Raw genomic sequence first — 72,089 nt, 5'->3', positions numbered from 1 at the left:
CCGCGCCAAGGCATGCCAACCGCACCACATGTGACAATGGCATGCTGTGCCAGCCACACCTCCGCGCCAAGGCATGCCAACAATGCCACATGTGCCAATGACATGCCGTGCCAGCCACATCTCCGCGCCAAGGCATGCCAACCATGCCAGCCGCACCACATGTGCCAATGGCATGCCGTGCCAAGGAATGCTAATCATGCCATCCGCGCCACTATGCCAAAGACATGTCGGCCCTACCACATGCCGCTGGATGCCAAACGAAGGGTTGCGACAATCAACGGCTACCCTTCCATCTGAGATGCGGATCTTAGCCGTCTAAGGTCGCCAGCTAACACGCGGCAACCTTTGGCCCAACGCCAAGCCTAATTTTGGTCGCGCCCAAACTATGCCAAAACCCTAGATTTTAGCCGCGCCTAAACTATGCCAAAATCCAGGTTTGGCCACGCCTAAACCGTGCCAAAGCCATGCCGGCCATTCCTTCATGTCGCTGGCTGCCAAAACGAAGGGTTGCAACGATCAACGGCCACCCTTCCATTTGAGATGCAGATCTTAGCCGTCTAAGGTCGCCAGCTAATGCGCGGAAACCGTTGGCCCAACGCCAAGCACTAATTTTGGCCGCGCCCAAACTGTTCCAAAACCCTAGTTTTTGGCCGCGCCTAAACCGTACCAAAGCCATGCCGGCCATTCCTTCATGCCGCTGGGTGCCAAAATGAAGGGTTGTCACAATCAACGGCCACCCTTCCATCTGAGATGAAGATCTTAGCCGTCCAAGGTCGCCAGCTAACGCGCACCAACCTTTGGCCCAACACCAAGCCCTAGTTTTTGGCCGCGCCTTAACTATGCCAAAATCCTAGCTTGGTTGCGCCTTAACTATGCTTAAATCTGCCAAAGCCATGTCGGCCATTCCTTCATGCCGCTGGCTGCCAAAACGAAGGGTTGCAACAATCAACGACCACCCTTCTATCTGAGATGCAGATGTTAGCCGTCCAAGTTCGCCAGCTAACACGCGACAACTTTGGCCCAACGCCAAGCCCTAATTTTGGCCGCGCCCAAACTATGCCAAAACCCTAGTTTTTGGCCGCGCCTAAACAATGCCAAAATCCAGGTTTGGCCAAGCCTAAACCGTGCCAAAGCCATGTCGGTCATTCCTTCATGCCGCTGGCTGCCAAAATGAAAGGTTACAACAATCTATGGCCGTCGTTCCATCTGAGATGCATATATTAGTCGTCCAAGGTCGCTAGCTAACGCGCGACAACCTTTGGCCCAACGCCAAACCCTAGTTTTTGGCCGCGCCTAAACTATGCCAAAATCCTAGCTTGGCCACTCCTAAAATATGCCAAAGCCATGCAGGCCATGCTTTCATGATGCTGGCTGCCAAACGAAGGGTTGCAATAATCAACGGCTACCCTTCCTCTCAATATGCAAAATCTCGACCGTCAAGGGTCACCCCCGATCCAGCAAGTATCCCAAGCTCAACTTGCCAAACAACAGCAACATGTTACATGTTTTCCACGAAAACACTCGAGACATCAACACATGTCACAAACTGGGGGATTCTCATTACGGTATTGGTTTGGTGGTTTACAGCGTGCAACGTACACTACGCCTGTTACAAGAAAGTTTCATAAGAATTAGGCGTTTAGTAAATACAAGGAGTAATGGTGAAATGTTTCCTTCATTATGGAAATATCAATTCCAGGCGTTACCCGTTACCGTTTCCTTCCATTTACTCAAACTGTTTCCAGTTCTTACGAGACCACGGTACGTTTCGTTGCGACTTGTATAAATAGGTCTCACCTATTTCCACCAAACAACAAGTTTTTATCAGGAGCATACAATACTCAGAAATCGTTTGTTAGCTTTACCATCTGTTAGCTTTCCACTTTCTGATACAATTCGTCGAACAACTACTCTTTCAGAATCAACTATTCTGGTCTCAATACTCTCTTCGTTTCCCTCCCCAAAACCAACCCTTCTCCTTCACTTTGTGACCGAAGCAAGTATGGACGGCCATTCCTTGGTTTTGGCCGTATTTGTATAGATTGATCTATCGAATCTAAAGTACTCCCGCTGCTGTACATTGTTTAGGGTTTAAACTCGTTTCTCACCCACTCACGCGAAATTATCGAAATCAGGGGAAACCGTTTTCACCCTAAAACAATTGGTGACCACAGTGGGATATTAATCTCTCGGTTACAATATCAACTTTCAATTCCTGATTTCATCTTTCAAACACCGATCTCAAGATGGTAGAAGTAAAAAAAAAACGCTCGGGAACCAATGGCTCAATTATCAGCTATCACACGACAAGGAGTGACTGGGGACTTCTCGCGATCACGACGGTGCTTCCCACAAAACTCGGATTTGCACCCGGGAGATCCAGTTCCGTTAGGAAATCCAAAAAACTGAGTAAGTCTTGTTAGGAAAAATACATGGTATACTACTTCAAATCTTCACAGAGATGATAAAAACCGATAGCCATATTGTTCCCATGTTTCATTTCATGCTTTCTACTATCGCACAACATTCACAATTCCATAGCTTTCCCGTGGTACTTATGCTACTTACAGTCATAACCAAAACAACACTATTCTAAAACAATTCATTCCAAAAGAATAATCCAAAACCCTCGTAGATAACAGTTATCTATCAATTCAAATAAAACCATAAACCAGACGCTTTGTTTGCCTTTCAAAAAAAAAGAGGAGAGACAATCCCTTTTATAGGCATAACACTTTTGGAATTTGAATAAGGAAAGGATTTCCTATTTGAGCTACGTATGGAAAGAGACAACTGGGCCCGCAAGAACAAGCCTCACGGTGCCGAACATTCCGCGCCACGCCAAGCCAGCGCCGTGCCAAGCCAACAATCCGCGCCACGCCAAGCCAGCGCCGTGCCAACCCAACAGTATGCATCATGCCCAACCAACAGTTCGCGCCATACCAAATCCAAGCCAGCGCCCACACCAAGCCAGCGCCCATTCCAAGCCGATCCAGCGCTAACGGCTTTCATCCTTCCAGCGCCAGCAGCTTGCATCCTTCCAGCGCCAGCAGATTGCATCTTTCCAGCGCCAGCATCTTGCATCCTTCCAGCGCCAGCAGCTTGTATCTTTCCAGCGCCAGCAGCTTGCATCCTTTCCAGCGCTAACAGCTTGCACCCTTCCAGCGCCATCTTCTTCGTTCTATAACCAGCCAAAGCAGCGCCATCCTCACCCTTCGAAACAACGCCATGGCTCCAGTACTCTGTGATCAAAATCGCGCCATCTCTGCACGATACACCTATGATCACCAGAATCACATCCGCTTCCGCCATCCCAACGTTTCTTCAAGTATGACAGCTCCAACCGCCACCAGAGACGCTGCTACTCCACCATCAGGGAAAGATACTGGAAGAGCCGGAAGAAGTCGACCTCCTTTTACCACTGTTGATTTGATGGAAAGACAAAAGGTTCTCGTAAGGATCAGACAGACGTGTTTATAACTCGGAAAGAGATACCTATTTCCTCAAGACACTGACGGAGCGGCCACCATAAGAGTCACGTCAACCCAAGAGGGATCTGACAAGGAATACTTTTAACATCCGGAGCAGGCACTTCAGCAGGACGTGCGTTTATAGATGAAGGGGCTCGCGTTGCTCTTGAACGCCCAGTAGAAGGGAATCAACAATCCAATTTCATCACACGTAAATATCAGGAACGACTTCTCCAAAATCGAGGCAAAGGAAATCAGCAACCCTCCTGAATTCACAGAGACCCTCTTCCCGTCAGGAGATGTATGATTTCTTGGGACTTCGCCCAAAAAATCGTGCAGTCTATGATTAAACAGTTATGTGAGATTTTATATTTCTCCAAGGCGTAGCGTCAAGACATATTTGCATCCATCAACTGCACTGCATCAGGAAAGAAGTTGTTTCCAGCCAGGGAAGCCGTTCCCAAACCCAAACCTCTCCTGGAAAGCACGATCGATAGATGGAACTGGGGACTCCTAACCACTGTTCACTTGAGGGATGTCGAGTTTGACAGAACACTGAGTGACGCAGTCTCTGGCTTTAACATTGTAACCATCAAGGCTCTGAGAGTTTCAAGGCGCCGTTTCGACCTTCTCTCCAGAAATGGCTCTGCTTCAACGTTCTCCAGCAGCGGCTCCGCTTCAAAGTTCGCTTCAACAACCACTCCGCTTAAATGTTCGCTCCAGCAACGGCTCCGCTTCAGCGTTATCTCCATAAGTTGTTCCAGGATCTGAAGAAACATTTAGCTCCTTAAGTTTCAACGTCCTCTCCAAGAGTCGAAGCCGCTTCAACACCACTCCTTCCTGCAAAGGGTCGTGCCACCACACTCCTCATGTCAAGGATCATGATCGCAGCCATCTAATCTGATTAGTCATGGCCACCTTTTTATCCATCCCGCCAAAACTCGTGACCATGGACAGTTTGCTCGCTTACGCATCCAGCCAATCCTTTTACTTACATGGATGCCCATATAATTCTAGCCAACCTAATTTGTTCCCACGACAATCTAGTCTCTTCTGATTACATCTGCTACCAAGAACTTTTATCGCTCATTTTTTTATATCAGCCAGAGCTTCACCGTAGCAGCAATCACTACAAAGGTAACCCGTACTCCTCCATATTTTAGTTTCACATGGAAGAAGTAACAAAATCACCAGTACGAACGCATGATGGTGATGTCTTTATCATGGTAAACCCATTGACCATACAAGATGGAAACATGTAAACCATACTTCGGGACTGAGGATCTACACGAAATCCTTTCACTGTCAAAGCTCATAAGACACAGTCAACCAAAAGGCCATGACCACAACAAGGTCATCTACTCTTCAAGGGTGTAGTGCAAGAATATCATCACCTCTCTGTCTAGAAGACGCCTTCAACACTTTACGAGGCCGCGGCGGATCCCAAGCCTGCTCAGAGGAAAACAACTTCATAAACTAAAAAAAAAAATGCGACTGGGGACAGCTCATCACAGTCCATCCCGACGACCATCAAAGACTCATGAGATAACTTCAGAGACGCGGCTGAAACATTTTCTTGAAGAAACAGAGGAAGCCATAATAAACAACATAACTATCTCATTCCTACCTCTTCACTATCCAGAATAATTCCTCCATGTGCATCTCAGCGTCACATCCAGAATAGTACAATAAGCTTGTATCAAATCTCGTGGACATGGATTCAAGGCGATGCAATGAAAGTAGGCTACACATGGAGACTACCAGCATGAGACGCTTTCACTCCCCTCAACCTGGTTATTTATGATTTTAACATCATCACTGCCGAAGTTTTACGAGCCGCGGGAATTTATCAACATGAAGCCGTACATGTGCATCGAAAACTTCAGAAGCACGCCACAAAGATACATTCACATATTCGGCCATGCCATTGGATCTAACAGAAATATAACTGGGGACTGCTCACCGTATCCATTCCATACGATAGTCCAAGATTCAGAAGTTGGTTAGAAGGATGTCTCTTGGAACAAAGTCCTTGAAGAATTGATAGCAGCACATCGGCAACAAAATATCTCCCAACTCATATATTTCATCATGTATCTTCGGAAGATTTCTACCATACAATCATCCATAACATATCAATTATCGCGATCAGAAGGTCCAGACAATGAACAACCTAAATTCAAGGATGGACCGACAACGCAACAACAATCTCTAAGATTAGCCCTGACATGATCATTGCCGAGCATATATTTCATCCATCCATCCCAAGAATGCAGTGGATTTTTGGTAAATTTTGGAATCCACTGGAGAGACACTGCAGAAGAAAGCACAGATCCATACAAGCAACAGAAGAGGGTCGATACCTCTTTTCATGCGAACGGAGTTTCTAGAGTTTGAAAAGAATAAAGATTCCTTCTTGCTCCAAGAATGGGAATAGGTGACTGGGCACGACTATGCCACCTCGGGCCCGCAACATTCCTCCTAAATTTTGATGTCGAGCTGTTTTCACCTCCCGAACGAGCTCAAAACCTAAATATTCCCGCGAAGGGATATAGGAAATTCTTTTCCGTCCAGAATGGAGGGGCGGACCGTCAAAATCCGAGTTCGTACGAGAATTCTAAAGCGATTTTAGTAAAGGGCTCTAATTAGGGTTTCGACATGCCAAACCCTAATTTAGACAAAGTTGCTATCATTCTACGGAACTGAATCTGATCATCGTCCTTCCACAGAACTGAAACCAGTCGTCATCTTTCCGAGGAACTCAAGATAGCTCCACTCCAAGCCGCGCAACGCAAGCGGCTCCATTCCAAGCCGACCAATGCTGACGGCTTCATTCCAAGCCGACCAAGGCTGACGGCTTCATTCCAAGCCGAAAAATGCTAACGGCTCCCTTCCAAACCGATACCAACAGTCTGCATCCCGGCCAGCAATCATCTCTACCACTCCGCCGCCTAACCTGCAGTGCCACGAGCAGAATTTACGCAAAGCCTCCAAATGCAAGGATCACAGATTCTCCTTATTTCTCGAAAAAGTTTAGACGAATATTCCTGACCATATTTCATGACTTGCGTTTCGTTTCCGTTCTTGTCTGTCACCATCTTATGCTTACCTCGCAACAATGCCCATGTTCCGAGCTAAGCAGGGGACTTAATGTTGATGGTGGTTTTTAGCCTAGGGTTCAAATTGTAAAACCTTATATCTGACATGACGCCACTACCATCACTGACACATTTATTGAACCATTCAAACACGCTTACGTAAAATTACTGAGGTACCTTTTTTTTATATATGTGTGCTATACTCCACGGCAAAACACTCAGTACTCGCTGGCATCATCTCCACACATGCCAGCCGTGCATGCTAGCCAAGCGTGCCAATCACACATACCGCATATTTAATTAGGGTTTCAACACGCTAAACCCTAATTCCACATCTTCGCGCCAAGGCATGCCAACCATGCCAGCCAGACCACATGTGCCAATGGCAAGCCATGCAATCCACATCTCCGCGCCAAGGCATGTCAACCGTGCCAGCCACACCTCATGTGCCAATGGCATGCCGTGCCAGCCACATCTCCGCGCCAAGGCATGCCAACCATGCCAGCCGCACCACATGTGCCAATGGCATGCCGTGCCAGCCACATCTCCGCGCCAAGGCATACCTACCATGCCAGCCGCACCACATGTGCCAATGGCATGCCGTGCCAGCCACATCTCCGCGCCAAGGCATGCCAACCATGCCAGCCGCACCACATGCGCCAATGGCATGCCGTGCCAGCCACACCTTCGTACCAATGACATGCCGTGCCAACCACATCTCCGTGTCAAGGCGTGCCAACCATGCCAGCCGCACCACATGCGCCAATGGCATGTCGTGCCAGCCACATCTCCGCGCCAAGGCATGCCAACCATGCCGGCCGCACCACATGCGCCAATGGCATGCCGTGCCAGCCACACCTTCGTACCAATGGCATGCCGTGCCAACCACATCTCCGTGTCAAGGCGTGCCAACCATGCCAGCCACACCAAATGTGCCAATGGCATGTCGTGCCATCCACACCTTCGCGCCAAGACATGCAAACCATACCACATGTGACAATGGCATGCCGTGCCAGCCATATTTTCGCGCCAAGGCATGCCAACCATGCCACATATGCGAATGGCATGCCGTGCCAGCCACATCTCCGCACCAAGGCATGCCAACCATGCCAGCCGCACCACATGTGCCAATGGCATGCCGTGCCAGCCACATCTTCGCGCCAAGGCATGCCAACCATGCCAGCCACACCACATGTGCCAATGGCATGCCGTGCCAGCCACATCTCCTCGCCAAGGCATCCCAACCATGCCAGCCGCACCACATGTGCCAATGGCATGCCGTGCCAGCCACATCCGCGCCAAGGCATGCCAACCATGCCAGCCGCACCACATGCGCCAATGGCATGCCGTGCCAGCCACATCTTCGCGCCAAGGCATGCCAACCACACCACATGTGCCAATGGCATGCCGTGCCAGCCACATCTCCGCGCCAAGGCATGTCAACCATGCCAGCCGCACCACATGTGCCAATGGCATGCCGTGCCAGCCACATCTCCGCGCCAAGGCATGCCTACCATGCCAGCCGTACCACATGTGCCAATGGCATGCCGTTCCAGCCACATCTCCGCGCCAAGGCATGCCAACCATGCCAGCCGCACCACATGCGCCAATGGCATGCCGTGCCATCCACATCTCCGCGCCAAGGCTTGCCAACCATGCCAACCGCACCACATGCGCCAATGGCATGCCGTGCCAGCCACACCTTCGCGCCAATGGCATGTCGTGCCAACCACATCTCCGTGTCAAGGCGTGCCAACCATGCCAGCCACACCAAATGTGCCAATGGCATGCCGTGCCAGCCACACCTCCGCGCCAAGGCATGCAAACCATGCCACATGTGACCATGGCATGTCGTGCCATCCATATTTTCGCGCCAAGGCATGCCAACCATGTCACATATGCGAATGGCATGCCGTGCCGGCCAAATCTCCGCGCCAAGGCATGCCAACCATGCCAGCCGCACCACATGTGCCAATGGCATGTCGTGCCAGCCACATCTCCGCGCCAAGGCATGCAAACCATGCTACATGTGACAATGGCATGCCGTGCCAGCCACATCTCCGCGCCAAGGCATGCCAACCATGCCAGCCGCACCACATGTGCCAATGGCATGCCGTGCCAGCCACATCTCCTCGCCAAGGCATGTCAACCATGCCAGCCTCACCACATGTGCCAATGGCATGCCGTGCCAGCCACATCTCCGCGCCAAGGCATGCCAACCATGCCAGCCGCACCATATGCGCCAATGGCATGCCGTGCCAGCCACATCTCCGCGCCAAGGCATGCCAACCATGCCAACCACACCACATGTGCCAATGGAATGCCGTTCCAGCCACACCTCCGCGCCAAGGCATGCCAACCATACCAATAGCACCACATGTGACAATGGCATGCCGTGCCAGCCACACCTCCGCGCCAAGGCATGCAAACCATGCCACATGTGACAATGGCATGCCGTGCCAACCACATCTCCGCGCCAAGGCATGCCAACCATGCCAGCCGCACCACATGTACGAATGGCATGTCGTGCCAGCCACATCTCCGCGCAAAGGCATTCTAACCATGCCACATGTGACAATGGCATGTCATGTCAGCCACATCTCCGCGCCAAGGCGTGCTAACCATGCCAGCCGCACTACTGTGCCAAAGCCATGTCGGCCCTACCACATGTCGCTGGCTGCCAAACGAAGGGTTGCGACAATCAACCGCCACCCTTCCATCTGAGATGCAGATCTTAGCCGTCCAAGGACGCCAGCTAACGCGTGGAAACCTTTGGCCCAACGCCGCCAGCTAACGCGTGGCAACCTTTGGCCCAACGCCAAGCCCTAATTTTTCCCGTGCCCAAACTATGCCAAAATCCAGGTTTGGCCACGCCTAAACCGTGCCAAAGCCATGCCGGCCATTCCTTCATGCCGCTGGCTGCCAAAACGAAGGGTTGCAACAATCAACGGCCACCCTTCCATCTGAGATGCAGATCTCAGCTGTCCAAGGTCGCTAGCTAACGCGCATCAACCTTTGGCCAACGCCAAGCCCTAATTTTGGCCGCGCCCAAACTATGCCTAAACCCTAGTTTTTGGTCGCGCCTAAACCATGCCAAAATCCAGGTTTGGCCACGCCTAAACCGTGCCAAAGCCATGCCGGTCATTCCTTCATGCCGCTGGTTGCCAAAACGAAGAGTTGCAACCATTAAAGGCCACCCTTCCATCTGAGATGCAGATCTTAGCCGTCCAAGGTCGTCAGGTAACGCGCGGTAACCTTTGGACCAACGCCAAACCCTAGTTTTTGGTCGCGCCTAAACTATGCCAAAATCCTAGCTTGGCGGCGCCTAAACTATGCCAAAATCCAGGTTTGGCCACTTCTAAACCGTGCCAAAGCCATGTTGTACATTCCTTCATGCCGCTGGCTGCCAAAAAGAAGTGTTGCAACAATCAACGGCCACCCTTCCATCTAAGATGCAGATTTTAGCCGTCCAAGGTCGCCAGCTAACGCGCGGCAACCTTTGGCCCAACGCCAAGCCCTAATTTTGGTCGCGCCCAAACTATTCCAAAACCTTAGTTTTTGGCCTCGCCTAAACTATGCCAAAATCATAGCTTGGCCATGCCTAAACAATGCCAAATCCATGCCGTCCTTGCTTTCATGCCGCTGGCTGCCAAATGAAGGGTTGCAATAATCAACGACTACCCTTCCTCTCAAGATGCAAAATCTTGACCGTCGAGGGTCACCATCGAGCCGGCAAGTCTCCCAAGCTCAACTTGTCAAACAACCGCAACATGCTACATGTTTTCCACGAAAACACTCGAGACATCAACACATGTCACAAACTAGGGGATGCTCATTAGGGTATTGGTTTGGCGGTTTACAGCGTGCGGCATACACTACACCCGTTATGAGAAAGTGTCATAAGAATGAGGTGGTTAGTAAACACAAGGAGTAATGGTGAAATGTTTCCTTCATTGTGGAAACATCAATTCCAGGCGTTACCTGTTACCGTTTCCTTCCATTTACTCAAACCGTTTCCAATTCTTATGATACCAGGGTATGTTTCGTTGTGACTTGTATAAATAGGTCTCACCTATTTCAACCAAACAACAAGTTTTGGTCAAGAGCATACAATACTCAGAAATCGTTTGTTAGCTTTCTCATCTGTTAGCTTTCCACTTTATGAGTCGTCGAACAATTACTCTTCCAGAATCAACTATTCTGGTCTCAACACTCTCTTCGCTCCCCTCTCCAAAACCAACCCTTCTCCTTCACTTTGTGACCGAAGCAAGTCTGGAATGACCATTTCTTTATTTAGGCCGAATTTATACAGATTGATCTCTCGAATCTAAAGTACTCCCGTGCAGTACATTGTTTAGGGTTTAGACTCGTTTCTCACCCACTCACGCGAAATTACCGAAATCAGCAGAAACCGTTTTCATCCTCAAACAGAAGTATACCTAAATTTCTCTTATTAATTTATTTTAAATTTAATTATTATCTTTAAGGATATGGATATTTCTAAAGCCTTGATCACTTTTAATGCAAGTGATAAGGTTATGTGTCTTATAGATAGTGCGACGACACATACAATTCTCCGAGATAAGAGATTTTTCTCAAGTCTAAAACTAGCCAATGCTAAGGTTAGTACATTTTCGGGAATATCAAAAATAATAGACGGTTTTGTAAGAGCAATTACATTATTACCTAATGGCACAAAATTATTTATCCATGATGCCTTACGCACTAGCATATCCACAAGAAATTTGCTTAGTTTTAAAGATATTCGTCAAAATGATATCATATTGAGACTATTAGCGAAGATAATATTGAATATCTTTGTATAACTTTTATTGTCTCAGGCATGAAACATGTGTTAGAAAATCATTCGGATTTTTCATCTGGATTATACCACACTAGTATAATAAAAACACATCTTGCAATATCTAAACCAAAGGTTTTAAAACTTTGGTATGACCGCATTGGTCATCCAGGATCTACGATGATGCGTCGAGTTATAGAAAACTCACATGGTCATTCTTTAAGAAATCACAAGATAATTTTCCTTGCGTTGCATGCTCCCAAGGAAATTAACCATCTCCAACAAAGGTTGGTATTGAGGTACCTAATTTCTGGTAAAGAATTCAAGGACACATATGAGGACATATCCATCCTCCTTGTGGACCATTTAGATACTTTATGGTTCTAATAGATGTATCAACCTGATGGTCTCATGTTTGTCTAATTTTTGGTTGCGCTATATATGTCCTTATATTCCCCACACAAAAAAGTAAGATGGGCCCACAACGCTGACTTGGAGTTTATGTTGGCTTTGACTCTCCATCAATAATCAGGTTCGTGGAACCATTAACAGGAGACGTTTTGAAAGCACGTTTTGCCGACTACTATTTTGATGAGTCAAATTTCCGTCATGGAATCATCCCTTTTTAGGTCACCTTGATCCTCTCACTAGTCAATGTAAACTTAAGGTCCAAAGGATCATACATTTGCAAAATATTGCGAATAGAATTAGTAGAGTAACAAAATCATATATACCTGCTACAAATACTCCAACGAGAGTAATTGTCTTTGAAAGACAAAATAATGTTTCTACACCACTCTTGAAGCGTGGAAGATCTCTTGGTGCAAAAGATTCAGTACTTCAGAAGAAAAGAAATGATGTTGGCATTCTGGGAAATAACACATCCACAAAATCAATGAGTGATGAATATGAAATTATTGCACATTAAGAGGATGATGTACTTGAAAATAAAGAGATCTCTATAAATCATGTGGGTACAGAAGGACCATTGGATCAGGGCAATATCATTCCTGATCATAAATTTTCTTATGCGATTTCCTTGGATGTATTTGAAAATATTAACGATACTGAGCCACTAACCGTTGAACAATGTCGACGTAGAAATGATTGTCCAAAGTGGAAGGATGCAATTCAAGAAGAAATCGAGTCAATAGAAAAATGTGAAGTTTTTGGTCCCGTTGTTCAGACACCAAAAAATGTTAAACCCATAGGATACAAATGGGTATTTGTACGAAAGCGCAACGAAAAGAATGAGATTGTAAGATACAAAACTCGACTTATTGCAGAAGGTTTCTCGTAGAGACCTGGTATTGATTACCAATAAAAGGTAATGGATGCAATTACATTTCTATTTCTGATAAGTTTAGCAGTTTTAGAAAATTTGGGCATGCATCTCATGGATGTCGTCATAACATATTTATATGGCTCACTAGATAGTGACGTATAGATGAAATTCACTGAAGGTTTTATTATATGGCTCACTAGATAGTGACATACAGAAGAAATCCCTGAAGTATTTAAAATGCATGTAGCAAACAAATCAGGAGAAAAGAGGCATGTATTATATAAAGCTGCAAAGATCATTGTATGGACTAAATCAATCGGGGCGAAAAAAGGCATGTAACAAACAAGAATGTGGTATAACTGTCTTAGTGAATACTTATTCAAGGAAGGTTATATTAACAATGCTATATGTCCATGTGTTTTATTAATAGATCAAGTCCTGGTTTTGCTATCATTGCAGTTTATGTTGATGATTTGAATCTAATTGGGACTCCTGAAGAGCTCATAAAAACTGCTAACTATTTGAAAAAAGAATTCGAAATGAAGGATCTTGGTAAAACTAAGTTTTATCAAATTAGTAAAATTTGAAATTAAGGATCTTGGTCTACAAATTGAACATTTGTCAAATGGTATCATTGTTCATCAATCTACTTACTCAAAGAAAGTTTTGGAGTGATTTAATATGGACAAATCACGTCCATTAATCTCTCCGATGGTCGTTAGATCACTTGATGAAACAAAGATCCATTTTGTCCCAAAGAAGATGGTGAAGAACTCGTTGGTCCTGAAGTGCCATATCTTAGTGAATTTGGGGGACTGTTGTATCTTGCAAATTGCACAAGATTGGATATTGCATTTTCTGTCAACTTACTAGCGAGATACATTTCTGCACCAACTAAACGCTATTAGAATGGTGTTAAATATCTATTGGGATACCTTTGTGGAAAAATTGATTTGGGTTTATTTTATTCAAAAGAATCTAACTCAAAGTTAGCAGGATATGCAGATGCATATTATCGTTCTGATCCCCACAAATATCGATCATAAACAAGTTATCTGTTCACATATAGTGATACAGCTATATCTTGGCGGTTAGTAAAGCAAACACTAGTAGCTAACTCTTCAAATCATTCTGAAATTTTGGCATACCATAAAGCAAGTCGTGAATGTGTTTGGCTGCAAAGTATTATTTATCATATTCAGGAATCATGCGCGCTTCCTGAAAATGCGGGGGTCTAACAACCACACCCAACAATTCGTTTGGCAATCTGAGGGGACTTACTCCAATTTACTTTCTAGAGAATCAACTAGACAGTCAGACTCAATTTAGAGAAAAGTATATCAAAGAGTTTAATATCTCTAACTCTTAATTCAATCAGCAAATAGAAATCTGCGAGCCTGATTGAACATAAGAGGGGTAAATTGAACGGTACCAAAGACCAATGTTCAAGTGTCAATTAATTTAAATCAACAACCAAAGGTTGGATATTCTAATTGATTTATCTTAACGCACAACATGTGATATTTCAATTATATAAAAAAATATAATACGGAAAAGAAATAACACAGATACCAGAATTTTGTTAACGAGGAAACCCCATATGCAGAAAAACCCCGGTACCTAGTCCAGTTTAAACACCACACTGTATTAAGCCGCTACAGACACTAGCCTACTACCAATGAACTTTGGACTGGACTGTACTGTAGTTGAACCCTAATCAATCTTACACTGATTCAAGGTACAACTGCGTTTCTTACGTCTTTGATCCCAGCAGGATACTACGCACTTGATTACCTTTGCTGATCTCACCCACAACCAAGAGTTGCTACGACCCAAAGTCGAAGACTTGATAAAAAATATGTCTCACACAGAAAAGTCTATAAAATGAATAAATCTATCTACCACAGAAATACTCAAGAGTTTTTGTTTCGTCTTTTGATAAATCAAGGTGAACAGGAACCAGTTGGTAACCTAGAGTTATATTCCCGAAGAACAGCTTAGTATTATCAATCACCTCACAATAATCTAAATCGTATGATGGCGAAACTAGATATTGTGAAATCACAAACGATGAGACGAAGGTGTTTGTGATTACTTTTTATCTTGCCTATCATAGATTAAATCTCGAGCAAATCTTAGAGAAGATAGTACTCAAACGATATAATCTGGCAAGATCAGAACACGCAACTACAAAGAAAATAGTTGGGTCTGGCTTCACAATCCTAACGAATTCTTTGAAGTCGTTAACCTACAGGGTCTCGGTAGAAACCTAAGGTTAAAGGAGAATCGACTCTAGTTGATGCAACTAGTAACACACAGGAGGTGTGGGGATTAGGCTTCCTAGTTGCTAGAGTTCCCCTTTATATAGTTTTTAAATCAGGGTTTGCAATCCAAGTTACCTTGGTAAAAAAGCATTCAATATTCACCATAAAATGAAAAACCTTATTTAACCAAGCTAATATCTTCCAACCGTTAGATCGAACTTAGCTTGTTACACACAAATGAAATGTACCCTCATTTAGGTTTATGTAACCATACCCAAACGTGTACACCATGTTGGCTCAACAATAGTTAACATAAGTTAGCCATATGATTACTCTCATATCAACCTTATTCATCTTAACCATAACTAGTTCAAATGACTCAAATGAAACTTGTCAAATATCCGTTCAATTGATATATTCTCATATAAGTATACAAGAACACAATTGAATCAAAATCAGTTTGATTCACTCGAATCAGTTCATGAAAATTATAGTCACGGTTTGAAAAGATTGCATTCCTTATTTTATAAATGTTTAAGTTCATGTACAACCGATTTTAGAAAGTAACCAACTCAAGTATGCAAACGGGTACGCATACTTAACCGGACCGAGTTTGGCTACGCCAGTACATGTACGGTGCGCATACCAATTCACACTTCCAAACTCCAGCAGAAATTCACGGACGTGAGACTTGCGCCAGTATGCGTACAGGTACTCATACTTGCCCAGACATCCAACAACCGCCAGTACGCGTACAGGTGCGCATACTTCAGGTTCCCGGTTTTGGACTTATACACAAATGTGATAACACATTATATTTATATGCAAATATTGTTACATGATTCTAAACTCTTTATTTGAATTATTGAAACTTTCTTAGAGGATGACAATAGCCGTTTTCACACACTATTAGCATCAAAGCAATTTTCAAGATATTGAAATTATCATAATGAAACATTCCAAATCTACACCAAATGATTGTTTCACACAAACCATGTAAGATGTTACTCGGCAATTTTCACATGATCAAGATGAACTTGGTCGAAGCGAAATCTTGCCAACACATATTCCGAGAAATATGTAAGCGAGATAAATTCAGTTCGAAATCTCAAATGTGTGTAATAGAAAATATATCGTAACGCGACTTATGTCTCAATATAGGAGATAGAGTAGAAATAGACTTTACAAGTGATAGATGAGTTTTAGTCTCCACATACCTTTTATTGATGAAGTTCCACAAGCTCCCATTAGTAGTTCTCCGTCTTCAAATGATGAACACCATGAAGTCTTAAGGCTCAACTACACAATCTATTTCCTAGTCCGAGACATCTATAAATAGGCTAGAAATTAAGACTTATAGTTTTGATCGCTAACATTGACAAACATGCTTGAGATAGAAACACATGCGAGTTCGACCGGGCAGTGCTCTAACAATCTCCCCCTTTGTCAATTTTAGTGACAAAACTATCAACACATATGGATTACAAAATAAATAAAGCTTTGTAGCTTCTCATCCAAATGCTTGATCTCCTTGGCATCTTCAACACCACTCGAAATCTTCGTCACTTCCAAGTACTCCATGATTCTAAACGTTTTCAACTCAACATCATAGTTGTTGAAGATCCGTAGCGATAACAATGAGAAAACAATTGCTCTCGATCATTGTTATACAATGTCATAGTATTATTACACAACATCAAAGTTCAATTGTATCACAACTTTGACAACAATACTATGGTGATATCACTTCCCCTTAGTCAATACTTCATCTCGACATGAAAACCACTCCCCCTTACATAATGATCCGTAAACCATATGTATTTGTATTATGAAACTACACATTAATTCTCCCCCTTTTCTTCAATATAAATTGGCAAAGGTACGAAAACTAGTGGGATCCTCATGAAATTTTCTTAGAGATACTTCATGACCAAAAGAGAATAACATACCAACTTATTTAGATGCAATCATAAAGCCGAAGCTAAATGCATTCATCAAGGAGTTTATAAAGATACAAGATAACCCCTATAATATTCCACAGCCGCACTCCCCACAAAGATTTGGCAATAAATCACAAGTTCAAAAAGAACTCTCCCACATAAAATGTCATTCCCGAAGGAACAACAAAGTCGACCTTGCTTTTACAAGAAAAGAAGGATTTCGCTGGATATAACCAAATCACATGAAAACATGGATTTGAATCCAAAAATCTCAATTGAATCAACCACAAAAATGATCAATTCACTTGGCCATGCTCGACATAAGAGAACTTACGGAGAAGCACAGTATATGCACAAAAATGTGGATCGGATATAGACCAGTACTGCGGAATAAACAAGGATTCATTCTATTTTTCATCACTATTTGCACAATGACATATAATAGACTTAATCCTTGTAAACAAAAGTGTATCCTTTCTTCCATCAAAATTTGCATAATGACATAAAAGGCTTTAACTTTTGTTTGTCAAAAGTTCATTCTATCTTTTATCAATACATTCATATCGACATAATAGAGATAACTTTTGAACAAGTATGGGACAGTCATAGGTTCATGGACGTAAACAACATATCCCATAACAGTTCGCAAATTATAAAATCATAAAGATTAAAATTGCAAAAATCATCTTCCAAAACTTAGAATTTAAATAAATAAATCTAAAAACATGAGGATGAAAACGTTGGACATAGCTATGTGTACTCACAATAATAGTTATTCCAAATCCTAGTAATCCTTCTAAAAAACAAGAAATAAATTCTTATAAGAAGTTTCCTAGATATTGAGACCTCTGAAGAATTCTTTATCGTCCCCGAACTCTTTGCGGTCAACAGCCATAGGTACATAGGGTTCGTGGAGAAAGGAGTCAATTCCAACAAACCTTCTAGGTTGATGATGTCGAACCAGGGGCCTTCTGAATTTCAAGAGTTCTCATCAAAATAGCCTTTATTTGCTGAATCTCCTTCCTTGTTTCCTTCAACTCTTCAAGAACACCAGAAAACTTCTGAGAATTTGAAGGAACAGCTCTTGGCATCCTCACATTCCTTCTTTTTCTTTTCAAAGTTGGAGGTAATGGAGATTTATCTTTTTCCTTCATGATTGATGGCTTAACAATCATATTAACATCTTTTCCATCATAAGACATGATGCTTGGAGTATCCATACGTGTATGGGTTTGTGAGAGGAAATCACAATTTAAGCTCAACAAGCAGTCTTAAGATAAAAAGAGTCTTAGAGAAGGAAAAGGAATGTAGGGTTACGGAACCTTTAACCACACAGGTTCACGCACGCACAATTTACAACCCTAAAGAGAGTAGAATTGTCGAGAATAACCCTCTTTTATTGATTAAGCAGGGAAGTCCCTTCCAATATCAATTACGTATGAAAGAATTCCAATTTTTCAAAACACAGCAAAACTAAAAAAATAATAATAATTTTTTTTATTAAAGCCTGAGGTGTGCACAATCTTTTCTCTTTTGATCAGGCACATGAGAAAAGATGCACCAAAAAACCACAATCAAGTTGTGCTGCGGTGAACAACAATTTGTCCAAATAACCTTTTTGAAAGGAATTCATAAGACCTTGTCTATCAAAATGTTTAGATCATACTCTTTTTCTAGTGGTCTTGACTTATCTTTGGAAACTAACTTCTTCGAAGAAGATAAAATCTTACATGCCTCAGCGGTTTTTTGAACAAGTTTGAGCTTGTTTGCTAGTCGATTTGCTATTCGTTGAAGTTTATTGACATATCTCATCTTGTGTTTGTACTTGAAAAACTTTAAAAGTTCATGACCTTTGAGTGAACAATAAGAGCATGTCAAAGAATAAGATGATTCAGATGCCCGAGATGTTCAAGCTGTTAGACACGGAGTGGAACCTGAAAAATCAGACAAAGAGTTTCCAACAGATAGGTCAATTTTTTTTTCCTGATTGGTTGAGTCTTCTTATGAAAGAATATAAAGATTGATCTATGTAATGCTACAATTATCAAAATCAATATCTTCACAAAGAAGTGCAACACTTGATTTTTCGTCTTCATTGGAATCATAGTGAAGACCTTTTATCAAGAGTTGCATCAAGACCTTTGTTCCCAGTGTATTTTCTACGATTCGGACACACATTTACAAAATTCCAAAAACTTTACACTTAAAGCACCGTGGTGTATCCTCATCATCAGCCTCGTCATCATCCCTATTTTTAAGAGGAATGCGATTGTGAAGTTTAACTGATGATCTGGGTTTGTCTCTGGAGAACCGTTTACTTCTCTTAAATAGAAGATCTCTAAACTGTCATGTGATCAAAGCGACTGACTTGTCAAGATCTTCATCTGATGAATCAGACTCATAAAAATCATCCTCAGAGACGCAGACACCTTTACTTTTGTCAAGTAATTTAGTGTTCTTTTGTTTTTTAAAGGCAACATCCTTTCCGGTTTTGGATGTATGCTCATGATCAAAGATCTTTAGCTTTCCAACAAACGTATTTCTGGAGAGAGCATCAAGGTTATTTCTATCAACGATGGCATGCTTCTTAGAATCGTATCTGGATGGCAGTGATCTGAGAATTTTCATCCCAATGTCCTTTTCAGGAATAGTCTTACCCAATGCAAAAGATGCATTAACAATTTCAGACACTTTGTGATTAAACTCATCAAATGAATCTTCATCTGTCATACAAAGGTTTTCCCAATCGGAATTTAGGTTTAGAAGCATAGCCTCCTTCTCACTGGTATTCCCTTCAAATACGGTTTCTAAGATATCCCAAGCATCTTTAGACCGAGTGCACATAGTCACATGGTGCTGAAGATCTGGGTTAATGGCATGTATGATGGCATTCAAACCATCGGAGTTTTTCTTTGAAGCGAGTATCTCAGCAGCGTCATGTGCACCAGTATCCTTTGGAACAGTCACATTTTCTATTGCCACAACGAGAGCATCATAGCCATTAACTACATAAACCATGATTGAAAATCACGCGCTTGAAGAAAGACACGCATAACAATTTTCCACTACAAGTAATATGATCCATCGAAGACTGGTAGTACGTTTATAGAGATAACACTTCTGTCCATATCAGATCGCTGCAAACACAGACTTATAACATATTTAATGTGTTTTCCTTCTCTGATATCGATTGAAAATGCGGGGGTCTAACAACCACACCCAAAAATTCGTTTGGTAATCTGAGAGAACTTACTCCAAAATACTTTCTAGAGAATCAACTAAATAGTCAGACGCAATCTAGAGAAAAGTATATCAAAGAGTTTAATATCTCTAACTCTTAAATCAATCTGCAATCAGCAAATAGAAATCTGCGATCCTGATTGAATATAAGAGGAGTAACTTGAATGGTACCAAATACCAATGTTCAAGTGTGAATCAATTTAAATCGACAACCAAAGGTTGGATATTCTAATTGATTGATCTTAACGCACAACCTGTGATATTTCAATTATATAAAAAAATATAATGCGGAAAAGAAATAACACAGACACCAGAATTTTGTTAACGAGGAAAACCGCAAATGCAGAAAAACCCCGGGACCTAGCCCAGTTTGAACACCACACTGTATTAAGTCGCTATAGACGCTAGCCTACGACCAATAAACTTCAGGATGGACTGTAGTTGAACCCTAATAAATCTCACATTGATTCAAAGTACAGTTGCGTTCCTTACGTCTATGATCCCAGCAGGATACTACGCACTTGATTTCCTTAGCTGATCTCACCCACAACCAAGAGTTGCTACGACCCAAATTCGAAGACTTGATAAATAAATCTGTCTCATACAGAAAAGTATATAGAATGAATAAATCTGTCTTCCACAAAAATACCCAAGAATTTTTGTTTCATCTTTTGATAAATCAAGGTGAACATAAACCAATTGATAACCCAGTCTTATATTCCCGAATAACAGCCTAGTATTATCAATCACCTCACAATAATATAAATCGTACGATGGCAAAACTAGATATTGTGGAATCACAAACGATGAGACGAAGGTGTTTGTGATTACTTTTAATCTTTCCTATCGGAGATTAAATCTCGAGCAAATCTTAGAGAAGATAGTACTCAAACGATATAATCTGGCAAGATCAGAACATGCAACTACAAAGAAAATAGTTGGGTCTGTCTTCAGAATACCAATAAAGTCTTTGAAGTCGTTAACCTACAGGGTCTCGAAAGAAACCTAAGGTTAAAGGAGAATCGACTCTAGTTGATGCAACTAGTAACACATAGGAGTTGTGGGGATTAGGTTTCCCAGTGGCTAGAGTTCTCCTTTATATAGTTTTCAAATCAGGGTTTGGAATCCACGTTACCTTGTAACAAAGCATTCAATATTCACCATTAGATGAAAAACCTGATTCAACCAAGCTAATATCTTTCAAGCGTTAGATCGAACTTAGCTTGTTACACACAAATGAAATGTACCCTCATTTAGGTTTATGTAACTATACGCAAACGTGTACACAATAGTTAACCGAAGGTATCCATATGATTACTCTCGTATCAACCTTATTCATCTTAACCATAACTATTTCAAATGACTCAAATGAAACTAGTTAAAGAGCCGTTCAATTGTTATATTCTTATAGAAGTATACAAGAAAACAATTGAAGCAAAATCGGTTTGATTTACTCGAATCAGTTCATGAACATTATAGCCACGGTTTGAAAATATTGCATTCCTTATTTTATAAATATTTAAATTCATGTACAACAGATTTTAGAAAGTAACCAACTCAAGTATGCAAACGAGTACGCATACTTAAGTAGCCGTACCGAGTTTGGTTACGCCAGTACGCGTACGGGTGCGCATACCAATTCACACTTCCAAACTCCAGCAGAAATTTACGGACGTGAGACTTCCGCCAGTATGCGTACGAGTACGCATACTTGCCCAGACATCCAACAACCGCCAGTACGCGTACGGGTACGCATACTTCAGGTTCCCGGTTTTGGACTTATACACAAATGTGATAACACGCTATGTTTATATCCAAACATGGTTACATGATTCTAAACTCTTTATTTCTATCATTGAAACTTTCTTACAGGATGAAAATAGCCGTTTTCATACAATATTAGCATCAAAGCAATTTTCAAGATACTGAAATAATCATAATGAAACATTCCAAGTCTACACCAAATGATTGTATCACACAAACCATGTAAGATGTTACTCGGCGATTTTCACATGATCAAGATGAACTTGGTCGAAGCGAAAGCTTGCCAACACAGATTTCGAGAAATATTCAAGCGAGATAAACTCAGCTCTAAATCTCAAATGTGTATAATAGAAAACTATATCGTAACACGACTTACGTCGCAATATAGGAGATAGAGTAGAAATAAACTTTCCAAATGATAGGTGAGTTTCAGTTTCCACATACCTTTTGTTGATGAAGTTCCACATGCTCCCTTTAGTAGTTCTTCGTCTTCAAATGATGAACACCGTGAAGTCTAAGGCTCAACTACACAATCTATGACCTAGTCCGAGACATCTATAAATAGGATAGAAATTAAGACTTATAGTTTTGATCATTAATATTGACAAACATGCTTGAGATAGCAACGCATGCGAGTTCTACCGAGCAGTGTTCTAACACTTCCTTCGACTAAAAACACGGTAACAGTATTATATGAAGACAACGCCTCTTGTATTGCACAAGTCAACGATGGTTATATCAAGGGTGATCGAACAAAACACATTTATCCTAATTTTACTTCACACATGAACTTGTAAGAGAATTTGAAGTAAAGCAGGTACGATCAAGTGAAAATCTTGTTGATTTATTCACTAAAGCATTACCAACCTCCACACTCAAGAAGCTGGTTCACAAGATTGGAATGAGGCAACTCAAATACTTTTCAAGATAAAGGTGTTATAGAAGTTGTAATAAGGGTGAGAAACTTTTTAAACTACACTTTTTTTCCTTCTATATGGTTTTTCCCACAGGGTTTTCCTAGCAAGGTTTTAATGAGGTAGTTATATCAACATTCACCGAATACTACAATATTTTTCTTTCGCTATGGTTTTTCACAATGAGTTTTCCTTGCAAGGTTTTAACGAGGCAACATTTTTATGTGGTGGACATCTAAAGGAGTGTTATGAAATAGTTATATAGAGATGAACCACCTCTTTACTAATCTATAGTAAATAGGCACTTAATATCCACTATATCGGTGTTAATTTTATAACTCCTGTAACCTCCTCATTTTAGGTGTAATTGGAAATTTGATGGTGTAGTTATTTCTCTAATAGTAAAAATCCTATATTAGAGGTCTCTTCCTCCTTTGTAAACACACAACAAAATCAACAAATTAAGATTCTCTTCTGTTACTATATTGTTCTCACATTTAGTCTTTCTATTTTGTTTATTCTAGTATCTAAGGGCGCATTATTGAATCTTTGTAGTCGTAAGTTACTATAATCAAAATTGAACATTCTCAGTCTTAGGCTAGCGAATAGTGGTTCCAAATGCAGGCACCGTAGTTAGAAAGTGTGATATCACCACTTTTAGTTCTAACTTAATTGGAAAAAAATGTTTGAATTGAATCGGGGAATTTGGATGATTCGTATTTGAGGTGAAAATCAAAAGAAATAATCTTATAGTTGGATTTTTTTTTTTTGTACTTTAACTGAAGGGAATGAGGAGGAGGAGAGACAAGGGATATGATACTAGATGACCACGCGCGACGGACGGTCGACCAAAAATTCGCTTGATTAAAGTTCATTATCATGTGTCATCCTAGAGTCGGCACCAGAGCTTATACATATTTTCATGAACAAAAAGAAAATGAATTCAACAAGGGTAACAACTTTGAGTTCACCGGGATAATTTGTCAAATACTTCACATACAGAGTGCTAACTGAGATTGAGCAAGGTATTTTTTGAGCTTATAACTTGGGTTTGATGAACATGAGCATAGAGATTCTAATGTAGTTGTGATATTAATTCTCTGTATCTTCATTGATAGGCAAAAGCCTGATTTATACATGTTTACACAACTAGATAAGGCAAATAAAAGATACACCTAACAACTAGATAAGGCAAATAAAAGATACACCTAACAATATCTAGGATATATACAGAAAGAATATATATATAGTTACAACCAAATAACAAACACAATAATGTCAAGATATATCATATATTGACCATATCTTAACACCCCCCCTCAGACTCAAGGTGGTGGAGTACACATCTTGAGTCTGGAAATTAAGAATCAAAGACGAGTTGCAGAGTGAGTCTTGGTGAAAAGATCAGCCACTTGAAATTCTGATTTAACATGTGGAAGAGTGATCGTACCTTTCTTGAAATGATGACGAGTAAAATGACATCTATCTCTATATGTTTTGTACGCTCATGAAAGACATCATTGTGTGTAATTTGAATAGCAGCCTTGTTATCACAATATAGTGGTGTAAGAGCATAAATTAGAACTCCCATATCACGAAGTAGCCACCGTAACCAAATGAGTTCAGATGTGGTGTGAGCAAGTGCTCTATACTCTGCTTCAGTACTTAAACGAGAAACCACACTTTGTTTCTTGCTTCTCCATGAAATCAACGAGTCTCCCAAGAACACACAATAACCTGTAATAGATTTTCTATCTGTAATATCCCCAGCCCAATCGGAATCTGAGTAAGCTTGAAAAGTGAGATCAGACTTGGATGAGAAACATAGACCTTGATGAAGAGACCCCTTGATATATCTTAGAATTCTGAGAACAACTGCATAATGAGTAGATCTTAGAGCAAACATAAACCGACTGACTATGTGAACTGCATAACTTATGTCTGGTCTCGTAATGGTCAAGTAATTTAGACTCCCTACTAGTTGACGATACAGTGTTGGATTTGACAATAGAGTCCCATATGTAGGACTGTATTTTACATTCAATTCAAGAGGTGTGTCAGTTACCTTATTGTCAGATAGCCCTGCACGCTGTAGAATCTCATATGCATATTTGACTTGTGATATGAAATAACCAGTGGGTGACATGCCAACTTCAATGCCAAGAAAGTAACTTAAATATCCAAGATCTTTCATCTTAAAACAATCACTGAGATATGATTTGAGTTCAGTAATACCTTGTAGATCACTGCCAGTAATAACCATGTCGTCAACATACAAGAGAAGAATGAAAATTCCTTTTTCTGACGATCTGACAAACATAGCTGAATCACAGAAGCTTTGTGTAAAGCCATACTGGAGAATTGCATTGCTAAACTTCTCAAACCAAGCACGAGGTGCTTGTTTGAGTCCATATAATGCCCGTCGAAGCTTACATACTTGATTAGGTTCATGAGGCAAACCAGGAGGAGGTTGCATGTAAACCTCTTCTTGTAACTCACCATGAAGAAACGCGTTTTTCACGTCCATTTGATGAATCCCCCATTGTCGTGCTGCAGCAACATCAAGTAATGTACGAACTATAACCATTCTGGCCACTGGTGCAAATGTTTCTTCATAGTCAACACCATACTCTTGTGTATAACCTTTTGCAACAACTCGTGATTTACATCGTTCAAACTCACCATCTGACCTGGTCTTAACTTTATAGACCCATCTGCTTCCAACAACTGATTTTCCAGGAGGAAGGTCCACCATTTTCCATGTGCCTGCCTCTGCATGTGTTTCCAATTCATCATCCATTGAATCTTGCCATTCTGGAATGGCTGCAGATTCTCTGTATGTTTTTGGTTCATAAAATGACAAAATAAAAGACAAGGAACAGTGATAGTCTGCATACTTAGCTGGTGGTCTTCGATTGCGAGGTGGCAAAGAATTTTCTTTAGAATCAGGATCTCATTCCTGAGTTGCACTGTTAGGTTGAGTCGTAGAGTGGTCTTGGTCATCCGTATTTGGTGGATCAACAACTAGAGGAGATGGACTTTCAGGAGTAGATATAGGAAAAGTGCTAAGATTTGATTCACTAGGAAATGGATCAGAATAAGTGAAAGACTCAAAAGATGATGATTTGCTGCTTGGAAGTGACCAGAATGGAACTTTCTCCCAGAATGTGACATGACGAGAGACACGAAGCTTTCTATTAACTGGATCACAACAACGGTACCCATTTTTTTCAATATCATAACCAAGGAAGACACACAAGACATTATTTTGACCAAGTTTATGACGTTCACGTTCTAGAAGGAGTACAAAAGAAGTTGAACCAAAGACTCAAAGCTCAGAATAGTTTGGTTTCTTACCATAGAGACGCTCATAAGGTGACATTCCTCCTATGACAGTTGTTGGGACTCTATTGATGGTGTAGACTGCAGTAAGGACTGATTCTCCCCAGAAATTTGAAGGAACTGAGCCAGAAATTAACTAAGTTTTAGCTGTCTCTATAATATGACGGTGTTTACGTTCTGCAACTCCATTTTGTTCTGGAGTTTCAGTAAATGACAGTTGAAGAATGGTGCCTTGGGTTTTAAGAAATTCTTTGAATGGATTGGAAATATATTCCCCTCCTTGATCAGCACGAAAAACTTTGATCACTTTACCAAACTGAGTTTTTATCATGGTTGAGAAATCAACATATAACTTAAGAAAATCTGCTCTAGAGCTGAATAGATATACCCATGTATAACGCGAATAATCATCAATAAAACTGACATAATACAAAGCACCTCCCTTGACATAATTGGAGATTTACCCCAGACATCAGAATGTATAAGAGCAAAAGGTTCAGTTGAGACAGAAGTGCTAAGATTAAAAGAAAGAGCTGGTTGTTTTGCCAGTTTACAAGAGATGTAATTTGGTTCTTTATCTAACCGAGTATCTCCTAGTAAACCCTTATTGATCATATATGAAAGACGAGAAAAGAAAGCATGACCTAACCTAGAATGACAAGACAAGAAGGGAGATATTGACACAGGTGCAGTGGGAGTAGCAACTACAACATGACTTTTAGATTCCGCCGAGAGAGCAAGAGATTGAAGGAGATACAACCGACCAACTGTACGGCCTATCCCAACTAGCTTCCCGGTTTTGAGATCCTGTATAGCACAACCAAAAGGAAAAAAATATGTGTTATAACCTTGATCACACAGTTGACCAACTGAAATAAGATTCATTGTAATATTTGGAACAAGAAGCACATCTGGTACATAGAAGTTATTTGAATTGTTGACCAAGCCTATATGACTTGCAGTTACTGTTGATCCATCAGCAGTATGAATCTTAGGGGTTATGACAGGATGAAGACTTTCAAAAAACTTTTGATTAAAAGTCATATGGTTTGATGCTCCTGAGTCGAGAAACCATTTTGTTAAATAAATACCTGAGGAGATAGAGAAGGCAGATGCAGCTGTAGGGTTATTACCAATTGAGAGTGCTTGTTTAATCATCTCTTGAATATCAGCAAGGTTTGGTGCTGAACCACCACCAGGTACAACTAATGCATATGAGGTTGTCGATGTTGCATATGGATCTGTTGCAGATGAAACTGTAGTTGCCGTAAATCTGGTAGGTGTATTGAATTTGTTTCCTCCATTAGCATTTATCCTTCTCATGTTTCTTGAGGTTGGTGAGGTGCAGAATCTAGATGAGTGACCAAATTCCTTACAATACCCACACTGTGTTGTGGGTGTGTCAGGTATTGTGACAGCAGGTGATGTATTGGCCGATGGGAGATTGCAGTTCCTTGCCAAGTGTCCAAAGGTCTTGCAGTTATGACACTGTACTTGAGACATATCACGTTGTACTTGAGCATTTGAGTTTCGTGGAAAAATGTTAGGACTGGATCGTGAGGGCACAACAAATACTCCTGATATCTCCGGTGTGATTCTTTTCCTTGTTTCTTCTGTAATAAGTTCAGACAAAGCAACTTCCATCGTGGGAAGAGGTGAAAGATGAAGGAATGATGCCCTAACAGGCTCAAACTCATCACGCAAAGCCATTAGAAACTGAACTAAACGTGTTTCCTCTCTATACTTCTACCACAATTCCAAATCTACGGTCCATATTGGTTCTATAAGTGCTAATTGATTCCAGATTAAAGACATCTCAGAATGAAAAACAGAAATAGACTGATCATGCGATTGTTTCATAGATCTAATATCTTGTTCGAGTTTATACCTCTGAGCAAAGTTGATTTGGGTGTACCTTTTCGAAAGAAAATCCCATGCATCTTTGGCTACCTCAAAACTTGTGAGTTGCATGCTTATGGAAGGAATGACTGTGTTTCCAATCCAAGTGAGAATCCTGTGATTGTTAATCTCTCATTCTTCTTTTGGATCATTTTTCTGTGTTTCATTTTCTTTCCCTTTTTCAACAGAACTGCTTGTTGTAGGTTTCTTTTCTATACCATCGACATACTTCCACATACTCTTTCCTTTAAAAAAACTCCTCATGAGGAATGACCAGTGATTGTAATTGGTTCCATCAAAACGGACAGTGATAGGTTGAGAATCTTCTCTTGACATGATTACTATGTCTGAAATTGGTTCTCAGATCTTTCCTATCTCTGATGCCATGATGAACATGAGCATAGAGATTCTAATGTAGCTGTGAGAATAATTCTCTGTATCTTCATTGATAGGCAAAAGCCTGATTTATACATGTTTACACAACTAGATAAGGCAAATAAAAGATACACCTAACAACTAGATAAGGCAAATAAAAGATACACCTAACAATATCTAGGATATATACAGAAAGAATATATATATAGTTACAACCAAATAACAAACACAATAATGTCAAGATATATCATATATTGACCATACCTTAACATGTTTCACAGACACAAAGTCTCAATTGATCGGTATATGAATTGTAGCAATCTCCTTAAATGCGTCTGATTCAGTCTCAAAATCATTCGTGTAAGAAAGAAGTCGGGAATCGAAAATTTTCCTCCGAAATCTAAGTCGGGATGTGAATATAAATTAAATGGGTGAAAATAAAAATATGGACCAATTTTTGGGCTTATCGGTTGGTGCTGGTTTTACCAGACCCGAGACATCGTCTTCTCTACTCATCAGACAACTCAAGAACTCAGAAAACATAAATTGATTATAGTCCGAATCTTCCAATCAATATAATGATTTCTCTAAGAATTTTCAGCTGAAAATATGATCGTCAGATTGTATAAAAAAGATATTTATTATCTATTTTAGGTACTTGATTCGACAAATGTGTGGTTTTATAACATCGAAACTATAGCAGAATCAGCTAACTGGATTATGGATGGAATACTTAACGATAAGAACAACCGCTAATCTAAGAGAGGTAATGCAAATTAGCAATTCTTATGGGGGAATTGCGAAGTCCTCATACTATATATAATCTTGCCGGTGTGCAACGGTTTGGGACGGTTGCGGATTAGGAGTCACCCGCAACCAAACCGTCAAAGTTGTGGATTTGGAAAATTGAACCGTGACTGGCTCAATCACCCGCGAATTTGACCTATGCAGATCAACGGATTGTACAGAGCGGATGCGGATTAACCGCGAATTTAGTCAAAAAATAAAAATAAAAATCAAGTAATAGGAGAATCAGGTTTGAGTTTCGAGGGTGTTCTCTAGTTATTTTCAACAGTCAAATAGATGTTCCCTTTTTAATCTAAACACCGAATCACCTGCAATTGAAGCTCAAAACGAGGGCATAAAGAAAGCTGGTGCCGCAGATGTCGAACCAAAAAATGAAGAACCACCACCTGCATCCGAACAATAGGTTCTGCACTGCAATGTGCCTATCTTAATAGCTGCACTAGCACCTCTCTTAGCTAAAGAATCAGTTAAGAATGTCCGCCTTCATGTACATACAAAAATTGAGTTGTCATCCAATCGAATTCCATCCTGCAAGGACTACGTTTTCTTTCCTGAAATCTAGTATTGCAGCCTTATGATCAGAGCAAACACAAATATTAATAAATATTATCTATATTCTTGCTCACAACCCACTCAAATGCACGCACAGATGACAACAAGAATTTCAGCTACATATATCTAGTTATCCATACGCCTATACCAATACCACCTGCCACTGCACCCAACACCTGACAGTAAAAAGTTCACCACAAGTTCACAACACCGGTCATTTTAGTGAAGTAGTAAAAGTTTGTTCTTTTAACATCTTCTTATATGCCATCTTCCTCTCGCTGGTAGGTTTTGAATAATGGACTTAGGTTTTAAAACCGAAATTTTCAATATTATCTTTAGTAGTTTTATGAAATTCCTTCACTACCCTACGGTGCGGATAAATCCACGGATTTACAAAACCAACCGCAACTAAACCGCTAAATCTTGAGGATTTGATAATTTATCCGTAATCGGTCCATAGACTCTTGCGAATTTATTTTCACCTGATATCATGGTCTTCTACATTCTTTCTATTGGGCTTTCGGAGTAGAACCCCAGTCCACCTCATCAGTACAGCCCGTAAAAGTGTAATATGGATCCCCAATCTTTGTGCTTCAATTTTCTCATAAACCAAAAGAAAAGGCAAAAATTCTGAATGCTCCACTTCGTTCTTTTCTCCACCACAACTCCTGCGCACGTTAGCAAAGACAAAGATATTGAGAAAACCAGTTGATTAATGGCTTCTTCATCTTCGTCACGACCAAAGCAAGCATATGATCTAGACATAACAGTAATCTCAGCAAAGCATCTCAAGAATGTTAACTGGAGACATGGAGATTTAAAGCCCTATGTTATCTTCTGGCTCGATCCAGATCGTCGAATCAGTACTCAACCAGATGATTCAGGTTCAACTCGTCCTGTCTGGAATGAAACATTTACTTTATCAGTGAATCAATCTCTTCATGATTCTCTACTTACGCTTGAAATCTTTCATTCCAAACCTTCTGAAACACCTAAACCATTAGTTGGAACCCTAAGATTCCCACTCAAAGATCTCGTCGAATCGGAATCGGAATTTTCAAACTCAGTCACTTCTGTCATCAAGACACTAGAACTTCGTCGTCCTTCTGGTCGTCCTCAAGGTAAGATCCGGATTAAGCTTTCTCTTCGTGCACGACCCCTACCGCCTCCACCACCACCACCACAACCGCAGCCACAACCAGATTACCATATTACCCCTCCATCAAGCTATTATTACTCTTCTGCCCCTCCACCACCACTTCCTAGGGATTACACTAGAGAATACTCTCTATCTCCATACACTGTCGGTCCAATTCCTCAACCAGCACCTGCACCTCCCCCACCTGCTCCATACGCTTACGGTGGTGTTGGTGGTTCAACGGCAGACCCATACAGGTATTATTATACAGGTTATCACCCACCACCACCACTTCCACCAAGACCTTTCTTTGATAGGGCTTCTAGTTATGGAGGACCACCATCTGCACCAGTTGATTATTCATCGGCTCCATTGTATGATCAGAAGCAGAGAGGAGGGGGCAGTAAAATGGGATTGGGTACTGGTTTAGCTGTTGGTGCAGTAGCTGGGGTTTTAGGTGGTCTTGCATTAGAGGAAGGTTTGAAATATGATGAAGAGAAAATTGCTAATAGGGTTGAGAATGACATTGCTGCTAGAGATGATTACAGTGATTATCGAAGTGATTACTGAACTGGGGTAATTTATTTTTCCTTTCTTTAGTTAGATGGTTTGGATTTCGTAAAATGGTTAATCTTGTTATGATGTTTACTTGATATATATATATGTGTGTATATGACTTGTGCTATTTCATTCCCAATTCTCTGTCGTTTGTTACTGATGTTAAGTTGAAAATGGATGCGGGGATTTAGAGTTCATCGAACCAAAATCCTTCTAATTATTGTAAATTTCGCTGCTTTGCTTTCAAATAATGAATGAGAAGGTTCCAGACATCCAGTACATTTGAATTTGATTGTTTAATCTGCTCATCAGGTTTTACGCATTTAACTGCTATGACTGTTTTTATTGGAGTTTGTTTTGGACAAGTAGCATATTTAATAGCTTAATAGGTTTTACACATTTAACTGTTATGACTGCTTTTATTGAAGTTCGTTTTGGACAAATGGTACAACTTCCAGTAGAATGGTATCCACTGTGTGCTGTATAAGGAAATATGCAAATGGTTGAGTCACAGATGTAAAAAGACGAGTGTATATGTAGAAGAATGAGTAATTTGGAAATTTATACTTCGGTTTATCACCTCCCATGTCTTGGTTGTGTGTCTTGTCCAAAGTTTCATGAATTGAAGTGAAACTTTTATCGAGTACGATTCTTCGGCTGTCTTAGTTCTGGTCGGTAGTGATTCAAATAATACATGATCAGCAAGAGGGATGAGGAAAGTTAGGCCACTTTTTTCAGTTACTATTAAAGATGGAAGCATGAAAAGGTTGGCTTAATTCTAGGATTGGGATGCTCAGGGTACTTGCTGGCGTAAGTTTACATTATATATTAGTCATTGGTACAGTCAATCACACCTTACACCTCACAGATATTAAGGAAGCTCATCTAGCTAGGTATGATAGGCGAGACTTGATTTGCCTGACATCTCGATGGATTAGTTAGCAGTTTTTGGGTGTGAGCATGTGTTCTTTAACCCTGCACCCTCAGCTATACTTAATACTTGAGAATAAAAAGTCTTTGTTTTATTGCCAATTGGCTTTCTAGTTCAAGCAAGGTCATCATACAGAAGTTGGATGGTAAAACATGAATATGAATGATGACTGGTATAGTATCAATGTCTCGTTAGGTTTTAGAAGATGAAGCTCCAGCCTCGTTGGAGCATCATACGGGATTTGTTACAAATGCATGACAAAATCCTATGCTGTTTGGCAATAAGGACTGTGATCAGTTATGTTGTTAATTACTCATTATTCTCTTGTTTTTTGCTTAGCACGTTTAGTTTTTTTTTTCTGCTGTAATTTCTCTTGCCAAGAGAGGTTTTATTATGTTGTGTAGTTAAATACTCATTATTCTCTTTCACATGCACATGGTAGAGTATCTTTCTTTTTTTTTCGGCTTAGCACGTTTAGTTTTTTTTCTCTGTAATTTCTCTTGCCAACTGCCAAGAGAGGTTTTGTTATGTTGAGAGTTTCAAATTGTCTCGTCTTACATTGATTCAGAATTCAGTGTGTAGCTTGTTTTGGCCTTACAGTGTAGAGCTGTTCACGTTTGGAACTCTTTGGGCTTTCTTTTGTGGGGGTTAGGGTGCTGTTCCCCTGCTCTCCTTGTGTAATTTGTTTGTCCAAAAGATGAAAAAAAACATATTTCTGCACAGCACCAGCTATTCGGTGATTATTTATACCATAGATCTGGTGTAGTGGTCAAAAGATAAGTATACACAGTATGTAGATGTAGAACAAATAGCTAGAGGAAAAAAAAACAAAGTGGGTAGTGTGCTCGCTTTCTCCATTGTTGCGCATTAGCAGCAGCCCTAGTTTAATAGCTAGTGAACTTTATGGAAAGCTTTTTTTTCTTTTTGTTTTTTGTATAGCCCTAGCCAAACGACTTCCAGAAGAATGAAACCAGTTGTATAGCTCTACGCTTTCTAGAAGAACGAAACCAATTGTTTGAAGCATGCCTAACGGCACACTAGTTAAGTACCTGTTTACTTCAAGAATCACTAATAGTGTTCGAGTAGATAGTTAGTAGTATTAGTTGGGTAGGGATTTGCCAAAAGATCAACAAGATATAACTTGGGAAAAAAATCGGAATCCGTTGTTTTAAAGAAAATTGGAATCTTAAACAGTGTCCCAAATGACTCCCTTGATGCACAAGATTGAGTGTGTCTAAAACTAACTTCAAACCTAAACTGACTAGCTTAAACCCACGTCCAAACAGCGAGTTGGACCGCGGGTCGTGCATGCATGAAGTCCAGTTCAGCTTGGTTTTTTGAGTTTCAATGGGTTAGGTTGTTTTGCTCATAATTGAATCGAGTGATTCTTAGCTCATTGGAATCGTCTTTTCATTCTCTATATGATAGAGGCCGTGTCTTCTTGATTTGAACAAATTTTACAGCGATTTCGAGCAGCAACAACAATGATTTCAAGTATTGACTCGTCTTAAGTCCTTCCACTCTTGTGGTGCATCACTATCATTATACTTCTAATTTCATTGTTTTGGATAATTTCAACCAACACACTTAAAATAGAAAACAAGAACAATACAATGCAATTTATAAAAAAATCTAGTAAAAGTACTTCATGCACTTATTACCACCTACACCGCAAGATCAGATTGAAGCTTGATATGAGCCTACAGGTAAGCATACTAGCCGAAATGTTTTCCCAACTCTGCCATTTGCAATTTGTCGGACAGTTTGGAAAGAAACCGAACGGTAATAGAAAATCGTAAGGGCAACGACGTTAACAGTATCATCAATACCTTTGGGGATCGATACTTAGATGGTTAGAAACTATCAGTTTTGGTTATGGGGAATATTTTGACATTTGCTAGGAGGTCATACTAGAATGCAAATTGTAGTAATACATTGTATTTGTATGCACTAATTCTTCTTTCTAATCATATTTGTAACCTTTCCTCTCAAGGAAAAATTGCCACATCTTCGAATACATGCTTTTTAGAAGAATGAAACCAATTGGTTGGCATATGCTTAATGATTTGTTTTAAGAGCCAAAATATCAGAGGGAATCCGGGGTTCAAATCAAAACAGTTATTGAGTGGATGATAAGCTCTCGGGGTGAGGGGGAGAAAAGTACTCGTATAATTTATCCCGTCAAGTCAGTGACCAAAGATAAGGTTACAAATACAGTGAAACATTCGGGGGTTAGGATTACAAAATGATCATATTTTCTTCTTCTTTGACACATCAAGACATGACAGAAAACAAATGCCCTGCATGATGAGATATTACTTTGACAAAAAAAATTGGAATATGTCTGCATTGTGATGATGCCTAATGGCTAATGTTCACTGTTCAATGTTTATGTTATATCCACATAAATAATAATAATGCAGGAGGAATATATATTAGAGGGAACCAATGCATTGCATCAACTTCCACTGATTTTTAATTATGTACAGTACACTGTTTTGGATTTTTTAATACAGTTCCCACTGATTTTTATAATAATTAGGCGACCCACGTCGTTAAAATTTGTCTATGAATCTGTCTAATCATTTATTTATGTATTAGTGTTGTCGTAGATGCAAATAGCATATTCTTTTTTAAGTATTTGTTTTGTCTCTGCGGTCAAATAATACATTCTCTTATTCGGGATCAAGAGAAAAATCAGTGCATGAATGAATGGTAGATAATGGATGAACAAGAAGAAAGTCCGTCTGAACTAAGAAGAAGAGGGACAAGTAATAAGAAACAGACTACATTCATCCGTTGCCTATTCTATTTGCCAAAGGGAGGCTATGTCGACTGTCATTTTCCTTTTAAAATAGTATTCTTGTCGTAGTACTAGCTAGGCCGAGCTCGGTCATAATTCTACGTCTCCTTATACTTTCATGCCTACTACCGCTGCTGCTGCTACTCCGTAGGGTGTTGAAAGTCTAATTTGTATCGAGTTTGATCACCCATTCGCCATCTTATCATGCGAGTGCAACTGCAAAGTGGACATCAATCCATTAGAATATATTTTCTTTTCTTTTCTTTTCCGTTTTTCCATCATCCACAAACAAATACTTTTATATACATCTTGTTCTTGTAAAAGAAAAGTTGATTCTCGATAGTTTAGCGTGACACCGTGGAATTATGAAAAGGGAAAATTAGGCTAAGGCACAATCCATGGATAACCCATAATACGAAGCCCTTAATTAAAAGAAGTTTATATCTATACCCCGGATTATTAAAAGATGTTCATACCCTTACATATATTGTCAAGCCCTAATTAAATAAAATTTAAAATTAAGCCCCTAATTAAATAAAATTTAAAACTAAGCCCAAAATTTTTAAAAATACATGTATTACTTTAATATTCGTTTACAATAATTTCTTAGCATGTGTAACTAGAAGTTACACACGCAACTGTCTTGTGTAATTGAGAGTTACATATGCATCAATCTGGTGTAATTGAGAGTTACACATGCATCTGATTTGTGTATTCAGTGTCAACTCCAATTCCAGCGAGACCATTACCACATTTAAGCAATTAGCTTTTATGAAGTTTAAATCTTTGTCTTTCCTTCTTGTCTTCTTCACTCCAAAATGCTTGCATATCTGCAACGAAATAAACATCCATGGATTAGGCTGGATGAACAAAAAGAAAAAATAAAATAAATTATAGAACAATTGTAAGGCAAAATTATAGAACAACACATGATAACCTATCTTAGCATGTGTAACTGGGAGTTACACATGCATCCGTCATGCGTAATTGACAGTTGCACATGCATATGACTTGGATACCTAGCATGTGGAACTTTTTGGTTGCAAGTTTTTTCATTTTAGCATGTGTAACTAGGAGTTACACATGCATATATCATGTGTAACTGAGAGTTACAGATGCACCTGACTTGTGTAACTAAGAGTTACACATCCATATAAAGCACATATTTTCAACTATAAAAGAGCTAAGAATCATCACTTCTTACCTGGACATTAGCCAACATCCTTATCTATCCATCCATAAACTGCAAGAATATCCCAGAGCTTTGATAAATGTTCTTGGTTCTCTTGATAAGCTAGTGTCTTATCAGTGCGCGCAAACCACATCAAGTCCTACATAGACATCAATTGAAATAGAAAAGGTTACAATTATTCAGATATTACTTCCATAGAAACATTGAAATACCATAGTTGAAACACCCCTAAACAAGCATCTGTAATCAGCTGATACACGTACAAAATCCATGCGTAATTCGGAGTTACACATGCATCCTTCTAGTGTAACTGGGAGTTACACATGCATATGTCATGTGTAACTGAGAATTACACTAACAGCAGCAACATTCACATCAGCCATAAAAAAAAAGACCTATACAAAGGAGCACATCTAACAATGGATAATCCCGAGATGGAGAAATTATACATACAGATACAAGATGACTCAACAACGTAATTTCGGTGTTTACTTCTTTTTTTATCCATTCATATACAAATTACAGCAAGGAAAAAACCATAATCCAAGCACAACCCAGGACCAAAAACAGGTCATCAGCACAACATAGTAAATATCTCTGGACACTAAAATGATACTAGTTATGCTACTTTCATTATACTAGTTATGCTACTTTCATTATTCATAGTAAAGGTCATCAGCATAACATAGTAAACAGGTCGTCAATTAACTATGCATTCCTAAAAGGCATGCACTTAGAAATGTTACTACCAAATCAAAGCAACACAAAGATTCTTGAAGACCGACAATTATATAATGGAAAGGTAACAAATATTCCTCTGCAGATCATCTTTACTTGTGCCGTAGCGTCCTCACAGGATCTGGTGGGTAAGTAATGGTTGCAACTGTTATCCCTGCCAACCCTCCACCTACCAATGGTGCAAAAAGACCGAAAGTAACATTCCTAGGCATTTTTCAGTCCAGGAATTGGCTGCAGCAACGGCCAAAGTAATTGAAAGCACCACAGTAACATAACAATGCCACTTACAAGCGATTACAAAGCTTAAGAGAAGAATCAACTAAAGATGTGTAACCAACAATTACACATCCAAAATACATGTGTAACTAGTAATTACACACATATATATATATGTAGGTACACATACGTATCGGTTCATGTAAGAAGCCATAGCAAAAAGCAACATGACTTAGATAGAAGAAAAAAATGGTTGTTTTATACCAAATAAAGGACTGGTTAAATATTGAGTACCAAAAAATTCATTTTTTCTTCTTCTAGGAATGCATAATTAATTGACTAAACTATGTTCACCGATCTTAACGGAGTCATAAAGATATATAAAAAAATAAATAGAAACTAAATACAAGAAGTAAACTCACTGTTGAAGTCTAGCAAGGGACTTAGCTTGGGCTTTGGATCAAAAAAGCAATAGTCTTGAAATATTACCCAGTAGTCCAGACCTCTCGCAAAACTCAAGTCAACAACTACTCTATGTGTACATTTTGATATTTCTAATGCTTAGGACAAAATCTGTAAATCCTTCGATGCAAGATTAGATCCATTATTTTCTACGAATAGGCTCCCCAATTGTTTCAACTCAGACAACAATTTCAAAGGAGTCCACGTTTCTTTACAAGGAAGGTTGTATTACATATGCAAGTGGTAAAATTTAAATATGTGGCCATTCTCAAACACATGCATATGGCATATGTAACTGGAAGTTATACATGAAAATGGCTTGTGTAACTAAAAGTTACACATGCTGTATGCATGTGTATGCCGTAGTTACACATTCATACAGGATAGAGGGACACTGTTTTAGATGTGGCCAATATATAAAAATGCAGGTAACTGCCCTAGCAGAAAAATTACTACTTGGTGTATCTCCTTATGTATCTAATAAAATATCAAAATTACATTTCCATTTCTCGAAGCAGTTGTAGTAAGTAATTTAGCATATACCATACCTTGTCCCTATTTTAGTATTTTATATAAAACTAAAGACCAAATCAATATTCAAAAACTACAGTTTTATAAGTGATACTAGTCTAAATGAAACTAGATTTTTCATCGCCTCACAAATGTAACTTTTGATTATTACAGTAGGATATAGATGCGAACCAAGTGCTAGCACATCAATATTGCATAAAGAACACATGATTCAACAACATCTTATCATAGGAGTCATGTTTAATAACAACAACTCAACCAACATCAAGTTTTACAAACCTGAAGCACATTCGACAGTACCATATATACTCATCTGCTGGTATTAATATCAGCACCACCACTCCCTGTAATCTACACATACACGTAAACAAATGTATAGAGTCATTAATAAACTTTTTTTCAGAAACTTCATTTGCTCAGTACTACCATAGTAATTGAAAAATAGAAACACTGTAGATATACTTTTCTTCACGTCTTATAAATTGAAACTCATAAACTTGCATTCATAAACATGCATTATAAGATTATATAGAAATAAATTATAAATGAACACTTATCTTTTTGAGCAGTGTTAAAATTTGTTCTCGGTTGCGCATTATTAGCATGTATTCAAGTATCCAAGTTAGGAGGTACACAAGTTCAGATTGACTTTAAGGTAAGAGAATCACAGAGGATGCATTTTATCTGTTTGAGCAAGATTGTTATTGAAACTTGAAACGCACAAGTTTGTTGAAGGATGAACTTCAAGACCTGCATCTGTGTATTCATTTTCAATCATACAGTTGCTATGTTGTCCTGCATTTAATATATAATGTTAAGTTAATTTAGCTAATTTAACATGTTAACTGTAACATAAGAAGCTATAAAATCAGTAGGTTTCAGATCGACATTCATAGTTCATAGGTGAAGACAATTCAAATATTTCAAACAACTAAAATAAATTTCAATTGAACATAAATATAAAATCTGATATGCATGCAAATTAAAAAGGTTACGGAATTAAATTGATTCGACGAGTTATAGATATTAAAGTTCACTGATGCCGAATTTGAAGAACAATTACTGATCAAAAATGAAGACAAAAAGATCGACCAACAATCTGGCAATAACCCTAACTAAAACTTTTGTAATTTTTGTCAGAATCTTTATCTCAAAAGAGAGATTAAGATGGGATGACGATAGATCCAAACTCTTGTTAGAAATTAGGTAAGAAATTCTATACGAAATCTGAGATATTAGGTTTTCAAGAACCAAATCTTTTTTCTTCTTAAATTCCATTTAAAAATCACTGAATGAGGAATTTCAATCAAATTAAATAATATTAGAAGAATAAACGTATCTTTCTCATCGTTTTCGTTGATGAATATGTAGATTTAAGGATCGATTGACGATTTTCTTCGTTTTTTCTCATCGGTGAAAGCAAGCTTTTAACAATTTCAGAAGTTCTCTTTATTAATATATTTCCATTCGGCTTTCTTCTGCGAAGCATGTGAGAAAACAAAGAATCAAAACCTAATCAAACTAAGAATGGAGGAAAAAGAATGAAGAAAACCTATTTCAAATCGAAAATCTTACCTGAAATAGCTTTGAACAAATGAAACCTAGATTCAAAATCGATTGATTGAATCCGTAGATGCTAAACCTATTCACCTCAAATCAATATGGATCTGTAAATCGTTTCAGTTTAGATGAAGGAGAAGAAAAATCCTAGAAAATATCGCAAGAGCTCTGAAAGTTTATGAAAGAGAAACGAAGAAATGAATCTGGTATCGGTGTATAAAACACGGTATATATCCCGAGGGCTAGTTCCGGTATTTGTCATTTACAGATGACGTGAGCTTCCGGTAAAATTTCAAAATCTGGCCCTGAAATTAAAAGTTTTGGGCCTATAAATATGAAAATGTGAAAGAATGGAGATGATAGTGAAGGATCCATTTTGTAGGGTTTCTATATATTGAACCCATATAGTAAGGGGGTTATAGTATATGTTACTCTTGATTATTTTACACAAAAATTTCCACATGACTGCTAATAGGGTCCAGATTACTAGGGAGGGGAATATGAGATTTGATATCCCCACTCCAGTAATCTGGTACCCTTAATAAAAACATTGAAATTTCGTAAATTATCTTAATGATTTGGTGTGACTTGGTGGAAAAATTGTCTCGGCAAGTATTAGAGATATACCCATGTTTTTTTTGAGGCATTTAAATATATTTATTTGTTTATAAGAATGCTAGTGTTTTCAAAATGAATCAACAAACTAAAATTCTTTGTTAGATATTTTTCCAGGAGATTGGAGGTTTCCTTTTATTAGATTTCTTCTTTCTCCAGAACTTCTGCTGAGTAGAGTTCATCTTGCTTATTGTTGTATCTGGCAGTTTAGAACTAATCATATGATGGACCAGAATAGCATTAGTGATATTTCTCACTATAATAGACCTACCAGCTTCAAAAATGTTAATGTTGCTCCATATTGAAAGTCTAGTTTCTATCTTGTCAATAAGATTAGCAATCGAATTTTTTTTTATTCCCCCTACAAAGAATGGTAAACCTATAAAATGATAAGGGCTAGTTGGATTTGAAGTGGTACCAATCTTCTTGAAATGATAAACTAAGATATCTTCAATGGACTTTCTATCTTGACACCAAGATCGATCCGGAGCTTGTGGTGAGTCAACTCTATTTCTTATCCTCCTTTGGTTTGCTCTAATATGGAAGTATTTTGAATTTCTATCCATGTCATTATAAAAGTGATCTCTAGCTTTCTGCCTGTTTGATCTAGCTTGAATCTCATTAAGGTTATCAATTTATTTTCCCAACTTTAAGACTTCTTTAGTGTTGTTACCTTGAATATCAGATGCTTGCAATTGAGATAAATCTTCCTGAAGTCTAGTGATTCTTGATTGAATATTACCAAAAGTAGATTTACTCCATTAAAGCCTATTCTTATGAACATGCCAAAAAATAACTGGTTTGGCATACCAGGTGGCATGGCAAACTAATTGCGCCACTATGGGAAAACCAATGAGAGATAGCCTTTCTGGCGAGCGATATTCATAAAAACGCCAGCGATAATGACTTTATCGCCAACGTTATTGACTCTAGTGCCAACCGCTAGTTCTTTATCGCTATAAATATGTAACTTTCAAACTCAAAACTTACCCCAAATTTTTTACACAAAATTTTTTCCTTTTCTCAATCTATTTTTTTATTTCTCAATCTAATTTATTTGTTCTATTTTCTCCAAATGACACAATTAACCCAATTTGATTCGACAACGCAACTTGAATTTCCAGGAGTAGTGCTTAAAGGTGACGTTAAGAAGATATGTGATAGTTATAAAGGAATCCTTTGACTCAACTCTGCAACGTCACGATTGTTGAGGTTCATTATTTGTTATTGGAATTTCCCAAAAATCCTTTGCCAAAATGTTTGGGGATGTAATGCATCTCTGAATAAAGTCTCAGTAAAAGAAATATAATTCCTACAGATACATTCATCTTCCGCAATAGTGAATTTTGGTTTTCACCTCCTAATTTCACTTTGCACATTGGCATGATTAACAACTCTTTGATTTTCGTTAGCATGTACATTTGCTACGAACTCAGCCATGTTCACATTATCATCCATACTCTCTGAGGAATTGGAAGAGTGATGAAAACAGTTGGAGAATGAGAAATGCTAGAGATATTTATAAATTCTGGTGTGAGTTGAAATGATATTGAAATTAGGTATTATATAGAGGAGGAAAATGGTAGTCGTTGGATGGGGAACCTCTGAGCGATGATCAAGTCAGCGAGCGCTCTAATGACTAACGATGGCGCTGGAATGACCAGCGAGCGATATTATGACCATCTAGCAATCGAAACTCTATCGCTCGCTGGAAACCCCATCGTGTATGCCTATATGTTATTTTTGACATATATGCATATAGGTTTGGCAGTTTGGCATACCTGTAGTGGGTGCATATATGCCAAATATCACATTTTTGCATGTGCATAGGAATAGGGCTAAGAAAGGATATGTTTTGTATTGGATAACTTATCAGTTAAGAAGAAAGCTGCACAACCTGTAGGGTTAGTTTACCAAGCATTAAATATTTCATTTTTACAAGTATCAGCTTGTGACCAATGTTCAAAAAAATTCCAGCATTTACCTGAGATGATATTATTGTTATACATGGATAAAATAATATGCGTATGATCTAAACCTTTTTGAGGAAGATGAAATATCTTAGCATCTAGATAAGAAAGAGTCCATGCACTATTAATAAGATCCTATCAAGTGTGTATTTATTTTTACCTGTGCCATGATTGTTGCTAGTCCAAGTATAAGGGTTTCTACTATATCCCAAATCATGTAAGTCAGAGGCTCTAATGCTTTCTAGAACTTCAGGAGAAATGGGTTCAATATTAATGTTTCTTTCCGGTTCACTCATAGTAACGTTGAGATCACCTATTAGGGCCCAATGAATATGGACTGAGGTACTTAGTTTTCTAATGTATTCCCATTGGCTAGGTTGATCATTCCTATAAGATGTGCCATACACATAGGAGAGGAACCACTCACCTTTACTGGGGTCATTACTCATCAAATCATCAAACACATTGGTAGAGGAATTAAGAATATATAATGAGAAACCATCTTTCCAGAGTAAAATAATGCCTCCTGCTAGTCCAACTGAAGGAACATAACACTTATTTGACATTCTTTGAACACTAGTAAGTTTTAAGATTCTATCATCATTGATTTTGGTCTCAGAGAAAAAAATATATATATAAGGGGAGTGAATATTATTCAGATGCATTAAGTGCTCTCTCGTGTCTTTACCTAAAAAGCCATGACAATTCCAACTTAAGTGGAGAAAGTAAGAAAATAGTCTAACTTGATACTCAAGAAATTATTGGGAATGGGTACGGATAAAAATAGTTGCAGAGTTAAATGACATGCACGTGAAATATGAAACTTCAGAAAATTAAAATGTAAACTTTTTGAAAAAACATAGGAATTTTTAACGAAGAGATTTATATAATTTACTAGAGTATGAGGGGCTTCATTCATCTCATGAGAATTCTCCTTTGTCTCAGAGCCTCATAGTTCAACTAGATCATGTTCCATATCATACCCATCAGTTAATTGATTGTGTGATTCAGTATTCTTTTCCATGGCATCAAGATCCCGTGAATCCTTTTGCTCAGCTGCCGTTCTGGATCTCTTGTGGTTCCTGTTATCCTCCATTATCTCTTCTTCGGTCGCTTCCTCTAGCTGTTTTCTACTGGATTCACAAATTCTTTGTAACAAAATATCCAAATCTTCAACTATTTCTATTAGTAGGCAGTATCTAGTTCATGGCAATAAATGATGTACTATTCATTTGTAAACCTTCTTATCATTATATCATCAGCGACATTAAGACATTCTTCCTCATTATGAGCTATAGTATAAAACATAGGATAAAGACTATGAGGTCGTCTTTCCCAATGAAATATTATCCATGTTAATCCTCCGGCCACCTCTTTGAAGAGGTTTAGAGAGGTCAATATTTATTCTAGTTGTTATATTACTTCCAAACTTCAGTTTGGAATCTTCAGGATCCATCCATATCTTCTCTCCAAGTTACTCAATTGCCTCATTAACAACTGATTCAAAGTGGCGCTCCAATAAGATATGTTGGAATTGAACATTTCATTCTTGATGATAAAAAATCATTCTTTCGCTGATATAGAAGCATCGTATTTCTTTAAGTCGATATGGAAATTCCTAACATTCCAGAGACCCTTAGTGAGCACATCTTTCATAACATCCTCAGTATGAAACTTGAAGAGGAATATTTTTTAATCCGTAACTCTTACTTCTTTAGTTTTATATCTATTCCATAGGACTTTGACTTCTTTCCTTATTACATCTGTTTCAATTGGATCTTTGGGGAATATCTTTCCTATTAAAGTAGTACTCCACTCATTTGATGCCTTCACAATAGCCGTGTTAGCACCCACAGTTCTTCGCACATGCCTATCAATAATGTCTCTTATCACGGTGTTTTGCATCTTGTTGGTGAAAGGTGAAACTTGAGAGTTTGATGATGAAGCCATTAAACTTGGTAAAGTTTTTTTTTATATATATATATGATACCGAGTTACTATCATGAAAGTTTGTTATAAGGATCATAGTGATAACCAAAATATCTAGATATGGTTTTATCCGAAGAATGAAAATCTGTTATTTTTGGACTGAGAATATTCCTTCCATAAAGACCGAAATTTATGGATTTGAATTGGTATAGGGTCAAGTGAAGAAATCTCGGCTGAAACTCTGATATTACAGAGTTCTAAAGGGGGAAATTTTAAGAACTTGATGATCACTTTCGTTCTTGTTTTCTTTTGTAACCTTGGTTAGGGTGGCATATTTCTTATATACCCCCTGTTTTTGACCTATAAATTCTTTCTTTAAATGGGAAAAAAAGGCCAATTTTTCAAGATGGAGCTATAAATTGGACAAAAAAAATATTCAATTCTCTGTAAGATTTTGTACCCTCTTAGTTTTTGATCAATGGATTTTCGATGAGATCAAGAAAAGTAAAAAGCGTAAGATATATGTTAAGACAATTTTCTAGATGGATGTGTATGCCAAGTTAAGACAAAACAAGTCAAGAAAGAGTAACATTCAGAAAGGGGAAAACACTAAAGCCGAATTAGGTTATCTTCTAAATTCACCACAGAGGAAACTCAATCACCATCGTATGATCAACAAACAGATAATCCAATTTTCACAATAAGTGATCACTCTAAAGATTTGGTGGAAAAAAAAAACAACTAAAAGAGATCAATAAATAAAAAAGCTCCTCAAAACAAAAATTGATATTTCTGAACAGGATCACCAATCAAATGAGGATAATAACTCCAACAAAAAGAGAGGAACGGTTAATAATGACCTAGATGGAATCCAGAGGAATAGTAAATCAACATTAGAAGAGGAGGAGTCCACAAAAAAGCTTGACTCAGTAAATCCATTCAAAGCCAACTAAATTATGGAAATAATCCATAATACAAATCAGGTAACCAAAAATCATGGAGGGGGTTTTGTATCAATCGTATGATTGCAATAATCCCGATTTAACTTCCTATGGTGTATAATCTCTATCCATAATGATATTGAAAAGCAAAGCTCAGTTGAGGTAAGCCTAAACCATAGTGTTTATGTTATCTATCATAGTAACATGATGAATGGGAACATAACTAAACATTTGAACAATAGGATCCCTATTGATTGTCCTTTAATACATCTGTGAGAGAAATCTCGACAATGTGTATAGAATCAATTACTCCATGTTTAAAATTAGAGATGATAGCATGGTGTGTATATTTACAGATTATACTATTTATTCTAAATAGTTTCACATAGGCCATAATCTAGAGAAGAAAAAAAAATTATATCCCCATGTATCCTATTTCTGGTAGTTCATCAAGAAAATTGCTTGGAACTGTCAGGGTCTAGGAAATCCCAACAAACCTAAGACATACTCAAGATTAAATGATCTTTTAAACAAAGAAAATCCTGACATTTTGTTTATTTCATAAACTAAACAACATACTAATAATGTTAAAAGCACCCTTAAGAAAATTAACATACATAACTGTTGGATTATGCCACCTAAAAGAACGGCTAGAGGTCTCATTCTAGCTTGGAAGAACAATATCAACATAACTATTTTAGACTATACAGAAAACCAAATCAATGCAAGAGTATTTGATCAAACTATAAATTCCCACTGGATCCACACACGATTCTATGGTAGTCTTTACAGACATAACAAATTGGCTTCATGGGATATGATTAGAAGTATGACCAGTATAGTCACTGAACCATGGATTATAATCAGCGATTGCAACATAATGTTGCATGAAACTGAAAAACAAAGGAGATTTACCTTTAACCACTGTGAAGCTAATATGTTTCTCGACCTTTTGGATAACATAAACCTTTAAGACTTAGGTTTTCAGGGCTACCCGTTTACCTGGAATAATATAAGAAATGATAGAGACTTTACTGAACAGAGACTAGATAGAGATATCGCTAATAGTGTTTGGTTTAATATTTTTCCTAAATGTAATATAATAAATCTCTACCTTCTGATTTCTGACCATATTCCTATATGCCTCAGAAACTTGGTGAATTGGAAGGATGGGGCTAAGCCATTCGAGTACTTTGCTCCTTAGATGAATCATCCCCAATGTGGAACTATCATCGACAGTACATGAGAAACTACTATAAATAGTTTCCCAACATATTGTTTTACTAAAATACTTCAAAAAGTAACACATGAAATCTCTAAATGGAATGAGATTACCTTTGGTAATATTAAAACCAATATCAATAACATAAAGCAAAAATTAGAAGAATCAAACAAGAGTCTTCCATCTTCAATAAAAGCCAGAGAACTAAACAAACTAACTTCTGAATTGTCCAACTGGTATAAAATTAAGGAAGAATTCTGGAAAATAAAAAGTAAAGATCAAAACCTGGCTTTAGGTGATATGAATATCTGATTCTTCCATAATTCTGCTAGGCAGCGATACCTAAGAAACAGATTGATACAATAAACGACCAACAACGTAACTGCTTACGGGGAAAAAAATGAAATAGCGAACTGCATCAATCAACATTTCAAACAGATAGCTACCACGATAAATTTATAATTGATAGTAATCTGATTGATCTCATTCCTACTAGTACTACTGATCTTGACAACCAAAATTTAGCTAGCATACCCACTGGAACTGAAATTAAGAGTACTCTTTTTGCTATGTAACCTAATAAGAGTCCAGGTATGGACGGTTTTGCACCTATTTTTTTCCAGAAAAACTGGGAAACTACTGGACCCGATTCAATACAAATAATCCAATTTTTTTTTTAGAACTTGTTACATTCTCAAGAATCTCAATTCCACTTTCATTTCTCTTATTCTAAAGGTGCCCAACCAGTTACGGCGGCTGAATTTAGGCCAATATCGCTTTGCAATACTGCCTACAAAGTGATTTCTAAATTACTGACCGATATAATGAAACCGCTTTTACATAAATTAATTTCCCCATATCAATATGCCATCATCCTAGGAAGCGGATCTCTGATAACAAAACTGTGGCTTATGAACTCATACACAATATGAAAAAGAAAAAATGGCTCATGGGGCTAAAAGTTGATATGTCGAAAGCCTTCGACATAGTTGAGTGGAAATTTCAAATACAAATAATAATAAAAATGGGATCTTCCAACAGCTGGTGCAACCCCATTCACCAGTATATTTCTATAACTAACCTTTCCATTATTATGAATGGCTCTCATTGCGGTTTTTTCAAACCCTCGAGAGGTCTAAGACAGGAGACCCTTTATCCCCCTATATATTTCTGTTTTGCATGAGATATTTGAACCGCACTATTTTATATGACGAAGACTTAAAAATGATATAAAGGCCACAAAATAACTACACAACTCCTTTTATAACCCATCTGCTCTTCACCAATGACTGTATAGTCTTTAGTGAAGCTACTACATATTCTGGTAATAACCTAGTCAACCTCTTTACTGACTTTGGCAAGGCCTCTGAATTAATAAATTTAAATAAATTTGGAGTATTTTTTAGTGCACACACCAATCCTGATATTATGCATCGAATCCAAGCAAACCTAAACATAAATTTCATACCTTTAGAAGATAAATACCTATGATACCCTTTGTTTACGCATAAGCCTAAGGTTAAATATTTCGAACCAATTGTTCAACAAATGAAAACTAAACTTTTAGGTTGGTCAGAAGATAAACATGAGCACTACGGGTAGAACAACGATAATCAAAAATGCCACTTCATCTATGAGTATTTATCAAATGACTTGTTTTAAGCTACCAAAAAAGATATACAAAGTTATCAATAAAATCCAACATGACATTTGGTGGGGTAAAGATATCGAAAACCCAAAAGGAAATTATCTCAAAGGCTGGGATAAGGTTTGCAAACCTATAGAAAATGGAGGATTAGGTCTATAAAACATTGTGCACTTTAATAAGGCTATGTTATCCAAGATGGCATAAAGACTTAAACAAGGCCCAAAGTCTCTGTGGGATCAACCCCTAAAAGATATTTACTTCCCTAACAAAGATATCATGCACATCGGTTCTACTCATAAAAGAACAGACAGCTGGATTTGGAAAGAAATATGAAGTGGTCTTAATCTCATTCAAAACAATTTCTTCTGGAAGTAGATAAATTAGATATTTGGAATGACTTCTGGATTCCAACAGTTTTATAATATGGACACTAGAAATCTTAATTTGGTTTGTAATCTAATCACAAATGATGAAACTTGGATTTTACAAAACTCGAGGTATGCTTTTTCCTGAATATTGTAAACATAATCAAACAAATAAACGTTCCCACGAATGGGATAAAAGACACTGATGTTTGGTCTCTTAATAAAGATACAAACTTCTATTTATAAAAAGCTTAGCTACAGTGAAACCACTGACCCTGACTGGAGCTCAATCTGGAAGTTGAAAGTCTCTCATTCCATTAAGATGTTCATGTGGAAAATTTGCTAACTCGATACTTCCTAATAGTATACGAGTGGTGGCAATTCGTCCAAATATCAATACAACTTGTCAACCATGTACCAACTACAATGCAATTGTTACTCACTTATTTTTTGACTATTGTTTTGTTTCGCAAGTATAAAACCTCCTAAATTTTCAAACGAGTTATGTGAAAAACAACATGAATACTCGTCATGAATGGATAAATGGTCGGTTCATCACCAGAGAGAGATAGTATTTTCATAGATAGGCAGAATTATGCAACACTGTCAGTTGGTTCATATGGAAAGCTCGGTGTAACAAAGTTTTCAGAAAGGAAAATCAGAATAGCTGGAATATTGCAAATTCGATTGTTAAACTTTTAAACTCAATAAAAAAAAAGTACAAGATGTAAATTATAACATCAAACAAAGTCTATAATATAATCCTCTACTTGATACTGATCTCAAAAAATTCCTCTAAACAACTGGATTTACCCAGGAAGTTTCGGATACAGAATTAACATAGTAATATCAATGCTACCGGATGTTTGTAATTCTTCAATAGGATTAACTCTGATTGATGATGCAGGTAATTGCAAAGAAGCAAGAGCCAAGTCCTCCGGTTTGAACTCTAGAAAACTGCTAGAAAAAAATGTAGCTGAAATAGCATTTCAATGGGCAGAGGATCTGAGTGGACATCGCGTTGAGTTCCAAAGCGATTCTAAAGTTTCCATAAAGCGGTTAATTGAGATGTATGCCAAAGCTTAAGAAAAAAAAAATCCAAAATAGATCTCATTTTTAAAACCAACACTATATAAATATTTTAATTTCAAGGTTATGTCTTTTAATTTAGTTTGGAGATTTGTTAACTTCCTTACGACAAGTATCGCCAAATGTGTAATCCGAACAATCATCAAATTCTACGTGGTCGGAAAACATCTTAACCAATCTGATCGGAATTTTTATCGAATCTCGAATACAATTGGGTCTTGTATTACCCTAGCTATTCACCTTCAAGTATTAATAGGAGGTACCATTTTTCTTGGGGACGTACCAATCCACATGTAGGACAAAAAAAAATAATTGCCTTTAGCTTGATACACCCCAAATAAAATGGCATGAAAACCTCCCTTGAAGGATGTAAGGGTTCAAACCTGGACCATGTAATTACCAGTAGCAATTAGGGGCCACAACCAGCGACCGTACTAACCCATCAAAAATAAAAATGGTACCCCATTAACAACATTGTAAAATAAAACGATGTATGTGTATGTGCTTGTTTCCTTATTTAAGTGCTTATTAATCTGTTAACCTTGCCGTGACATATACAAAGTTAAGACAAAATTAGTGGACTCATAATCTAATTTTTTTAATGAAATAGCTAATTAATTCATTTGGAAATACAACTGTGGTTGCCGTAGGAGACTGTCACTGTCGTACCCTCTCCTTTGGTTGGTACCTTGTATATGTCAGTTTTCTGTTTTCGTTTATTTATTAAAGATTACGTAGTTACCAAATACACAGGATTGTTGATAACAATGATTAAATGACCGAATTTTGGTTGTTCTTGCAAGTCGTCCCAATATTATGTGGGCTACCTATGCTTAACATTCTAGAGTTCAGTTGGCTTTTGTCCCTTCGATTTCTTAAAGGTACCAAACATACATGAGATATTCTTTACAGGGTGATATTAATTTGGAGGGGCAAGTCATATAGAAGTTGTCTTTGTCACCTGTTTAGGATTTATATATGTTTGTGATTGCGGCAGCAATTATTTTGTTTCGTTCATTCTGGAGTATTATAACCAGTCGCTGTCCCTTTCATCTATACGTACCGATTCAACTGTCCTTCGAGAGAAATGTTGTCCAAATCGGCTGAACCTGTATAATATTGGACCCGGCATATAATTATTGGAAAACGGCATAAACTATAAATAGGAGCGTATAAGGTGGATAATGATGTTGCCAGTCCAACTTCGAAATGAGAATTGCGATACTTGCCTACTACGTGTTCCCATGGCTTTCACCAAAATGAGTTTTTCCACTAACAACATGTGAATCACCTGAGGCGTCGTTTTTTTGTCATCTGGCATATGTAAATTGCACCATGAATTACGAATTAGTAAATTGAATTGATGATTGATAGATGTGTAAACCGTAGCGTGTCTTATTTTCCAATTTACCATGAGACGAACTCTCCCAAGAATCCTATTATTGGGATCGCAAGTGTGAACACATAAATCACGTGGCCATCTACGTGTTCACAAACAATATTCGCACACGTTCTAAATTCTAAAACTGTGCGTCGTAAGCGTAAAGGGGATGATTATATCGATTCTTCGACTCAAAGCTTTCGAACTTGTCATTGTTTAGTCGAGTATTATCATAAATAATGTTCGTATGAAGAAATAAACAGAGAATCGAGTATAAATGTAAAGTACGTGAAGTTCAACGATGAATCTAAAGTGCTGAAATGTAAATAAGACAAGGATTTATGTGGTTCAGCACTAAGGCCTACATCCACGGGACTGGTGTTTCACTATGTATTGAATGATTACAAAGATAGTCGAATGACTTTGGAGTATCCATAGGTCTGCGGGAGTAGGGAGATTACTTACTCTTCCTATTTCTCTCTCCTATATTCTCCTATAATTGCCCTCGGTTGGTCGACCCCTTCTCTCTTAGTGGAGAGGGGTATTTATAGGGTTGAAACGTGGGTCCTACTTCTGAGGTCCCGTTGTAATATTATCTTCTTGTGCTTTGTGCCCATTACGCAGGGGTCCTCGGCATATGCTGCGTCCTGAGCTTGAATACGAAGGGTTATCCTCGCCTCTTCCACGAGCTGATTGACGCGCGTATATCTCTTTGGTATTTAATGCGGGTAGATGGATGTCTGCTCGTGTCAGACAAGTGTCTCTTTGTCCGGTCACATCTGTGTCAGTCAAACTTCCTCTCAGCCGTTGATCTGGGATCTTCCTCGGGATTGGGTGTATTAACACCCAAGGGGTATTATCTGGTGCTCCTCTGGGCTATCATACCTATGTGATCCTCTGTCCCTGACCGTCGGATCTGCTGACCGGTGGCATCTTATGATGAGATGCTTGCTATCATGTTTTGATATCTTGTTTTGCATGCCTTCCACGTGTCTCTTTCTGTACACGTGGTGGATGATGAAAGGTGTACATACAATTTGCCCCTCTTCTTCTGACTTGGGCGTATTTTGCAATTTAGAAGAAGAAAGGTCGTTCTACACGTTTCCCACTTTGCATTAACTTTCCCCATAACTGCTCCTTGGTACGAGGAACAGTTATTATCTTCTCTAACTTCATAAATAGGAAAGAGAGTGTGAAAAAAAAACTTTTATCCTCTTCTTGTCAGTGTTCATCCGCTTCTTGTTTTCTAGTCATTTATTATCGTCATTCCTGTGAGGAAGATAACAGCATTCAATTTTCTGTCTCTTTCGCTCTAGATTATTGTTGCCCATGTATCGTAGACAACTAGCTTTTGATATCTCCGATCCTCCTTTCTTCGACTGTGGTTGGTGCTTGTCGTCCTCTTCTATACAGGTATGGGGTTTTTCATTAGCTGCTCATCATCGATTTATCTATGTATCTACCCGTTTGTTTCCTGCTGCTGTATTTGTTGGCTTTGTGATGAAGAACACACATGTCGAAGCATATATGCTTGCCCCTGTCATTTGTTACGAAATCTGTGAGTCTGCATCTAAGTATTATCCCTGGAGTTGGAGTATTTCTGGTTATTTTTAGTTCTTAGGGTTTTTAATGTTTATCCGGATGAACCATCAATTATGGGTTTTTTGATCTTTGGTGATCTCCTCATATTCTTCTCTAAATTGTTTTTGTGTTTCCTTGTAGATATGTCTGATCGTCCGCGGGCTCCTTACCAAACCCCGCCGTCTAGTCCGCCAAGATCCCCTCCGCGTCGAGATTCTGACAGATCTCCTCTTGGGGAAGGTCCTTACAAGTCTTCACAATCGGATCCTCGGGGTCATAGGGTTTCATCTTCCTGCGGTGCGAAGGTTGTGCCTACTAAGAAAAAGGATGTGCCGAAGGGTCCTTCTGGATCTAGGTATGTTGTTAACCGCGCCCCTTCTCGTCCTTGTGAAGATTCTAGGAATACGCAGGCTCCTCCTCGTGATGACTCTAGGAGTACGCGGGCTCCTCCTCCTCATACTGAAACACTGGATGTTCCGCCCCTTCGTTCAATGGCTCCTCCTTCTTTGCTGCCTCCTCCCGTGGTTTCTTTCAAAGGGAAGTATTCCAAGGGTACTATGTCGAGAGCTGATCCGTCTAAAAATCTTCCTTCTAAAAGGAAAGCTTCAGAATTGAGTCCTACTTCTGATTCCGTGGACGAAGAAGAAACTGTCCCCGTGATACGCAGCATTTCCGTTGGTAAGAAGAAAGTCACTTTCAAGCATATTGATCTTGAGATGTTCAAGGAAAAACATGAACTTCAAGCTTTTGAGGTTCGCTTATATGCCCCTGACGATGATATCACTTACGAGCTCCTTGCTAAGTATCAGTTTGACGAGTTTCATCTGTTGACTACGGTTGGAGCCTTCGAGGCGGGTCTCATGTTGCCCCTATATAAGTCGGGTGACTCCTTTTATTATGACGTGTTGGCTAGTCGCGAAGGCTCTTCCACGAACACTCATAATCGTTCCGTGTCACAACAATCTGGGAATTATCTTCGTTCACTGAAGGAATGTTACCTGCGAAGCAAGGGAGAGACTATGATGACCTGTTATGTTCCAAATCCTGCTGAGAGAGAGTGGTACACTCCTCAGAATTTTAACAGTTCTTTTGGGGATTATGTCAACAGTAGAAACCGTAAGCCGTGGAGTGTTATTCTTCGTAATATTGCTGCTCCCCGTGGTGAAATTCGTCTTTTAAGTGAGGTGAGTGATGCCAAGCTGAAGTATGTTCCTGGTACTGAGGGATCTGCTAAACGGAAACTCTTTCCTTCTCGTGAAAGGATTAAGCGTGACCATGATTATGAATGACATGCTACTGTTATTGAGGTAGTTGGTCCTTGGGCTTATGGTTGGATTCCGGGTCCGCGCGGTTGGCGTCCTTCTGAAAACAGCAAGCCTCGTGAAACTCCTCCTGCTCGTTATGGAGATTTCTGTCCTTGGCGTCCGAATTTCGCGGGCATGAATTTTCCTTACGCTCTTGATGTCGTTGATGGAGATGAGGAGGAGGGTTCTGGTGCTACCCATCCAACGAAGAGTGCTGCGGCTGCCAAGGTATAGTTTCTTCTTATATTCTCTATTCTATTTGCCCCTTTTTCCTTGCTTGAAATAATTTTCATTTTTGAAGTGAGGGAAAAAATGAGCCTTTGTGGGATGTGTACTGGTTTGTAGGTGTCGAAGAAGAAGAAACTTGGACCCAAACAATCTTCTACGTGGTTACCGGTGAGGCTGAGGTTTATGAGGAGGTTACGAGTCCTGTAAACGAAGGGTATGCTGAGGATGAAGAAATGTCCGATGGAGAAGAGCGTACCGACACTTCTCACCCTGATGACGAAGGTGGTAATGGTGAAGAAGAATTGTCCGCGGGTGGTGATGGTGAAGAAGGAATTGCCGCGGGTGGTGATGGTGAGTCTGAGGGTAATATTACCGTTGGTGGTACTGGCGGGGTGGATCTGCCCCTGTTGGCGATAATATTGTTGGTGTGGGTACTCTGCCCGTTATTTCCCCTGAATTTTCTTTCGGTAGGATATATTCCGCGGGGGAATCCTTTGATGTGAATGCTGCCATGGGTCTTGCCGAAGACTTCTCATTGCTTTCCCCAAATGATGATTGGGATGTGCTTGGGATATTGGTAAAGAAAATGCCACCGGTCAGCAGGCTGAAAACGCCGGTGGTCATACTGAGGCTGGTGATGTCGAGACTTGCGCGAGTGAGGGGAGACACCAAAGGGAAGTCTGCGGTTGAATCTCCTTCAGAGGATTTCCCTTACTCGCTAATGCCTGAAGGCGAATGCCATTTTGGCTTGGCTTAAGAAGAAAATCTGATGTTCGTCCCCAACCCTGCCCCAGTGGTCCCGGTGAGAAGAATTCTGACGCTTATACTCGTCAGATGATGCAAGTGTCTTCTGAAGTCCGCGTTGCTGAGATGTGGGAGAAGAATCTGAGAGCTTCAGAAGCTAACCTAGTGGTTGACCCTCCCTCCTCTGTTGCTGATATGATGGCCATAGCTGATGGGTACCAATACGGTTTTCCCCAGCAGCGTGTCTTAGAGGTAAATCCTTGTACTGATTCCCTCATGATGTACGGACATTGTATTCTTCGCGATATCCGATCCCTTGGGTATAATAATTTTTGTCGTTTGTGACATAGATGATGAGGAGCGAACATTGTAACCATGTTCTATACCAATTCTTTAAAGCAAAGTCTTTAAAGTTGGAGGCTAAGCTTCGTCATAGAGAAGAAGAACTATCTGCGGACGAGATGGAAATAAGTGAACTGAAGGGTCGCCTGAAGGAAAAAGAGCGGCTGGGTAATACCGAGGAGAGTCTCCGTTTGGAACTTGCTATAGTCCGCAACGAGTTGGAGCAAGCTCGCAGAAATGCATCGTCCTTCACAGGTTCGTATGTTTTATTGGTCTTTTACTCCTCGTGAATCCCTATTTGTATTTTGGAGTTCTGTCTCAGTCTCCCCACCCTATCTTCAGTGGGTGGAGTCCCCGAGCTCATATGGCTTCGGAAAGAAAGGGAACGACAGAAATCCCGCATTGCAGAGTTGGTGGGTAAGTTGAAAAGCGAAGCCGTAAAGTGGAATGCTCGTGCTGATGAGCACAACGCCTTAGCAGCTGAGTGGCGTGATAAGCGGACACTGATGGTTGATATGCAAAATAAGTACAATCATGACCGTTGTCTGTTTAATGGTACGCTGCTATGGACGCGTGACAACCTGCGTGATGCTCGAGGACATGTATCGGACTTAGAGGCTAGAGTGCGCTTTTTGGAAGGAGAGTTACAACAGGATCGTTATTTCTTAGGCCCTGGGGTTAGGGATAGTATGCTGCGTCTTTCCGAGGAAAGAGATAATGCTAGGGCTGAGGTTGGTACTCTTAGTAAAGCCCTAGCCGCTTCTCGAGCTGATGTTGCTCGCCAGGTGGAATCTGAAAGAGATCTTGAAGTGAATGTGTATCGACTCCATAAAAGGATGGGGGAGATGAATGACGAAGTCAACCATCTTCGTCACTTGGATTCAATGAAGCAGGTAGACTTAGACGCGAGTCGATTTGCTTTTACGAACCTTCAAACAGATTATAAGAAACTATCCGACGAGTATGACTTTCTTGATGAGGCTCGGGAAGCAGTTGTTAATGAGTATGAAGAGGCTTCGGCTAATGTCGAAGGTATAACCTCGTTTTATCGAGTGTGATTATTTTATTTTTTCGTTTTAACCCCTCGGTATTTCTTGTTTTCAGCACTCGAGGGACAGCTTCACGCAGCAAATGATGAGCTTAAAAAACTCAATCTGCCTTAGTGCAGCAGGAAGGACAAACCAACTATTTCAAAGGGTTGTCCGCGTCTCGTGAGGAAGCAGCGAAGATTTCCTCGAAAGAGGCGGAACGCCTATCTGCATTGTTGTCTCAGGCCAACCAGCGGACCGCTGTTATCACTTATAAAGCTCGATGTCAGTTGGCTGAAGAGACCAACAAAGTCATAGATAAGATTGAACTTGATCTTAAAGTCGAACATGGTCTTGTCAAGAATTATCCGCGTCGTCCCCTTCCCGCGCCCTTGCCTGGTTCTTCTGGGCCTTCTTCAGGTGGTAGCGTATCTTCATCTCGCAGAGACAACCCTGTTGATGGAGCTGTATCGTCCCAGTAGATTTCTTTTTATTAGTCATAGAAAGTTGATCCTTGTTGATTATATACTTTCGGATCATTTTTTGATGTATTTACTGCTTTATCTTATTTGCTGAATCTTGTAATCAACTCTTTATGAAATGGATCATCCTTTTGGCATACCTGTGTTATCAATTCATCTTTATTTTAAGTATTGTGAAGTGTTAAATTAGAAATAACTTGCTTTGTAAAAATTTGAGAGTGTTTGGGTGCGACACCGAAGGTAAATACCTTCGTGATCGTCTTGAGACCTGTCACCCTGCTGGCGAATCCTGTGCCAGAGGATTCCCAAACTGTGGGGGCCGAGGCAGCGTTCTAGCATATGGAATGCTTATTTGAAATATTTACATGCACCCATTCCGTCGACCCGCTGCCTTAAAATTGGTTGGGTATCTCTTTCTGCTGGGTGCCTTCCCCCTGGTCTTACACTCATAGACACTGATGGGGGAGCCTTGAGAGATTGTAGATTAACTACTTTCCCCAATATTGTTAATTTATTATGTAATGTACATGCGTTCACCCAGCGGGCCTTTTGACCATTTCGTTTGCTTGAAGATTTCCCAAAAAGTTTTTTTGATTGATAGGTTGAGGCCTGCTACTCCTCGTCCAGAGATAGAAACATGTAAAGCGGTTACGCTGCCTTCTTCTTCTGGTATTCTTCATGCAGATGCAAAGCTACGCTGTTCCTATGGGTAGTACGTTTTGAGCCATTTAGCATTCCAAGGGTGCCGGAGGACTTCTCCTTTCAGATTGCGAAGATAATAGGAACCGTTTCCCGCAATGTCGTGTATTATAAAAGGTCCTCCCCATGTAGGTGCTAACTTTCCCCATTTCTTCTCTCGTTGATACTGCGGGATTGTTCTTAGCACATACTTCCCTTATACAAAATTTCGAAGCTTTACCTTTTTGTTGTACTCTCTCGATAGTCTCCGTTGATAATTTTCCATCTTTTTCAATGGTGCTTCCCTCTTTTCTTCCAGGTCGTCCAGTCTCTCTAACATCATGTTTGTTGTGAGATTTTTCTCCCATGATTCGGTCTTTGTGGTTGGCATGAGGATCTCTGTTGGGATGACTGCTTCAACTCCATAAGTGAGGAGAAATGGGGACTCTCCAGTGGCAGATCTTCGTGTTGTCCTGTATGCCCATAATACATTGTGTAGCTGTTCACACCATCGCCCCTTGTGTTCGTCTAATTGCTTTTTGAGGATAAGGGCGAGGGTCTTGTTAGTAGCTTCCGCTTGTCCGTTGCTTTGAGGGTATATGGGAGTGGACTTATTTTTCCTTATTTTGAAAGTGTCAAAGAGCATGTCTATGTTTTTACCCTGTAATTGTTTACCATTATCGGACACGATTTCCGCTGGTATGCCGAACCTGCAAATGATGTTTTGGAATATGAAAGTAAACACGTCCACGTCTCTGATCCTGGCTAAGGCTTTGTCTTCCACCCGTTTACTGAAGTAGTCCATGGCTACTATCAAAAATCGTCTTTTCCCCGATCCTTCGATGAAAGTCCCAACGATATCTATGCCCCATTTTGCAAATGGCCACGGACTATCCACAGAATTCAACGTTGTTGCTGGTGTGTGTATCTTTTTGGCGAAATGCTGACATTCTTCACATCGTCGAGACATTCTTGCAGCATCTTGTATCATTGTGGGCCAGTAATATCCTTGCATTTTTGCTTTGTCGGCTAGTGATCTCATGCCGCTATGATTCCCTGCGTCACCATAATGGATGTCGTTTAGAATTTGATGCCCCTCTTTCCTGGATAAGCAACGTAGTAACGGTCCGAGGAAAGATTTCTTGTACAGGATCCCATCCCGAAGATCATATCTTCCTACTTTGGAGAGTATTTTCCTGGTTTGTTTGTGATCTTCGGGTAAGGTTCCATCCTTGAGAAACGCACGGATCATCATTCTCCAATCATCTTCTTTGTTGAAATCTTCGTCTTGATTTGCTATTGACAGGATATATTCTTCGTCAAAATCGTTATGGATGTATTCTCCCACCTGATCCTCAATATTTTCTTCCATTGTATCTTGATTTGTAGCGAAGGAAAATTGTGATGCAATCGAAGGCTCGTATACCCTTGTTATTTTGATAGATTCGATACTCTTGTCCTTCAGCATGGATGATATATATGCTAGGGCATCCGCGTGCCTGAGATCCCTTCTGCATAAGTGCCGGAACTTGATGTTCGGAATTTGTGATGCCAATGTTTGGACCAAGGCCATGTAAGCTGAGAGGGTGTCGTCGTACACATTGTATTCGATCCCTATTTGCCGTATGACAAGATGCGAATCACTTGTCAGTCTTACATCAGTTACCCCCATCTCTATTATTAAGCGGAGGGCATGTACGACTGCCTCGTATTCGACGATGTTGTTAGTATGCTCTTTGAATTCTAACCTGAGTGCTTGTACTATCCTTTCTCCAGTTGGGGTGGTGATGACGATGCCTATTCCTTCCCCTTCCTTATTTTTGGAACCATCAACGAAGACTTCCCATTGTTTCTGACTCGCGGGTTGGAGGACATCAACTGGATCCTTGCTTTCCTCGTCGGCTTCTGGTATTCCCCTAATCTCTTCATCGTTGTCCAGAGGGAGGTCTGCTAAGAAATCCGCCAAAACTTGGGATTTTTGGGAATGTTGAATTTCATGAATGATGTTGAATTGGTCCAGGTGGGTGTTCCACTTGGCTATTCTACCTACTTTTCCCGCGCTTTTGAGGACTGCTTCCAGTGGTGCTTTGCATGGGACGCAGATGAAGTGAGTTAGGAAATAGGTTCTCAACTTTTGAGTAGCCCATACTAATGCCAGGATGAGTTGTTCGATCTTCGTGTAATTCATTTCCGCAGAATTGAGGGTTTTGCTGACATAATAGATAGGCTGTTCTATCTTTGTATTGGTTTTGACCAACACTACGCTAACTGCGTCTTCTGTCGCTGCTATGTACAATGCCAAAACCTCATCAGGATCAGGCTTCTGCACGATTGGATTGAAGCCAGGTATTCCTTGATTCTTTGGAAGGCTTCTTCGCATTCTGCGGTCCATTCAAACTTACTCCCTTTTGAGAATATTGAAAAAATGTTTGCATTTGTCCGAGGATTGGGCAATAAATCTGCCCAAAGCTGTTAAGGACGCATTGAGCTTTTGCACTTCTTTTAAATTATTCGGAGATGGCATTTCCACTATGGCCTGAATCTTCGCGGGGTCTACCTCAATACCCCTTTTTGTTACCAGATATCCGAGGAATTTCCCTGAGGTGACGCCGAAAGTGCATTTTTCTGGATTTACTTTCATGTGATGTTTCCTAATTGCTTCGAAAATATCTCTCAGGTCCTGGTGGTGATCTTTGCGCAGCCTACTTTTGACGAGCATGTCGTCAACGTACACTTCTAGGGTACTACCAATCCATGGCCTGAAGATAGCATCGACCATTCTTTGGTAAGTTGCCTCTGCGTTTCGAAGTCCAAAGCGCATTCTAGTGTAGCAGTAAAGGCCATGCGGGGTGTAGAATGCTGTGTGTAGTTGATCTTCTTCTGCCAGGGCTACTTGGTTGTAACCAGAATATCCGTCCATGAATGACAGCTCTTCGTACCCTTCCACTGCTTCAACCAGTTGATCTATGCTCGGTAGAGGATAGATGTCTTTTGGACATGCCTTGTTGAGGTTAGTAAAGTCGATGCATATCCTAACCCCTCCATTTTCTTAGGAACGACGACCATGTTGGAGATCCATGTAGGTAGGGCTGTTCATGGTCGGTTTTGGTTCGGTTTCTAGCCAAACCAAAACCGAAACCAATATTATTGGTTTCTAAAAATCTAAACCAAACCAATCCATTAACCATTGGTTCGGTTTCCAAATGGTTCCAGTTGGTTTCGGTTTGTCCCAGTGGTTTTTGGTTAACCAATAATTATGTCAAACCAAAAAAAAAAATACACAAATTTACAGATAAAAAAATCGTAGTTACCGATATTATTGGTTTACACAAATATACAGACAAAAAAAGAAAAATCAAGAATAGTTAAAGCTTACTCTAATTCTAGAGATCAAAAGAAGATATATAATATATCCTAATTTAGTTATTGACAAATAAAAAAGAAGGAAGACGGGAAGAAAAAAGTCGAGTAGCAGCAGCTGTAGTTGGGGGTGGAGAAGGGAGGCGGCTGAGAGAAAGAGAAAGAGGGAGATTATCATAATGAAATATTAGATTTAGGTTTTCTATTTATCCTCTAAATCAATGGGTAGAATCTAATATTTTTAAATCGACGGTAGAAACTAAGTTTAAAAATTAATCGGTTTCCCAATGGTTTTTGGTTCGGTTTTCAGGTCAAACCAAAACCAAACCAGTAATGTCGGTTTTTCAACTTTTTTTACCAAACCAATCCAAATCTAAATGGTTTGGTTCGGTTTCTTTCTTATTGGTCTGGTTCGGTCGGTTTCCAACGGTTAACCGACACCATGTTCAGCCCTACATGTAGGGTACTTGACTTCCTTGATGAAGCCTGCTTCTAGTAGTTTCCGGAGTTCTTTTTCTACTGCCTTATGATACTCTGGTGCGACTTTTCTTATTTTCTGCCTGAAAGGTGGCGTGCCAGGTTTGATGCGCAGCTCGTGTTGGATTAATTTTGGATCAATCCCCGGAATGTCTCCTAACATCCAGGCGAATACATCCGCGTATTCTTTAAATTATTTGGTTAAGGAATCTTCTCTTTTTTTGTCCATTATGGTCCCTACTTTGACCATCTTTGGGTCTTCTTCCGTTCCTATGTTGATTTCTTTTACGGGCTCCACTGGTGTGAACACGGGTTTCTGGTCCCCAAGGACTGGGACGTTCTTTAATTTCTATTTGGTATGTGTCTGTCCTTCGTTGGCTGCTTACGTACTTGCCTCTGTGTTAAGGACATTATCATCTTTTGTCAAGCCCTTCCCTGCGGTTTTCTTGAGGAACAGGTCTATGGCCTTTTCTTTCGCAGCTTCTTTATTTTTGATCCTTCGGGTTTTTCGCTGTTCTTCCTGTTCGTTGTTGATATGATCCTGAGTGGCCTGGCACTCTTTTGCAGAGAACCGATCTCCTTTGATTTCCATTACTCCCTCGGGTGTAGGGAACCTGAGATATTGGTAGTAAGTTGCTGCCACTCCCTTGAGTTTATGTACCCACTTTCGTCCAATAATGGCGTTATAGGGGGATGGGGCGTCTACCACGCTGAATCCTGTTTCTACTTTCATGGGCCCGGCGTTCATCTGCAACACGATGTCTCCCAATGGCTTTGTGGGCGCTCCGTTGAATCCGTAGATGGTGTAATAAGAGGTCATCAGCTGTTCATCATGGAGCTTCATCCGTTTGAAAGCGTCGTAGAATAGAACGTTCACTGAGCTTCCCCCGTCGATGATGATCTTTTTGAGGTTACATCCGGCCACTGGTAGTGTGAGGACCAAGGGATCGTTATGGTCTTCCATATCTTCTTCGATATCTTCAGTATCGAAGATGATAGGTGCGTCCATCCACTCTTCGTGCTCGTCCACCTCTACGCCATCAATCTTATATAATTCACAGTGATCTTCGAATTGCTTTCGTAGTCTCTTTCCTATCTGCGCTGTAAGTGAGGGACCTGCGGCTTCGGAACACGAGATGGTGTTGATTGTGCGGTTTCCCTCTGGAAGTTGGACTTGCTTGGTTCGTTTGGATCTGTCCTCGGTGACTTCCTTTCGTATGTATTGCTTGAGTTCTCCAGCATCAATCAATTTTTGGATCATTATTTTGAGGTTTTTGCATTTCTCGGTCTGGTGTCCATTGAAGCAATGATACTCACAGTAATCTTTAGACTTCTCGGTCCTTGGGGGCTGCTTTCCCTTAGACCACGGCCACTCCAAATTTTCCCTTCCTTTGATCTCTCGCAGGATCCGAGCGTAGCTAGCATTGAGCTTCGTGTAAACCTGATCTTCGAATTTTCGATCGTCTTTTCGTCGTTCATCTCTTCGTTCCTTCCTATCTTCGTGCGCTCGTTCCACTGAGCTATTTATTTTGGCCCCGCTGGTTTGTTCTGCGGAATTGGTACGGTGAGACCTCTGCGTTTGCGCCCTCGGATTCTCACGCTGGATTTCTTCAAGACGAGCATATTTCTCAATAATTATTCGAAGATGTCCTTCTGTCTTAGGTACGCTCCCATGGATCTCAACAAATAGGGGACTCATTCGGTCTAATCCCCACTTGTAGCAGTTGATGCTTACCACGGGATCCACACTCCCTATGGTTTGGCAGATCATGTGCCATCTGTTGGTGTATTCCCTCGTGTTCTTCTTATAACCAATTGCCAGGGAAAAAAGTTTATCCATTCCGGTGTTGACGGCTTTGTTGTACATGTAGGTTCTCAAGAATTTCTCTGCGAGTTGATCGTAGGAGTTGATGGAATCAGGTGGCAGGTTGTCAAACCAAGACAAAGCCGATCCCTTCAGACTTGATGGGAAATACCTACAGAGGACGGCGTCGTTTTGACTCCATCGGGCTAAAATACGATTGTAATACCGGATATGTTCCGCGGGATCACTGGATCCGTCATAGCATTCAAAACTTGGGACAGGGCACTTTAACAGGAATGTGGGTATTTTCCAGGCGAAGAGTTAGGGGAGTGGAGTTAGCTTCTTTCATCACCTCTTCAAGTCTTCCTCCGCCTTGTCTGGCTTTCAACTGCCTGATCTCAGCCATCATCTCTTCACGCAACTCTTCCATTGCGCGGTAATGTTCCACGTTCTCATGCTCAGTTGAGCGTTTCTTTGTTCGAACCTCACTGTCATAATAGTCTAAGTCTTCGGCGGCATATTCTGGATCGGATGCACTGCTTCCCCTAGCGGCGTTTGCTAGGATAATTCTTCGGTCTCGATTAGGCTCTGGTGCCTTAGAATTTGCTTTGTCCAGTTGTTGGCTAGTCTTCGTGCTTTGGGCAATCCTATCTTTCAAGTCTTGGTTCTCCCTGGCCAAAAAATCTACGGCATCTGCGTAGACCTGCTGGCTCTTTTTCAATTCTTCGAGCTTTACCATCAGTCGGTGGGACTGGTTTGACCCCTGATTGGGAGTTCCGGCTGGTACTCCTACGGCCATAGTTCCCCCTTCGTCTACTGTGTGTATTAAGGGTGGTAGAGGATCAACTTCAATTGTTGGTATCTCCACGTTTGGTCCCCTCGGTTGAGCTTCCACCCGCGGTACTAAGACCACTGGTATGATTTGATTCTGATCGTTGGTTGATGGAATTCTGAAGACTGGTGGATGTGCGGGCTGATGTGTCATAGATTCTGCCATCCCTTCTCTTTGTTGATGGATTTGGTTTGAAACCAAAGTCTTGTTAGCTTCTGTAGTCTGAAGGGCCACAACAGTTGCGCTGTTTTTTGTGGCTGCTGCTTTGAGAGCCGCGACTTCAATGGAGTTAGCGTTCATAGGTGAGGTGATTTCCGCAGCATCCTGCCTCTGTGTAGCTGTTTTAGCTTTGTCTCCTTTCTACTTGCTTCGGGTCATGACCGGGGTAATCCTCGGTGTCTCCTTTGATGAGGCTTTGGTTTTTCCTGCCCCTAGTATCTTTTCCATTTTTAGTCCTTTCTCTGCATAGGGGAATAAATAAAGAGGACCAAAGATATCCACGAGGATCGGGTTAGTGCCATTCGTATCCGCAGAATTTGTGGAATAAAAGGAAATGAGCTACCCAAGGGCCTTAATAAAAGAGAAACATAAAGATTCAGTCGGTCTAGTTTTCGCAACACAAGTCCTCTAATAAACAAACATGGACCTTGTTTTCAGACTACTTTTGAAAAGGAAAACTCTTGAAAAGGCAGATCCGTAGCGAGAACTCATGAATCTGGATTATTAAGTCTTAGTTTTAAAAGAAAAACGTCTCACGTGCAAATCTGTGATAGATAGCCGTGGATTTGTCTGCTTTGAAATGGTGTTTGTGAAAATGAAGACCATGAGCTCAGAATAAAAAAGGTTTTGAAAGAACGCTGAACCCAGAATAGGATATAACTATAATGCGCGTTTTAAGGTGAAATCACATGATAAGATAAATCTTTTACCGGGAAAAAGTCCCTGTTTCTAGCGCAAAATTGTGAACACATAAATCACGTGTCCATATACGTGTTCACAAACAATATTCGCACACGTTCTAATTCTAAAACTGTGCGTCGTAAGCGTAAAGGGGATGATTATATCGGTTCATCGACTCAAAGCCTTCGAGCTTGTCATTGTCTAGTCGAGTATTATCATAAATAATGTTCGTATGAAGGAATAAACATAGAATCGAGTATAAATGTAAAGCACGTGAAGTTCAATAATGAATCTAAAGTACTGAAATGTAACTAAGACAAGGATTTACGTGGTTCGGCACTAAGGCCTACATCCACGGGACTGGTGTTTCACTATGTATTGAATGATTACAAAGATAGTCGAATGAATTTGGAGTATCCATAGGTCTGAGGGAGTAGGGAGATTACTTACTCTTACTATTTCTCTCTCCTATATTCTCCTATAATTGCCCTAGGTTGGTCAACCCCTGCTCTCTTAGTGGAGAGGGGTATTTATAGGGTTGGGACGTGGGTCCTACTTCCGAGGTCCCGTTGTAATCTTATCTTCTTGTGCTTTGTGCCCATTACGCAGGGGTCCTCGGCATATGCTACGGCATGAGCTTGAATACGAAGGGTTATCCTCGCCTCTTCCACGAGCTGATTGACGCGTGTATATCTCTTTGGTATTTAATGCGGGTAGATGGATGTCTGCTCGTGTCAGACAAGTGTCTCTTTGTCCGGTCACATCTGTGTCAGTCAAACTTCCTCTCAACTGTTGATCTGGGATCTTCCTCGGGATTGGGTGTATTAACACCCAAGGGGTATTATCTGGTGCTCCTCTGGGCCATCATACCTCTGTGATCCTCTGTCCCTGACCGTCGGATCTGCTGACCGGTGACATCTTATGATGAGATGCTTGCTATCATATTTTGATATCTTGTTTTGCATGCCTTCCACGTGTCTCTTTCTGTACACGTGGTGGATGATGAAAGGTGTACATACAGCAAGCGAAGAGTTTTTCGGCTCATAAGATGTCAAAGTAGGGTTACGAAGTAGTAATCCCATAATCCATTATCCAACCAACTCTGGCAATGGATATTATGCCCCCGATGTAAGTAGTGTAAAGAGATTTGATTAGATTGGTAATTCAATTAGCTTAAGCGTTTGATTTTTATTTTGGAAACCATTTTTTGTTGTTTTAGTTATTTAGAAGAAGATGGAGAAGGAGAATTTTACCAGTTAATTTCACCAGTTGGAAAACAGAATTTTATTTTGGAAACCATTATCCAAAAAGACTAAAGTTGGTAATGGATAAGCTAATTTCACCAGTCCAATGTGCTTTTATAGAAGGAAGGCAGATTGTAGATGGATAATTGCTAATGAGCTTGTTGATTCTAGATTGAGGTCACAAAAGCCAGGTATTGTTTGCGAAATTGACCTTCAGAAGGTCTTTGATAGGGTCAATTGGAAATACTTAGAATCTGTGTTAGGCAAAATGGGGTTTGGGATCAAAATCAGCAATTGGCTCAAGTTTTGTTACTCTACAAGTTCTTTTTCTGTCCTCATAAATGGTAGTTCATTTGGTTTCTTCAAAAGCTCAAGAGGAGTTAGACAAGGATGCCATGTGTCTCCTCTTCTTTTTAACATAGCAATGGAGGGTTTCTCAAGATATCTGGATAGAGCTGCAACCATAAATCTTTTCAGTGGCTTCACAGTCTCTCCTTTAAGCTTGGTAGTGAACCATTTACACTATGCAGATGATACCATTCTCTTCATAGATAACAGTAAAGATGAATTACACAATTTATTCTCTGCTCTTCACTGTTTTGAATACATAGCTGGTTTAAAAGTTAATACTCTAAAGACAAGACTCATTGCTATTGGAGATGTGCTAGATTTGTCTACTTGGGCTGCTGAACTTGGATGTGCAACAGATTCTCTTCCATTCCAGTTTGGGAATGCCGCTAGGTGCTAAATCAAATTCAAAACATCTTTGGGATCCAATGATTGAGAAGTTTGAATCAAGATTATCTCAATGGAGAAGGTGCAACCTCTCTAAAGGTGGTAAGTTGGCATTACTCAAGTGTATTTTATCATCTTTACCTCTATATTACTTCTCTCTTTTTAAGGCGCCAACTTCAGTCATAAATATTCTAAACAAGAAGATGAGAGATTTCTTATGGGAACATGGTTCTAGCTCAAAAACTTCTCATCTCATAAAATGGGAGATAATTTATGCTCCAATTGAGAAAGGTGGTTTGGGTGTCTGCAATCTGAAAATTATGAACTTAGTCATGTTGGCTAAGTGGTGTCGGCGTTTTGGAGTAGCGAGAAACAGGCTATGGCTGAGAATCATCAAATACAAGTACGGTGACAACTTCTCTTGTTGGACTCCAAATACTGTTAATTCACCTTTTGGCGTCGCTTGCTGGCGTGCAATAGCTGACACAAAAAAATATTATCTCGACAAACTCTACTTTAATTATTCACTCTGGAAGACAAATAGCCTTTTGGAATGATCATTGGAAGGGATGTGATGCTTTCAAAGATACCTTTCCCAGGATTTATAAGGTGGTCAGTCACAAGAATGCGGCAGTTGCTGATATGATTACTTTAGATGGCAATTGGCACTTTGATTTCAAAAGAATTCTTTCAGATTCTTAAGGTTTGGACATGACAAACCTTCTCCTGCAGATTGGCGATGTACCTCGAACCCTAGATACTTTACCAGATACAAGGAGGTGGTCTCTTCACTCCTCTGGAATTTTTAATGTAAAGTCTCTTTACTCCCATTTAGCTGCTGATGCTGGTGTAGAAAATTTATCATCGTATTTTATCTGGAAATCAGCAGTCCCTCCAAAGGTCAATTTTCTGGTTTGGTGCACAACTCATGGTAAGTTAAACACTCTAGACAATCTCAATAATAAAGGTATGGATATCTACAACTACTGCATTCTTTGTGGAAATGATGAAGAATCTCATGACCATCTCTTCATTCATTGCAAAGTGGTAAGAAAAATTTGGAATTCACTCACACCGGGAGATGGGTGGGCATGGGATTTTCCTAACTCTGTTTACTCTCTGACTCATTGTTGGGATCACAATTTTTTTTCAAACCAAGGAAATTTTATATGGAGAATTATACATGCAGCCATCATTTGGATTGTTTGGAGGGAAAGGAACTGTCGCACTTTCGAGAAGGACTATTCTTTTAAGACTGATCAAGACTTGATAATTGATTCAAAGTCTTTAATCCTAAGCTGGGCATCAGCAGCAGGGAAACGAGTTCACCTGAACTTCGCTAGTACTTTGCACAACAACTGGGATTTAATTTTTATGTAATCTGATATATTGTTTTCATGTTTCCTTGTATTTTCTTTGTTTCTTTAGGCTACACCTGGTAGCCCTTTGTAAATCCTTTCATCTAATAATATTCTTCTCTTTCGATGGAAATAATGATGGAAAACTTTTTAAACCCTTTGTAAAAAAAAATTCTTTTTTTTGAATTTTTTTGAAAACTTTATAAGATTACGATGGAAGTATCTCAAAATAGTCGGAAAAACCTAATACTTCACTCCCATTATTATTTTATTGATTCTAATCCGTTAAAATTTTGGAATCTTTTTTGTAGTTATAATTGGGAAATAATGTTGGCCCAACTATAAAATTTGCTTATGGCTGAAAAAATACTACATCCAAGTCGTAAATGAGGATAATTGCCCGGGAGTTTAAGAACTCCCAGCCGTAAACTACAATTACGGCTAAAAATTTAAGAACTCCTAACAGTAAGTTTAGTCCAGAATCACCTGTATATTCATAATAACTAAGGTTAATAAGTTTAACATGCAACTTTCCTAGTCGTAAGTGACTATCTAGTTTGAAATTTTTAGAGTCTTGACATACTTATTACGACTTGAAATGTAAAAATCTTTTCATTCATTAAACCAAATTACAATCCACTAATTACTTACTTGATCCGCATTACAAATTTGAATCTAGTATCCCCTATGATTTATTAAAAAGTCCTTGATGATGACGAAATGACCTACGTAGTTGAAAGATGAACCTTTCAGTTATCTCAATTCCTTCCTAGCTTGAACTACGACTTCACCATTAGTTTCATCTCTAATTCGAAGTTGATTGCAAATACGAAATAAAATCATATATTCTTCAACTTCTCGACATATTTCTCAAAAGAAAAGATACAAATCATCTCTATCACGCTTATTAGTGTTGTCGGTATCAATATAAAAGTTTTCATAAATATTCTTACAATAACTAACACTCTCTATACCCCATTGCTTCGTTCTTCTCCAACCTTCAGATAGCATAATATATAATCTTGGAAAATAGATAAGCCTTCATCTAAAGCAAAGTTGGGTTCATCCATTTTTAAGTACAATATATTAAGATTGTAAGGGTTGAGATTATTGATGTAAAAGGTGTGATTTTGATTTAGGATTGGTCGGTAGGGCTAGAGGGACTTATATTTTTCATATAATTAAATGGCGAAACAGCCATATTCTTCTACTATGTATACCCAATTAATTTTCTAACAAATCTATTTTTTAAAAGCTAGCCAATGGGATGGTCTATTAAAAGAGATTGAAGTACTTATGTCTAGAAAATGGTTGTGTCGACCTGGCCGCAAGTAAGAATAAACTTATTCTTTGGTTGACAGATTTACTGATAGTAGCCCAAGCCATACGCATGATAATTCTGAGTTTTACCATAATTAGAGCTACAATTCCAAGTCATAACAAGTTATTAGCCGTAAGAAAAGCGTTCATTTTTCTTGGGGTTTACAGAGGAATTTACAGTTAGAATACCCAGCTGTGACCGATATCATGGATGAGTATCCCAATCGTAACCGAAATAAACAATTATGAATCATGTCCGTAAAAATATGTCTATTTTGGATAAAACAGAAGCTCTGACGGCTAAAATTCCTAAACGTAAACAGAATTTACGATTAGAAATACCAATTATAATTTGAGTTTATCGCTAGGAATTTAACCAGTATTATGGTTGAGTTTTTAACTGAGAATTTATAGACATTTACGGCCACGTTTTTGAGAATTATCGACCTAACCATAAACAATAATGAGTTTTCATAATGTAGTTCTTTCTCATCGTAATCAAAATTAGGTAAATGAAAACACTAAAAATTCATTCATGCACGCTAAGTTAATCTATCCGTCCAAACCATTACCTTATAACAGACATAGTCATGGATAAAATTCAAAATATCTATAACCAATAACACTTGATACAACTCTATAAATTATTCATTGGAATCTTCATCCAACTTCGATTACGAACCCGACCCCGATGATGAACTCGATCCCGATCATTTTCTTACTCTTCTACAACTTGAGCTCCATGGTGACCACGTCCACTTTGATCTTAGTCAATTTTACCATGTCCACCTCAATCACCTCTTCATTGGCTTTGGACAACAACATTGTACTGAACATCCTCATCTCTAGATGAAGAAGCACCGAGACTATACGATTCATCATCTTCATCCTATTTGTCATCTGAATACTTAAAGAGATCTCATTTATCAGGTTTGGGTATCACTTTAACTCGGTTCCACGATGTTCTCTGTTTGTACTCTTTATTTTTTTTCAGTCCAATGGCCACCACAACTTCGTTCTCTCCTACCCAACGGCCAAAACTTCGCTTGCTGGTGTTTCATTTTTGGGACCGTTTTTTAATTATCTTACACATAAATTTTTTCTGTTACAAAAAACAATCAATAATTAAATCAAAATAAAATATGGAGTCTAGAATTAGATCTATCACCATTGTGGCACAAACCCTTGCAGCCTATGAAGTTCTGTAACAAAACAAGAATGATCGATTACTTGGCTCACCCCAAGGTTTCCCGTTCACTTTGAGAGAAAATAACACTGTTGCATTGATGATTTGTCTTCTTGTAGGGTGGTGGTGGATACTTCTTCTTCTCCTTCTTCTCTCCCGCTTTTCCTTTATTCTTATGAATAGCAGCAATACTTGTTTGGGCCATTTCTTCTTCTTGAATCTCTAGATTTGGTTGTTGAGAAACCACAATCGCATATTGAGTCGTCTCTTATTCTCTTGCTCTACCGATAAAAATTCCGCCTGGGTTCATATTACCTGCACCTAATGGTTTTTCGTGACGCGGGGATAGAGTCGGGTTATTACTCGGTATTACTTTTTGTGTTCTCTCCTTTCTTTTTTTCCTCAGTTTAATAGATGCATTTAATAGAGCTCAACACATATCATATAGAAAAACTTGTTCAGGTTTAAAAATAAGGAAAAAGTACCCAATTACGTCTTAGAAACAAGTGTCGAACCAACCGTAACTAAACTTATGGATGAGAAATTTTACACTTCCCAGTCGTAAGTATAATATACGGCTAGGATACAAGTGTTTCGGCTAGGTTTTTGCATAGTAATGTTAGGAAATACCTAGTCGTAAACTTAACCGCTGATTTTTTTTCCTCAAAAAACATAACTATATACGGCTAGGAAAACCTATCCATATACCAATTATAGCCGTGAAATACAAATTTCCTAACCGTAAGAAGTACATTACTGTTGTAAGATTTTTTTTTCCATCCATAGTAGGTGGTCCGGGAATATAAGAATTCCTAGCTATATTTTCAAAAACTATTTTTCTAAAACTAAATTTTTCGAATCGAACAAAACCATCAAATAAAAGGAGAAAAAAAAATATTTCTAAAAAAAGGAGAAATAAATGACAATTTTTTCGATTCATGCCTTGTAACGGTCATTTCTGTAGTATCGGCGTCTGCTTCAATTCCTTCATTCACTAATTCTCGATTTACAGATTCATCTTCATTTGTGGATGATGAATTTGAATTCGCTGATTCACTAGGTTGTTTTCGATGCTTTTGTTATTTTTTTTCTTTGTCCTCACCATCTTTTATGTGAATAATTTAATCGATTGTTTTTAGAATCAACGATTAATCTCATCTTCAACGAGTTGAAAACGAAGATGATAGAATGAGAATGGAGCACGAGAACTAGCGGAGAATAAATGAATTTTTTTTCCGTTTGTTTTATGATTTTTTGTTAAATTTAGATGAATGTTAGTTATTATTGGGAATATTTTTAAACTTTTTACTAAATTAGGTCCACTCATATTTACATTTTGGACATTTTAATGTAGTGCCACCCTTAAATCCGTTTTACTTACGGCCTTAATAATAGGGTTCTTTAGCAATCCGTTTTTTATAAACTAAACAAAAACAAACGACATCC

At 39.4% G+C, this 72,089-nt stretch overlaps 1 protein-coding gene and 1 long non-coding RNA gene across 2 annotated transcripts; one reads left to right on the top strand and one right to left on the bottom strand.

The window, feature by feature from the left end:
• Positions 1 to 30,355: 30,355 nt before the first annotated feature.
• Positions 30,356 to 31,724, top strand: LOC113322757 (formin-like protein 14). The gene has a single exon (XM_026570901.1). It carries the CDS (start codon positions 30,467 to 30,469, stop codon positions 31,457 to 31,459), a length of 993 nt encoding a protein of 330 aa, XP_026426686.1. The 5' UTR covers positions 30,356 to 30,466; the 3' UTR covers positions 31,460 to 31,724.
• A 38,242-nt stretch (positions 31,725 to 69,966) lies between these two features.
• On the bottom strand, positions 69,967 to 71,069 carry LOC113320302. The gene is made up of 2 exons (XR_003346023.1): positions 70,697 to 71,069; positions 69,967 to 70,559 (listed from the first exon to the last, which is right to left on the bottom strand). It is a non-coding gene; the product is annotated as an uncharacterized LOC113320302 (long non-coding RNA).
• Between the last annotated feature and the right edge of the window lie 1,020 nt (positions 71,070 to 72,089).

Source organism: Papaver somniferum, chromosome 11 (genome assembly GCF_003573695.1).
Source record: "Papaver somniferum cultivar HN1 chromosome 11, ASM357369v1, whole genome shotgun sequence".
In the NCBI taxonomy this organism is placed as follows: Eukaryota; Viridiplantae; Streptophyta; class Magnoliopsida; order Ranunculales; family Papaveraceae; genus Papaver; species Papaver somniferum.
This window is presented reverse-complemented; position numbering and strand designations above follow the sequence as displayed.

Coding starts and splice junctions, on each gene's coding strand:
- LOC113322757 (XM_026570901.1), top strand. CDS start 30,467: ATGGCTTCTTCATCTTCGTCACGACCAAAGCAAGCATATGATCTAGAC.